This window comes from Lissotriton helveticus, chromosome 2_1, assembly GCF_964261635.1.
Source record: "Lissotriton helveticus chromosome 2_1, aLisHel1.1, whole genome shotgun sequence".
Taxonomy (NCBI): Eukaryota; Metazoa; Chordata; class Amphibia; order Caudata; family Salamandridae; genus Lissotriton; species Lissotriton helveticus.
Genome location: NC_136059.1, coordinates 805,743,884 through 805,815,972, shown reverse-complemented (window position 1 = coordinate 805,815,972; position 72,089 = coordinate 805,743,884).

The following is a 72,089-nucleotide window of genomic DNA, read 5'->3' as shown; positions in this document are numbered from 1 at the left end:
ATAGGTGTTGGACTTTTATTTTGTGTTGTGTCTTAATTATTTACTGAATTGGTGTTTTAAATGCTTTACATACCTGTCTTGGAAGTTAAGCCTACTTGCCCGCAGCCACTTCACTAAGGGTTGAGTATAGGAATAATTTTCTAAGACCTATTTTGAGCCCTATACTGTGTTAGTCACCGTATTGCCAGCGGCAGACCTACATTTGCCCCTTCCTGTAATCCACTTTCCCAACAACAGATTTTTTGGATGATAAATAATCACCTGAGATGAAATAACCAGGGTACCCCTCAAGTGCCTCCTACACCATCCTCCCATTCTCATGCCCCAGGAGCTAGACGCTCCTCTGATCGTGATACAAAAATCCGGAATCTTCTGGTTTAGCCCAAGCCTCTCCTTTACACTTGTTTTCTCATAGTACACCACACCACACTTCTGCCATTTCCAAGCATTGTAAATAACAGATGTTACATATTTTCCAAGTTAATAGTACTCAATTTATGGAACTAATATGAGTTGAAGCTTTGGTAAACTTTGCAGAGATTCAAACTTACAACCTGCAGATAATCACATAGTTTAGTGTCTAGCATTAAAGATATTGGCCTATCCTTTTCATGGCAGGACACTGATATCACGAAACAAAATTCAGCTAATGATAACGAGGGGCCTCCCACTATTCCAGGTGAAACACTGAACTGAATTTGCCAGAGCTCTGGTACTACATTCATTGTACAACAATGCTTCAAAAACAGAGCTCATAAAACGCATAATAATCCGAAATAACCAGCCTTACTTAATGCCTTAATCTGCTGAAGTTGGATCGCATCACTCTAGCAGTGGTGCTATGAAAACATGCTGGTAAAATAGTGTACTGCACAATCTTACTAGAAGTTGGTTACAAAGCAATAGGTTTTGATGGCACTTTACATAATATGAGTGTACATGTTCTCTTATCAGTTTTCCAAGATGTATATAGCATCTGTCTCCACTTCTACCTTCTGCTCACTCCTATTTTACCATGTTGTCCCCTTTGGGACCTAAGAGTTAGACAGATCTCACAGTTTCAGACCATAAACAGTAGAGCCACAATATGCCAAGGATGCCATTATGCCATAGGAAGCCCACCATAATGATGATACGTGTCTCAATATGCATATTTGCTTTCATGGCAGAAATTGGCTACAATATGCCAGTCAAACCTTTATATGAATTAGGGCCACAACACACTAGAGCAATAATATGGCAATATAACCAGTTTATATAGGGTTGACCGCAATATGCCAGGCAACAATACTTTAGAGCTCCTGTTACAACCAGCATCAACGCAGGCAGTCGGACATCTATAGATACAAGGACCCACATGTCTGAAAAATAAACAGACACACACATTCTTAAGCTGGAAATACTTAAGCTGCCATGCCCTCCTCTTCCCTCACACAGGCACACTGAATATGCAGGTTAGGGTCGAAGCTCAAGGTTCTCCACTCTTTCATCCAGAAGGTGTATACATGTGTGTGTTTGTGTGTGTATGTGTGTGTGTGGAGGGGCACATGCATAACACTAAGTGAAGGGACAACAGCATTATAAGGACCAGTCGCTGGAGGGGTTTTGATAGTCAGAAAAAGTTTTTTTAATGAGTGCTTGTGCAGAAACATTTACTTTGAACACCCGAACAACTCACTGCACCATCGAAGTGGATGAAGAATGAGAATAGTAAATATACACACTTCATTGAACTCAATAGGCAGGTGTTTGTGTGTGTTTTTCAGTGTGTGTGTGAATGTGTGCGTCTATTTGTCTGTGCAGCCCTGATTGTGCGCTCCCTGATCTGCCACACTTCTTTTACCAGACATTGGGTCCGATTTATATATTGGCAATAAGCATACTCCATCGCAACAGTAATAGAGTATCCTTACGGCCAATATAATGGCCCGCCCACCGAATTTAGACGCAGGCGAAAAATAGTTTGGCAACGACTGAGACAACTCCATTTTCACCATGGCCAAACTTCCCCGACAGCCTGATGGAGTAGAAGCGTTGGAGAAATGGCTATATGTGTGCCTGTTCAATTTAGAAGAGGGGACATATAGCTATTTTTTACTGCCTGCCACCACCAAGGAAAACCCTTATGGTAAGGGGTAGTAAAAAACAAAAACTGCCACCCTATCCATGAGAGATGACCTCCATTGCAAAGGTGGGGGGCACTTAATTTAATTTTCAAAAAGAAAACCCCACTTCAGGTTTTACTTTTTGAAAATTAAAAAAAATACGTTTGACGAGTGGCTCTGTTATGTTGACAGAGCAGTGCATCAAACTTATAGAAACATAGACAGGAACCATCATGACAGCGGTTCCTGCCAATGCTTCAGAAATTACCATCAGCTTGGCAGTCATTTCTACATTTTTCACAGGTGGTTACTCCTTCAGGGTGGCAAAGTAATTTACTCCACTGCCCGGATGTAGTAAACTCTGCCGTCCCAAAAAACAGGTCACCCCCTAGGCAATAGGAGAGCTGCAGGCCAGGGGCATCACTACGGTTACCCAGTGCGGGAAACTCATGGTGTCACCCCCTCACGACTTACCCCATGAATCCATGATGGACCTCCTCTGAGTCCGCAACAGTGTTCACTCTATATACTAGCCCCTGCCACAGATCGGACTTGTCCAACCCTCAGGCAAGGCCACGATGGTTCTCTTCACCAGCCCCTGGCATGCATAAATGTCTTTGCTAACCTCTGTCATCATTAGACATTTTTCAGTAACCCTCTGGCACATAGCGGGCCCTCCCTTACCTATCATTTGCCAGCCTCAGACACATGAGAACCCCTGGCACGGATAAAATCTTCCTCAAGAACCCCTGCACCAGGTTGGACCCTCATCTCCAAACTCTGGCATAAGACCTTCATCGAACACCGGAGCTTCTGGAACTTCTTCCAAAACTCCTTGAAGAGGCACACCCCTCCACACCAATCTTTGGCCTAGGCCGTGACCCCTCAACGACCCAGGCACAGATCCTCCTCGCAAGTCAAAGATACTAGAAATAACTATTCCCACACCCTAACTAGTGTGTGCGTGCTTAAAATAAAGTGATTTGTTATTACGATAGTGAATGAAAGCTGTGTTATCGACCTCGGAAGGATGACAGGTGGAGTTAATGCCTCTGTTCTGCGAACCCGGTAACCTCGGACAACTCACAGATCTATTCATCAAAAAGATATACACACTTGCGGGTTTTGTCTGGTTTTGGTGAAATTCTCTCCTCTTGCTCGTGTCTTTACGCCCTCCCCCTCCTTCCAGGAAACGGTGGCTAACGCTGGGTTGAGCTGCAATGTATTTTACAGTTGTATAATCTTCTACTCTTGCATTGTCATTTTAATTGCTTCACAGTCGAGCTGACAGATCGTTTGCATCAATTCCGCCACTTGAACTAAAGCGCCTGGAGATCATGGATTGTAAAGCGAGCGGGTTCGATGTGTACATGCAACGATCTGGACTGGTACCTGTTTGTACAGCGCCTCGGTGCCCTGGGAACGGTTAGCACTTTCACAAAATGTATAAACAGAAATAGAAACAGACACATTCCATCAGTCAGTTGTTGTTTTGGTCTGTGGCGTTATCAAAATGATGGGCCCAGGTTACTGCTATGCCATCAATCAAGGCATGTGGGTTCATCTAGGGTGACGTGATCCCTCGTATTGTGCTAATGTACCAATCAAGAAGTAGTGATGCAGGGCCGAGGTGAAATGTTAGTTTGTATGTATGTGGTGATGTCTACACAGGTGCGGGGAAAAGCAGTGACGTGTAAATGTATGGGTAAATAATGTAAAGTATATTGGGGTAATAAAAGCTCGCGGGTGAATGTGACGGGGGTCACTCAGGGGCATGTTACAGTTTGTATACTCCCTTGAGACCATCGGCCGCTTGAAGTGCACGTGTATGATGGGGTGGACTAATTCACTATCAAGGATCTCGGGCAGCAGGAGGGAAAGTCTCCAGCAGCAGGCTGGGGGAACCTCACTCGGCAAGGAGGATAGAGGAAGTCTGGCAGAGAGCAGGAGGCGGAGAGAGCTGAGGAGCGGCGGCGGCGACTGCTGAGCACTGCGGAACACGGTGTCACCCCATGTGATGGTGTCACCCGGTGCGGTCCGCACCCTCCAGTGACGCCAATCGGATAATCTTTCTTTCTCCTACTGTCAGGGGCTGGAGGGGCTCCATCCCAAACACCTTACCCCAACCAAGCAAGCGCTCCATTTGTGTCAAATTACTCTTTTTGGCTTCTATTTGAAATAAATAAGAAATTTGCTTCCATTGCACAAGACTTAACATGTTCCATGCAGATTCAAAAAGATTTTTGTCATTGGTTAGCTAATTCAAGGTAACTCTGTTGTATCTTTCAGAAATTTGCATGCGACCTATTCACTACCCCTAAGCTGATGTGTACTCTGAGTACATACAATTCTTAATGCTCATATTCTCCATGGGAAGGTTTAGAACAATAACGTTTGCAAATTAATGATATACTTGTGATTTCACAAGTCATCAAGAGCCTTTTCCTTTAAACATTAGATATGCATTTTTTCAGCTTTTTCGGACTAGACAAAAACGAAAAGGTAGTTGGAGAAATTAATGGAAATCCCAGAGGACATTTGGTTGGTATCTGAGGAGGCTCTTGAAGATCATCCCTATTCTTGGTAAGGTCCACACAACAACAGATTGCTATGCATAAGTACTCAATACCACTGAGGACTTCTAAATTGTGCATTAAGGAGGATTTCCCTTTCTGAAGACCTGTATCATTATTATTATTATATTTATTATTATATTTAAGTTTATAAAGCGCTCAGCTACTCGTAGGTTTCCCGGCGCTAAAAACCAAAATGAGAGGGGAAGGTCAGAAGGAAGGCTGTTACATGTTGAATAACCAATCCAATCCAAAAATTCTTTATTTCAGCCATATAGAGCATAAAAGATGCAATACAAAACACAATACATACATTTAAAACATTATTAAAAAATACATTGTGTAAAATTCTCTTCTCAACCAGCGAGGAATAGAAAGTATCATAACAGTACGATGGTTCAGAGGGCTTTTTTCTTTCTGATTAGCCATACTGCCATTAAAAATTTGGATATGGCGAACACAATGTGACCCAGAGTGCTGGTTTTCATTATTCTGAATGCCTGAGTATACTTTCTAAACCCCAGGTTTCTACAGAGTGGCGCTATCCAATATTTTCTGGGTCTTTGATAGGCGGGGCATACAAACATGATGTGGAGGTCATCTTCCTCATAGATGTTACAACATGGACACATTTTGTCACCCCTTTTAGTCCATTTATGGGTAAATGTTTTGGTGGGGAGTGTGCCTAGCCTCCATTGTACAAACAATTTCCTCGCCAGGATAGGGAAAATAAAATCCATAAAAGATTCAAATACATAAGAATTTTTGGATTCCAGGAATCGCGCAGTGAGGGTGCCGCTATTTTGAGCATTCATCAGAAGTGAGAGGCTCCTATCTTTATAGATTTTGATCAAGGCTTTACGTGGGATCCTCTGGCAACCTCGCACGGGATCTTCCCATAACTCCACTAGGTTCATGTTAAGCAATTCATTTTTTACGAAAGCAAGCCAGGGGATTTTGCTATTCAAATTCAGGCTCATGACATGGGTGAGGTCCTGCCTATAGTGGTGCAGTTCGTTTGTGGACCAAAGCCTGTGCCAAACTTCACTGGCTTTGATCTGAGGAGGCTCTTGAAGATCATCCCTATTCTTGGTAAGGTCCACACAACAACAGATTGCTATGCATAAGTACTCAATACCACTGAGGACTTCTAAATTGTGCATTAAGGAGGATTTCCCTTTCTGAAGATCTGTATCATTATTATTATTATATTTATTATTATATTTAAGTTTATAAAGCGCTCAGCTACTCGTAGGTTTCCCGGCGCTAAAAACCAAAATGAGAGGGGAAGGTCAGAAGGAAGGCTGTTACATGTTGAATAACCAAGTTTTTACCTGTCTGCGAAATCTAAGGTAGCAGGGTTCAGTGCGTTCATCGCAAGTAAAGTGAATGTCTCTTAAAAGCCAGGGGGCTGCGGTCATTTGGAAGAATGCATTGTAGAGGGTTTCTTGGTCCTGAATGAAAAATCAGATTGAATTGCACAATGGTAATTTTTTAGAACATCTCATTTTTCTTGTCAATGGCTTGATAAAGGCATAATATGGTTAAAGATCTTTTTTTTCAGAGGATAGAAATAATTTTCACAACTGAACCTCTCAGATATGCACGGTGGCTGGCATGAGATTGCTGTCCTTCAAAATAATGTGTTTGGGAGTGTGCTAGTCTGAAGATTGAAATCAAACTGGATCCCTCAATTAAATTCTTCAATGATATCTCCTTTTGAGAGTCAATGTCTTATTAAAGCCTTAATATTAAAATGAAAGTTTTATATAGTGTTAGCTAGACCTGCAGGTATCAGAACGCCTTACATGTTATGTGACAACGTCCACGAAAGGCACATGAGGAGATTCACAAGAGTCATATTTGAAGAATACAACACTGAGTGGTTATAAAGTCACACAAGTATAACACAAGTGTCCCTCTTGAAGGAACCAGTCAAGGAGGGAAATGTAGAACAGCGTGAGCGCGTATTGAGGTAGCTGCTGTTGGTGTCACCTTCTCTTCAACTATGACTCTTATGAATCGTCTCATGCACCTCCCGCAAACACCATCACACAACATGTAAAGGGAGGATACTCTCCAGGGTGAGTTGTGTGCTATACTAACACACATAACATTATCTATCTCTGGTCTAGTGTGTGGGTGCTCAGGAGAAATATGGTTTCCCTATGCTGGGAACATGGGTCTCAAGAGAAGAGCAACAAGATGAGAAAATTGAATTGCATGTAATAGTTACAGAGTTTCTTAATGAGTGAAAATCGCTATCTAATGTTTCAAAGGACAACTGGTCGATTTCAATATCTCTGACAACTTGGAGCTGTATAATCACTAATACCTCTGTCCTCATTGGTAATTAGAGATCTACTCCTGCCTGATGGAGCTCTTTAAATGGTGGCTCTGAAGGCTTCGGTTGCTCGAAAGGTGGAAGAGAAAACTGAGTAGGCGCCATGTTTGTCGCGGCCACTCAGCAACTTTTTTGTTTTTTAAAGAAACAACTCTCCAAAAATCAACAGCCTGTCACTAGGGGAAATTCCTCCCTGCTTGCGGAAGCCCTAGAGTGATTTCACTGCCCACAACCTCTAGGCCTCGCATGGTAGTCCCTGGCAGGCCACTGAGGGCTGCACCACTCTTCATAAGGAGGGGTGACGGTCACTATGAACTGATGGCCTTGTGGCAGACGAGGCATCAGGTCAAAGGTTTCGGGCAGCAGAGCCAGCTAAACATCCGCCATCAGAAATATTGTGGTCTCTCCACCTCCAAATGGGGTGAGGAAATTTGTGAGGGGCAGGGCTTCAATTAGTCAAAGTCTAAAAGACTGCCTAGTTTTGTATAGATGAATTTTTGTATTTTTATGGTATGTTCTATATAGCATAAAACCCATCAAGCATTTCCAGAGTGTTGTAGAGTAAACAGGAACAACAAGCACAAAGAAGACAATCCAGATGTGACAAACCGTTTGAATGCCATATTTAACATTCATATTCTTCATAATATATGTGTAGTGGACTTGCGTCTCCTGCTCCTTTTTTTTTAGTTATCTTACCACCCCTCGACGTTGGTTGGTATGGTTAGATTGTAGGCAGTATTGATGAATCTTGCACTGCGGATTCTTGTTTATTAAATTGCAATATGTGTGCCTTTGTAATTATTTGTGCCATTGGATATGAATTCTGCTTGTATTTATCTGGCCAGAAAAGTTGATTTCATTCAAACAAAAATAAAAATTCCGAAGTATTCCATTCAGAGCCTCTAAGGTAATATTTGTACTACTGCTGAATGCAGTTTGTTTTGCAGCCAGAAGAGCCAAATTATGCAGCATAATGAAGCACATTTTGTGATAGTATAACCTCTCTTTTGTCATCTGTACGCATGTTAACACTATCTGGGCAAAGGTTTCACCTCCTTACTACCAGATTGAAACCCCAATACAACAATAAACAACAGAAAGGTAACCAATCATCCTTTGCAAAGGGTTTTCTACTGCACGTTAACAGATGTTGCTGCGTTTTTAGTAATTTCGATCCGTTGAGCTTAAAACCATATATATTTTTTATCTGCAGATGCTGGATCACGTGGCAAATCCATAATTATGTAGAAAACGCTGCATCTGCAAAATCACATAATTCCAGTGGCCGTGTGTATGGTTTTCATAACCACCTATTTTTAGGGAACTACAAAAGTCCATTTACTCCAGCATTTATTACCAGCATTTCACATGTGAATATTGTGAATTAGAAACCATTGCGAATACCCAGAAATGTATCATTGTCTGGGACGTCATTGCATTCCTAACGGATACCTATGCTGCTACAGCTTACCCTAGTCTTAAAACAGCAGAAAATTCATCAGGGCGTGAATTTTATGCAGTTTTACCTGTGATTTAGGATCAGAAAATCCCCAAAGACTTATTCTGTGACTGAGGATAGCTAACCTCCTGCCCTACATAAAATGTTCTGCAGTTGTAAACATAATATACAATCACACATATTCTTGAATCAGATCCAGGCACGGAAATATATTACAAGAAGCTGAAAAGGATGAAAGGTGCATTTGACGCATTATTGCCAATTTTCTTTAACTACTTGCTGAAGTACTGAGGGTGCAACTGAAGGCAGCAAATTTAAGGCTGCTTTACTGCCAACTACAGCAAGTACCATACCACAGGAACAGTGAGAAACTGATGGAAGGGAAGTAGGCTAAAATACCTTGAAACCAGTGGATTACAAGATTGATGACACCTAATATGTACCCATGACAAACAAATAGTTTTAAATGTGTGAATTAGGTCAAAGTTGTATTTCAGCCAAACCTTTGACACTGTTTCATACAGGGTACTCATTGCACAAAGATGTGTGAAAATAGAATGCAACACGCCATGAAATGTTGTGCATGCTTCTGTTTCAGAACACCGTGGCCAAGATTTTGAGCAAATGCATTTGTAGTATGAAACATCCTGAGCAAAATGTATAATTATGACATTTTCCGTCAGTAAAATGATGGAAAATTGAGGAATTATCGTGTATGAGATTTTAATTTTTGCCAGTTAATTGAGGGCCACTGGCTACTTAGTCTGTACCATAAACTGCAGTTGAACTAGGGTGTCTATGAAGAGGATGCAAAGGTCCTCATCTAGATTAAGCCTCAGGCTAGATTGTGTAAGGGCTAAGAGCATTCCTTCAAACTCTGGAGCATTCATCTTTTTTACCGTGCTCGGTGCCATTTTCCCCTTCCACTTCACTCGCTTCCTCTGCACCTTTAACTTTCTCCTTTTTGAATGTTTTAGTCTTTACATATATCTGGTTTATCATGGATTACGTTCAGAGGGGTCGGGATCGGGAAGCTAGGCTGCTTCTCTGTCATAGAAACCTGACAGTAGCCATCCACAAAGTCCTGAAAGCAATAGTTCCAGGTAAATACCACATTCAAATGTTGGATGTGGGAAGAGATGGGGAAAGAGTCACAGGTGATGCAGCACTTGCACTGTGCAGATTCCTGGTGCAAACTCGAGCACTGGCTGCACTGAAGCGGATTGGACCGATATGTATGACTGAGGTAATCAATACAATTATACAATGTGAAGCGCTTTTGGCTCCACAAAGGTGACAGAGAGTATTGGTTTAGCAAACCTTAAAGCTTTTATTGAAAGATTAGTGAAGTTACTAATTCAAATGATCAAATTAGTTGGAAGTCAATAGCCAATTCGTGAATGCATCAATTAATATAATTTAAAGTAATTCAAAATCATAAATGTAAAGACAAACTATCATAAAGTTGTCTCAGAACAAATCAAGGTAAACTCAGTTCCCGTGGTGGGAAATCCCTGCTCAGCTAAGATAGTGAAAAGTCGTAAGTTTGGGAGCAGACAGGCAGAAGGTATCCTCATAGAATGCTTCTGAAAGGCAGGAACCACAAACTCAAATAAGGCTTCATCTAACATGTATGTCAGGCATCTGCCCATGAGTCAGTTTAACTCCTTTGAGCACTGGAAAAATATGTGATCTAATCTGGAAAGGAATCTTTGTCTATAGGAGCTTGAAGAGTACCTACACTTAAACTCTGCAAACACATTCTTAGAACCGACAGACTTCTAGCATTATCGGTAACACGTAAACTTTCAGCCAACCAATCAGGTGGAAACAGGAAAGATACCGTTCCAATCTCTATATACCACTTCTCACAAGCAGGTTTAAACTGTGACCTTCAAACGTAAAAGATAAGACATTTGGCTGCTCGCAGATGGAGCTGAAAGTCTCTATTCAATCAAGAAATTCCACCACAATATCAAAAAACAAAACAATCTTCTCTACATCAGAAATGAGAAAAATACGTATTACAAGTTTTAAATGTGGCTACAGCTTATCATCAAAAAATAAACGTCCACATTTTACAAGCAAGGTGCCCTTTGTAAAATGCAGGCCTACATTAACTAGAACCAACTAAAATGTGGAAAATGTGCCCAAAATACACTTACTTGTGACATGTTACTGTGAACAAATTATTTCAACCCTCCTTCTGCTGAATCTGGGTGTCATCACACATGATCTTAACCATTTAACTTTACATATTAGTTGTCAGCTTTTGGAGGGTGCGTCTGGACTCTTCCAAGCCATGTGTTTCATTGTAGAGGTGGTTCTGCAAGTCTTAAGGCTACACCTTTGCCCACTTCCTTCTTCGTCCATTCAATCAGCTGCATTCCTCCTTCACATTTTGATCCACCCTTTGCAGTAATTAATTGTATCCCTCTTATAAAAAGAAATAGACATACCAGACAAATCAAAAAAAGAGTACGAGTGAAGATCTTACCTAGCAAACCACAGTCTGTCGATACTACTAAGTTAACTACCAACTGCAGAAAATCCTTTCCCAATTGCTTCCCAGGCACCTTTCTCTTCCAGGTGCTTCAAATATTTAGAAAGCCAAAAAATTGAGTGTCAAGCTTGTTAATGTCATTACTGGGGCCCCACACACACTCCCCAGCCCAGGGTTATAAACTTAAAAGGCTCCCTGTGTCGACCCCTGGGCCCTGGCCCACACAGTGTGCAATTTTGTAAAATTGGTAGAGCACCACGCACCCCGCTTCCCGGGGTTGTCAAAGGTCACCAGCCTTAAAAAGGCCATAACCGACCTGATGGGTCCATTTTGAAGTTCTTGGGCTCATGTTACACTCCTCTATACTCTTGAAGCAGTTTTGGACGACTTCCTCCAAGGTGATGTAATGTGCAAGGAGCTGGTTCCACTGGCTCCTTGCACCAGTTTTCCCACTCATTTTTTTCTTTGGTTGCAGAAGCCCAGATCTTTCCCCCAAAGGGTCCTCAGTGTGTGTAAGGGGGGTCGACTCACTGGCCCTTGGAGAGACCGACTGGTCCTGGGGTAAACTGGAGAAGAGTCCTTGGTCCTTTGGGCATCATGGGGTTTCTCCTTCCAGTTGCCCCTGGCCATCACACTCCCTGGGTGCAGCAGTAAAAAGCACAAATAGCACCAGCAGCCCCTTTTCTCACTTGTGTTTTTAAAAGAGGGTGGAAAGTTTGTGAAGTAAGGAACCCTGGGTCAATCCTGGGGTGGCACATCACCTCTCCACCCCTGTGCCAACAATCCTGCACAGAATTTTGGCACAGTTTAAGATAGCATCATCCAGGAGTCAGTGGTCACATCTACCCCGGGGGCCTCAGCTCCATCTCTCACTGGCATCACTACCAGGGCCTTACCCACCAAAACATGAAAGAGGTGCCCCCTCCTGTGTTGGCTCCAGTTTTCTGGGCTTCCTCCATGGTTCAGAGGGTCTGGGCTGTCCCTAGACCTGGTACAGTGCAACAGCTAATTAACAGGTACAGATTTTCATCCCCACCCCGTTTTCCTCAGGAGCTGAGAAATTGCTGTTAATTACCCCTTTTGTGTGGGCCGTCTTTGTTCCCTCTGACAGGGAGAAATGTAATTAATTTGGCCCAGCAGTGTGACCAGAGGTCTGGGTCCTGATCCTGAGCTGAGCCAGAGAAATAGGACAATTTTTGATGACCCATAAGATGTATAGATATGTGTTTGGGATTTGCATAATCCATCTTTGTGCACAGGTGTTACCCCATTTTGATATCTTGATGGACTTTGTAGGCCAAAAGGAAGCGAAACTGCCTATATGTATAATAGAAAGTGTCACTGCAGACAAAACAATAAATAATACAGACTTTCCCTATGAGTGCCCATTAATATTATAAGGCCTACCCCAGGCAAATATATCTAAATGCAGAGTCCTCTTGGCACCATACTACATGTGTGCAGTTACTGGGATGTGCTCAGCAATAGCACTTGCAACCAGCCAAGTGCCTGTTACTGTGGTTGAATCGCCGTGGGCTTATCTTAAAAGGGGGGCACTGGCTGTAAACACTTGCAGTCCATTTACTGAGACACATGTCCGCTCTGTGTGCGTGCAGTTCAGCAGAGCACACCTGAGACTGCCATGAGACTGCCATTACCTGCATTACTTGTTGTTTGCCGTGTAGGTGCTGGGTGCAGTAGTCCCTCGATCCCAGTTGGAGGTGCCACCATGGGCTCGCTCCCTGTTTTAATCATTTATTAATTTTTATTTCTCAACATATTACTTTCTTTGTTTTATTTCCCATTAACTTTGCTTCACTGGGGAGCCTGTGTGGGTCTGGGGGGTGGCTGGACCTGGATTTGCCCCATTTTATTTTGCCTTTTTTTTTTTTTTGCAGAGTTTACATAGCGCGAACTAGACCCGAACCGAATCAGGAGCGCTTTACATAGCACCAGTTACGTTACATGAGGACACACTTTCATTTTAGGCACGGGGAGATTAAGTGATTTGCCCAGAATCACAGGAGGTTTTTGGCGTTGTTACCGACACTCGAACCCAGATCCCCAGGTCCGAGGTCGAGCGCCTTAGCCGTTAGGCCAACCCCTCTCCCCTCTCTCTTTGTTTTCACGGTTTGTTTGCGTTCCTAGCGCCGGTGTGTCAGACCCTGCCCATCATATTTGTAATACCCCACCAGCACGTCCGCACAGCAGACGCATGCAGCGGGTGCGCTTGGTTTGTGCCAAGCACTGGTAACCCTGCCGATTTTGAGCCGTGCCAGCACACTAGAAAGATTTCATCCAGTAAGGAACTACGCTCGTTTAATCCTCCCGAACAAGGCTGTGTTGGTTTAAATTAGACACATCTGGAAATGGGACCACTCCCAACTCCAGTTACAAAGGCTAAAAACCTAGGTGGTGTAATTCACAAGCTGAACTTCTGCAGTCAAAACAATCACCTAGTCTCCTCCTCATTTAATATCCTGTGGATATTTAAGAAAATTCTCCCATTCAGCCCACCGGAGGTCAAAAACCACTAATCACAATGTTAGTTTTACCAAAAATTGACTACTGCAACGGGTTGTGCTTGAATTTACAAGAACTATACCTCAATAAACTGCAGATTTTGCAAAATGCGGCAACCAGGCTGCTTTTGGGTATGCCGATATTTTTATCAGTCTTGCAGGCAATCAATGGGCTTCACTGTCTGACAGTCAGAAACCGTATTCAATTCAAAGCTTTCTGTTTATCCTATAAAGCCCTGCATGATAATGGTCCTGAGTACCTGAAACAAGCATTCAAATGGTACGAACCCAACAGGAATCTACGATCCAGAAAAGCAAAGGAAGTCATGTCCTCTAGATTAAAGAGAGTGGAATGGGGAGAAAGTAGTTTTGCTACGGGAGCTACAAATTACTGGAATCTCCTGCCCTCCAACATCAGGGTCGTCCCTTCTCTGCTTGCTTTTATGAAGCTCCTAAAAACTTGGCTTTTTAATAGTTAAATGTATTTAAGGCTCTTCCAATTGTACACAAGCTGTTGCTAGCACCAAGACACCAAAAGGCAGACGTGTGCTTTACAAATCTTTTAATAATATGTAGTGAGGGGAGGAGCCTAGCTCGAGGACGTAATGGCCGCCTTTTAGCTCAGCTCCGTCGGCCCTCCGGCTAACCTCGACTATCCTGCAATATATCCTGCACTGCGACGCTACTTCAATACAGAACTTGAACTTTAAAGACCCACTCTTACTCACCGTCTGGTCCGGAGGTTCCTGTGTGCTGTGGGTCCGCAGCTGTGCCCTCGGTGAGATTGGGGCCTCCGGGCACTTGAGACCGGGACCTCGCTTGCGGGACCCGACCGGCGGAGAAGAGATTCCTGTGGGACCCGACCGGCGGAGAAGAGATTGCCGGCCCCGGCCGCGAAAGTGAGCCACTGGTGGGAACCGTTGTGCGTGTGCCCCGGAGATCCTGAACCTGGCCCCGATGACTAGGCCGTGCGGCTGGAGGGGGACGAGATGTTTTGGGGGCTGACCGTGTGAAGGGGTCCCTTCGCCTTTGTCCTGTCCGGCGACCCTGAACCCCGTGCCTGGCTCTCGCCTGTGGGGCCTGCCACTGTTCGGAGGGGACCCCCCCCCCCTCATCGGGCGCTCGCCCATCCTGTGCCGGAGAGGCCGTTGTTGGGAGCCTCCGGGGATCTGTAAAGTCCTACATTTGGGAACTGTTTGGGGGCCCACGGTGGAGTGTGGGGCGGCAAAACTCACAAGATGGCTACCGACAACGTGGGGGGTGCTCCGCTCCGCACCGACGCTCCTTACCGGCCGGGCTGTGCGGAGGCCTGGGTGTGTACTCGTGCGCCCACGCCCGGAGATGTCCTGGACGCCTTGATGTCATTGTACGCTGTCTTGGCCCCCGGTGCCTCTGCCGACCCCGTGCGGCTCACCGCCATTTTGGGCCGCCGCTCTTCCATGCACCCCTATCGTCCTGATGCCGCCATTGCTTCGCCCCCTTCGGCTGCGCCTGGAGTTGCTGTTGTGGTTCTTCGGCCGCTTGATGGGCCGGTGACTTTTGACCCTCTGCTTCCTCGCCGCCTGGATTTCGAGGACTTCCACACGATGTGGAGATCTGCTCTTTCCCGGGTACCTGGGACTTATGGTGGGCCGCTGTTTGCTCTCGCTTCGTTAGATTCGAACTTTTGTTCTGGAGGGGTACCTTTGTATCGTCGAATTGCGCACCTGGACTCCGGCTTGCCCTTGCTTGCCCTGTCGTTATTGCTACATTTGACTTGCTTTATTGACTTTTTGTATTCCCTCTGTACGAAGGCTCTCCCTGATTTATATCACTGCCGTGACTCTGGACAACATTACGATTATTTTGTGCTGGGTGGTCCGCTCCGCATTATCCTTTATTGGGTTGGTTTCGTGGTCAGGAAGGGTTGGGGGTGAGTTGCACGACATGATAGTTTGCTGGTTTACCTGCCCGTTGAATTGATGTTTGTACTCCCGACACGGTGAAACGTTACAATCTCTCCCTCCTCCCCCTCCCTGTGGTTCTTGCTGTATGTGAAGGTGTAGTATTGATTTGATACTTATTCATTTGTTGGTCGGGGGAGGGTCGTAGCCGAATGTGTTTGCTCATATCCTCTGGCTCCTCCCTCACACTTTATTTTTGTTTTGTATTTCCTCTCCTCCTCTTTTTGTCTTCTTCCTCTACTTTCCTTTTTTCACTATATTTCGGGTTTCGGATTAGGGCGACAGGCACGCTGTTTGGAGGGTAGGCCGTAGCCTTCTGCAGGGGTGCGGGGTGGGACGGGTGGGCGGGGTCTTTCAGATGGTTTCTTTTGGTTCTATGGCCCTTTTCTATCCCTTTATAGCGGTGCCGCTTCTGTCCTCGCTTCTCAGGCATGAGTGGTTTGGGGTCTGTTGCTATGCCACTTTTATCGGTTTCGATGCTTCGTCACGACTCCCATACCCTTCTTTTCGCCAGCTTCCACTTTCTTCTGTACTATTAGCCGCAGGTTGCCTGGCCTGGGGTGGCGCCCATCTCGGACGATTGTGTTTCTCCTTTTATTTTTATTTTACTTTGCTCCTTTCCCTTCCTTTCCCCCCCTTTCTGTCCCTTTTTGGTTTCTTTCCCTTTGTTTCCTCCCTATTTTTCCCCCTTTCCCTTCCCCTTTCCCCTTCGGCCACCTCCCCCCCTTTCCCCCCCCTTCCCCTTTTTCCCAGGCTCGTATTGTGAGAAGTGGGTTCGATTCGTACAGTTTATCCGCTCCCCTTGCCTCCGTTAGCGTGTTATTGGGTGGGGGACATGAGACCTTGGTAGCACTTGTATGCTTCTCCACTATATTTTGCGTTTGTTTGTGCTACGGTCGCCTCGTGCCCTTACATCCTCCTCCCCCCCCACCCCTCCTCTCGTTTTGGCATGGGTGTATTCCTGTTTTTGGGTTTTCTGTATTTGTGAGTCAGCCGTGAGCCTTGTCCCCTCATTATAAAATAGACCTCATTGATCCTGATATTGGGCCGTTATTGCCGCTTATCCCATCTCTAGCATTGTTCAATTATGTTTGCTTGCCTGCCAACTGGCCTTGTGTCGCTTATTTTGATTCTTGATCGTTTTTGACTTGTGGCCGGCCGGATTGGTTGTAGGCCCACACATGTTTATCCTACTGATGCAAATAAAGGTCTTAAAAAAAAAAAAAAATAATAATATGTAGTGAGATTCACCCACAGCATAAAGTCCAAAATCGGGTAGGCAAAAAAACTAGGTGTATTAAATGGGTGGAATCCATTTTGCAACAAGTGGCAAGCTGTCAGTTAAGGTAGACAGCTTTCTAAACTTTAGGTAATTTAAAACTACTTCTACAAAAGGAATCAAAACACCAAAAATGGCACCTACTACTTGTGAAGCATTGCATTTAGCTCCTCCATGAGTAACTATTCTCTTATCATCTATTTCATCTACATGATACACATTACGAAAAACTGCAGTAAAATAAAAACTACCTATCCAATTTATAGGAAGTTGAAAATATGCATTTCTTCCACATTCATAATAAACTCCCCTAAAAACAGGTTCCTGTCCCACCAAAAACTCAATTCCTTTAGGCATATATGCTCAATCAGTCCATTGTACAAATTCGTAATCTTCAACTTTATCTCTCACACTAATAATACAAAAGGTTCCTTTTTATTTCCAGTCCAAACTCAGTTTTGGATGCACCCCTAAATCCTAGATCGCTTCTGCCTTTTTTCCTATATTTTTCCCTGTGCCTTTCCTTTCCTTTCCTGATCCTCATCCTGCCATCTCCTCTCATACAATTTTTTTAATGAAATCTTTTTAATCACTGCTCAATTTACAAGAAGCACTAGAGCTACACAAGTAGGTAAGCTACATTTGTGTGATAGATTTCATATGAGAAAATGTTTGAACAACAGCTATCGCTCCCTTCCTAAAATTCTAAACCCTAATCATAGGTACGTTATCTATAAACATAGTATAATTTGAAAAAAAATATTCAAAGCGTGACTGGTAATAGATGAAATCCTCAAATATGGTGCATGTTAAAGCATATGTCAAAGATAAGCAGTGATTTGTGACGCCAGCTGAGGCAGGTAAAAAGGTATAGATATAACATCCTTTTGCATTTAGTAAGGCATAATAATCATGCAACAGTTGGAAAAATGCATGCTCAGAGTAGCTTCCCTTTGAGCCATCTTTATGTAATATGTTCATGTAAATCTACCATGCACTTTTCAATGAGCTAAATTAAGTTTGATTTTGAAGGAAGCACTCTCGACAGAGGTTTTCAAGGCAATTAGCAAGCCAACAAACAAAATGACTAAGGCAATTGCCCTTACCACTCTGCATTTGTTTGGTGTATTTGACACCCTGGGTTTCTTTCAAGTCAGATCAAAAGAACACAACAATCAAAAAGTCAAAGGCAAATTTCTATTTGTTCGTTCTACTGTGCAATTCAGTAAACTTCAAATTGTTCAAAGTGAGCATATTAGTTCAGTAGCTTCAGAAGTTTATACTAACCCTACAACAAGCATCTCCTAAAAATGACAATCTTACTCCTCTGCTGGAGGCTGGGACCTAAGAGTTTTCACAAGATTTCACAACATGATCATAAATCTTCAGCGTTTGATGTGTGCCACTTTAATTCAATCAGTCAAAAATCAATAAAAGTTAGTAGCACTATTAAATATTCAAACTTCCTTCTGATTCTCATCTCATGTGTTCTCAGGCCAGGTCCTCTTCAAAGTAAATCCATTCAGATGGTCAGTACCTCCAACTAGGCACCCATGTTTTTCTCTCCCTTCTGACTACTGGCTATTCACTGTCACTTTGCTCACTCGTCTCTATTTCTTAGTTGATTGTGTCTGGGGTGCATTTTTCTGAAACACAAGCTCTCTGTCTCACCTTTTTGTGGCCACCTTTCTATTTTTTGCTCTCCTCTGATTGAATTGCTTGCACTTTCTTCAGGCTGTGATTGCACACTGCCAGGTCCTGCAGCTTGGTTCACTGTGGCTACCTTTGGCTCATTCACCACAGGCTTTACACCTGTCTCAAGTTGACTTTAAGACAGGTGCACAATCTTCTTGCCCCTCTGAACATTTGTTTTGCACTGAAGTTAACACTACAAATCATTGGATGTTGTCACCACTTCTTCACTAACTTCGCTCACTCTCTTCATGTCTGAGGCATGGGTCCAGTTCGGTAGGCCTCCACACTTTACAGCAGTGTTCCTCAGAAGGATGACTTGGAAGGGGTCACACCAGTGGGGTCCAGGCAACGTTTCCTGATGTGCTTCGTCACCAGAACTCAGTCGCCCTGACTGAGGTCACAGCACTGTTCTTGTGTTGGCGTCATCAATTGGTGAAAGACAGAACATACTACATCAGCCAGTCTTTTGCAGTAGTCAAGAAACATATCATCTGTTATAATCACAAGCGTAACTGCAGGTATGGCAGGAAGTCTCATGGTTCTCCCCATCAAAATCCTGTGGGGGAGAATCCAATCCTCCCACCAGAGTACTTTGAAGGGTAATCAGAATCAATGTAAGGGTGTCAGGCCACTTGAGGGATCTGTTCTCACATACTTTGGCAAGTCTTGATTTCAGTGTTCCATTGATTTGTTCGACGATGCCAGGCACCTCTGACCTGTAACTACAATGGAACCTGAGTTTTACCTGAAGGGCTAAACACAGCATTCTAATCATTTTACTTTCAAAATGCATCTCATTATCTTATTCCAGAGAAACCAGTAAGCTAAACCTGGCAAGCAATTCCCTTAACAACAATTTGGCCACAGTGAGGCTGTCATGTCTCCTGGTCCGATAAACTTCCACCCAATGGGAAAAGAGACAGACTACCACCATGATATAGCGGAGTCTGTTGCACATTGGCACCTTAACATAGTCAAAAGTATCTTATCTTTCTATTTGATTCATGGTCACAACTATCCTCCTGCCTGCATTTAACTGCTGGCAAGTCACACATCTGGAGCACAGGCTATCTGCAATGACAGAGATATGGAGATTGAACCAGTAAGTCCTGGAGAGATATATTATAGTATCTTTTCCTATGTGTGTGGGATCATGGAAATCTCACTAAGGGAGACAGCATGGTTTGCCAGATTCACAAAGGTAAACTTACACTTTTGTGTAAGTTTACTGCTTTTCAGTATTCACAAAGTTAAACTTATACCAAAAGTCTAACTTTACTACTTTTCAGTATTCATTAAGGTAAACTTAGACCAAATGTCTGACTTTACTCTTTTCAGTATTCACAAACATAAGTTACTACTAGTAAAGTTAGACTTTTGGTCTAAGTTTACCTTTGTGATTACCCAAATGTAGAAAAGTTAGACTTTTGGTCTAAGGTTACCTTTGTGACTATTGAAAAGTAGTAATGTTAGACTTTTGGTCTAAGATTACCTTTGTGAATATCGAAAAAGTAGTAAACTTACACAAAAGTGTAAATTTATATTTGTGAATCGGGCCCGGTGTGCGGTAGAACCTGTCTCCCTTCAGTCAAAACCCAGATCTCATCCTGCTTTGTCACACATCCTGCTCTATCCCACGTCTCCAGCTCATACCCTGGAGCTTCTTTTTGCATGCCTTTGATATTATTCCAAGTGTCGGCAATAGCCATTATCATATCCAGAACAGTTAAGTTCCATTTTACTCACAAATCATTGGAACCACAATATCAAAGAAGGTATTTAAGTCCTCCCAAAGCAGTTTCAAAATCTTCACAAACCTCTCAACTTGGGCACACCACAGGTCAGGATTTTTTCACACAATTGAAAGCTGATTTGTAAAGGCGAGAAAAATCACCAAGGCTCCAGGGTATGTGCCCATATTCACTCCCCGGCACCTCTCTCAATGGGTACTCTTTGACCTCCTTATTATTTGTACCAGAATTACCCTTTGTGCTCCCTTTATCTTCCTTCTCTTTCTGTTTCCTTTGCTTTCTAATCCACCGATCCTGGTGCATTTGAGTGTCACAACACTTTAAAACACTACCAACTAATTCCTTCACATGTAACTTCATACCTGATCACAAAGTGATTCAAATCAACATTGTCAGATAATTTGGATAAATGAAGTTTAACTGACGCTAAAGTGGAATGTTTAAGCCAGTTCTGACATAACTTGCCTACTGAATAGGTAGTAACAGAATGGGCGGTTTCAAAACAGGGATCCGCCCTAACCTGTGTATAGCCAGGTGCCAGACCCAGAAAAAGATTTTGGCATGAATCTGAACTTTTCTGCGATAACAACCAACCCTCAGGATCCAAGCTGGAAATATTAAAGGAGGAATTTGATATCAGGGACTGCAAATCATCAATGGACATATCAGTGTGATTGTACCATGTAGGGTATTCTCTCAAATCGCAACCTTGCTCATTAACATTCCGAAATTATGTCTTATGTCACAAGCATCCCTAGCAGCTTTCTTAAAAAAAAAAAAGTTCATCCTCATTGTACCCATCTTTAATTCCCAACTCAAGGTTTCCCTTGACAAGCTCCTCAAATTCTTCCCTCAATCTCAAAACTTCCAGCGCTCTTGAAGGGGTTCCTCTCTTCAGTCTTTGTGACTCAAGACTTTAATCAATCTCAACAAGAGGCATACTTACAAGGGTAGTTCCTCCTGTGCAGGGTCATTCCCCCAAATCTAGGGTAGTACCAGCAGCAGATATACAAGGGGCTTTAGTAACAGTAGATGTACCAGGAGTTTTAACAATAACAGCAGTGCAAGTGGCTCTCAATAAGAGATCTGGAATGCCAAAGAATAAACCTCCCTTTCGGGAACTCTGATCAGTTGGAGCACTTGAACTCGTATCTAAGGATTGTTGATTCCCTCCAGCCTGATGGACAATAATATATGGTGGTGGTCAGGAAGTTAACCAATCATCCAAAAAGTCATTCCTTGAGTCACTGTCACTCTCATCTCTCTTCTCCTCATTCCAATCTCCCTCTTGTTATTTGTTTCTTTCTGCTTTTCCCTTTGCTATCGCAGGGTACATCCTTACACCCCTAATCACATTTCCTATCCATTTCTGCTGATCGACGTCCCACTTCATCTCCAACCCACTACAGATCTTATTTTCCGCTCAGGTCTGATATTGCTCATTAACTTTTATATGCCTGGCACACTCCAATGTATTCAAAGCTTCATGCCTTGGTGGGGGTTTCATCTTATACAAAACATCAAATTCACAATTTTCTCAAGTTAAATGTACCATGTGGATGAAACCGCAAGGATCATATTCCATTGTCTGATCCAGATTCACATGTGTAATTCAACCTGGGCCATCATGTAATGTGTGGGTGTGCCCTCTGAAGTGACACCTCACCCTCATGGACAGGTATTCTTACATTATCTCCAACAAAGCTCTCAATTTCTAGAAAAATGTCACCTTAAATCTGTATGCAATGCAACACAGAATCAATAAGCTTCAATTGAAATAACCGATGATTCTCAGCAAATCACAATGCAGTTACTCAGCGACACACACATCCAATCCTAAGATAACACCACTGAACCAACCACCTACAAACTGGCCCCCAATGACGTAATGACCAATACCAGCATGACACCCACACCAACTGATCAATACCCATGTGACATCTTATGACGTAAATCACAGCACCTCACAGCAGCTCTCACTCCACAGGGATCAACTTTGCATAAGCAAAACATCAAATTAAAAAAAAATCTATAATTCATGTGTGTAACACTAAAGAAAATCCAAAGTCAGCAGTCACTCTAGGAGAATTGGGAAATAATATGTTTCCTGTGCTATCAACATACAAAGTGAAATCTCGACCCGCAGGAACTCCTCTTGATTAGCATGGTCCGCTCCTCTACGCAAAAGGAATAACTGAATTCCAATCTCAATAAGTACACTCTCACAACTCTAGTCTGCTCATACACAGAACTGTGCACAGAGACCCAGGACCTCAGTGAATTGTGGTGTACCCAACCCAAGGGAGAAATCATATTATAATGATAGTGGAAACAGGTTCGATAGTGCCTTGTGTACCACCCTCCCCAGCTAGGAACTAGGTTTTATAATAATAGAAGGTCTCTTAGACTTGAATTGGGAGCCCTATACCTCCAAGATTAGAATAAGTGAATCACATCAGGATCAGCAAAGCTCTCTCTCTCTGGAAAAGGATTTTCTCCAAGTGCCCTAATCATGCATGCAGTGCAATATTAAAGGTGCTAGTATTTCACTAAGCTGCAGCTGTATGCATGTTGTGTCTAGAGCGAGGGCTGATCAGCCCGAATAACAGCTTACATTGTTATGATAACCGTGGAGGCTTCTGCACACACTGTACAGACTGAGGTCGGGATGTAAGTCTAGGGATGTTGAAAACAACCTTTCTCATGTGAAGAAAATTCAAGTAGGCTAACTTACAACAACAGATACATGCAGTGTCATGTGCAAAATCTGCAAAATTGCAAAATGCTGTTTAAACATCTAATAAGCTTAGGCTAACATAGCAATGTGTGCAAGCAAGGCCCTGTCGTCTCTACACCCTACCCTGATCGGAACACGTACAAGAAGGGAGGCATTTTAGGAACGCAGAGTTCAAGTTCGAGTGAGACAGAATCACGTTCAAAATTTGCCAAAACGTATAATTGGGAGTAATAAGTTCTGAACAGTGAGAAAAATCGAAAACAACAATAAGGGAGAGTATACAGCTCAACCTTAAAAAGGAAAAGAAAAATAATATCAAAATATACTTGGAACATAGGCCGTGGTGAAGTTATACAAAGGCCAAATCAATCCAACAGCGTATAGGCACAGTACGTTGCAACCACCTCCAAGAGGAAGTCATTATTATCTCCAGAAAACATTTCAGCCATCCAATTCAATAAGGCGAAGGAACATACATGTTCTTCGACAGCCGGAGCCTCTAGCACCATCAGAGGACAACTCGGGTGTTCTTCGAGATAACTGCGTGCCAGAAAGTCATGGGCTGCAGCCCATATGTCCCACTTGCCTAGGACTCCATGTGCCGCTGCACAGGCCATTATTCCAATACCAGAACAGTCTAACTCATGAGCAACTAAGGGACTCATCAGCAGATCATAATCTGGGTTAGGAGACACCGTATTGCAGAGACACAAAGCCAGAGCCCATTCAAAACAGCAATCCAGGCAATGGAAAACAGGTTGCACGCATGTAAAGTAGGAGAACCGGAAGCACAATCCATATGCTACACTCAAAGTGGCTAGAGGTAGCGTTCCATAGTATTCAAGCATCTGGTTGCAAAGCTGGAGCAGGCGGGGCATGTTGTCTTGTGACACAGGGTGTGCAGTCATTTTTGAGCAAGCAAATTAACAGCAGTACACCGGCAGCCAAGGTGAGAATTAACAGTAATCTGCCGAAGAGGCTGGAGAAAATAGAATGAAAAAATGCAGGTATCACCCCAAATACAGTCTGGAATGAAGTCAGAAGGCCAGAGCTTACTACTTTAAACAAATGAGCCAAGCCGGTGGTCGACGAGGCATTGAATATAATGTGAAACAAAGCGCCGAAATGCAGTGGGAGATCAGTATTTAAAAGCGCATGCACCTCAGTGCGGGTGTTTGCCACGTTAAGGACAAATGTTTCACGGGATGAAGTAAGGACAACTTCTTTCTGTGACAATAGAGCCCTTATTCGACTCAACTTGTTGAACTCTGCTTTCAAGGTTGGAATGGAAGGCCAGATAGATACATCGAGCTTCCAATGCGGAGGCAGGAAAAGCACATTCTTACAGTAGACTACACGTTGGGAGACGGTCACAATGTACGGAATCCCTGTCAGCATACCGCAGCAATCTTCATTATTTAAAAGTAAATAGCTACCGTTTGCAAGCAATGTGAATGTCGATGTTATAACTGGGACTGGATTACCCAAATGCAGGCTAAGTTCGGAGCCATCGTGTTACAAGAACCGTGCAATTGTATGTTCTTGCAAACCAGTGAGTGAGCAGGTGTAGATGTGCATTCTTCTCCCCTTAAATAAACCTCTTTACCCTCCCTCAGGTACCTATAAGTAAATGGCAGAGACCAAACTTCATTGAGATAGGCACTACCCAATGGTTCATATTTGCCTATAGCATAATGTTTCATGCATGAACTGAATTTAAATTGGGGGAAATGCAGCATTATTAACCCATGAATGAGCCATACAGCTGAATTACTTTCGGCAACAGAAAAAGGTAAAGGTTCCAACTTTTCAATATGCAAAAGTGAATACACAGCATCCTTCATAGACATAAATTGCTGTTTTTCAGTCAAAATGAATGGTAAAAATAGAGAGGACGTGTTCATGTAGTCCCATTGAAACTTTACCAGCTTTTAAGGTTTGCAAAGTTCAAGCAAACTGCATAATGGAACGTAATTGATTTTGACCATGGTACAAAACAGACACTCATCCTGAACAATATCAACAACAGATGAAACAATATTATCTAATGTATAAATAAGGGAAGAAAGAGTATTAATACTAATATCAACGACTGTAAGCACTTTTTCTAAATTGGCATAATCAATAGCCTGCAGTCTAGAAGCAGCTTCAATTTGAGACAGTTTCCAAACTTTATTGTAAACAGCATATACCCATCTTTTTGACCTTCCTCCAACAGGGCCTTTAACAAAGTGATTCAAATCAACATTGTCAGATAATTTGGATAAATGAAGTTTAACTGACGCTAAAGTGGAATGTTTAAGCCAGTTCTGACATAACTTGCCTACTGAGTAGGTAGTAACAGAATGGGCGGTTTCAAAACAGGGATCCGCCCTAACCTGTGTATAGCCAGGTGCCAGACCCAGAAAAAGATTTTGGCATGAATCTGAACTTTTCTGCCATAACAACCAACCCTCAGGATCCAAGCTGGAAATATTAAAGGAGGAATTTGATATCAGGGACTGCAAATCATCAATGGACATATCAGTGTGATTGTACCATGTAGGGTATTCTCTCAAATCAGGAATGGAAGGAGCATTTCATTTTTTAATTGTAGCCAATCCAAATGTATGTAAGTATGTATGTATGTATGTATGCAATACGTATATAGCATGAACAGTCACCCCAAGGGTATCCTGGCGCTGCAACTTAGCATGTGACGACAGTAGGTAATGAGCCAGATTAGCGGTGAAGGCACTGCTCTCAGTTCTTGTGCAAAAGCCAGGTTTTCAGGCTCTTTCTAAAACATGGCAGGGAGGTCACCTGTCTAATACGCAAGGGAAGATCATTTCAGAGGCGTGAAGTCGCTACACCAAAGGCCCTACCTCCTGTCCTGGATTTCTTGAATTTGGCCATATTTACTAGAATGGCGCTTGAAGAGCAGAGATGTCTTGCCAGCTTGTACCATGTAAATCTCTCCTGCATAGGGATCGGGCCCGTTCCATGTACCGCTCTGAACACCATACACAGAGATTTGAAACAGATACTCTACTTGATGGGAAGCCAATGGAGGTCTCTCAAAGCCAGAGTAGTGGAAGATCTGTGTTGCCTATTTAATGCCAGCTTTGCTGCTGTGGACTGGATGCTCTGCAATCCCTGCAGGATGTATTGGGGAGCTCACAAATACAGGGAGTTACAGTAGTCCAGTCTGCATAAAATTATGCTCCTCACTACCAAGGGTCTTGTCTCCTCGGGCAACAGTGGAAGTATCTGTCGCAATGCCTTCAATAGAGCAAAGCAGACACTGACCGTTTTATTGGCCTGTTACGCCATTTGAAGGTTGTCATCGATCAGGATACCCAGATTGCGCACGGTCTTAACTGGAGCCAGGGGATCGTCCCCAGGAGTGAGTTTAAACTCTAGCGGCAAATGCTGTACCCTTTTGGCAGTGGAGCAGTATACCACCTCTGTCTTCCCTCCATTAAACTGCAAAGAATTTTCTTTGAGTCAGCCGGCAGTCTGGCGCATACATTCCTGAAAAGTATCCATGGTCACTGCCTGCTTCCCCTCTAAGGAAAACACCAGTTGGGTGTCGTCAGCATAGTTTACCAGGTCAATCCCGAATGTTTTTATAATGGGGATCAGCGGGCGTAGATATTTATTAAAGAGAATGGGGCTTATCGCCGAGCCCTGTGGCACCCCATGTCGTACCAGGGACTAAGCGGAGGCAAACAGGGTCATAGTTACCACCTGATGTCTCTCTGACAGATACGATTGCAGCCACTTCAGTGTTTGGCCTTTCACCCCCAATCGCTCCAGCCTACCCTGCAACACCTCATGGCTCACTGTGTCGAATTCGGCCGACATGTCTAGTAACACTAGACCAGATGAATTACCATTGTCGATACGCATTTGCAGATTATCCCATATGGTGGCCAAGGCTGTTTCCGTCCCATGTCCCGGGCGAAAACAGAACTGATCCCTGTCCAGCAGATTATTCTCTTCAAGGTAACCTGATAATGACTTGCTAACCACCTTTTCCAGTATTTTCATAGGGTATGGCAGAAGGGGTATGGGCCTAAAATGTGCCGGATTAGTGGGGTCCAAAGAAGGTTTCTTAAGCAGAGGGGTTACCACCGCCTGCTTCCAGACCTCTTGTACCACCCCATCTTCTAAGGATTGACAACAGCTCTGTTGCATCCAGGGAAGTAGCTCTTGCCCGTATTCCTTCCAAATCTTATGGGGGAGGAGGTCTAATGGGGACCCAGATGATACACTTTGAGCACAACTGTAAAACAGCTCCTTGGTGAGGGGTGGGAAGTGTTCCAAAGATGTTTCTGCCCAAGGTTCCTCAGTCTTCATCTGGGGTAATTCCTCCCGACCACTGATGATACCCGGATCGAAGCCTCCAACAATTTTGGGGATCTTATCTTCAAAGGGGGTTGCAATCTCGTCCCATAGATTCTGCGATGCGACCACTTTATTACACACGCAAGCAGGGCCGGAGAGGTCCCTTATAATGTTGAAGAGGGCTTTGTGCTGTTTGGGGCATGTAGGATAGTTTTGGCAAAAAAACTGCTTTTGTCTTGGCAATAGCCTCTTATATTGAATCTGTGCTGCTTTCAGCACTTTCCTGTCTCCTTCTGAGTAGCACCTTCGCCACCTCCTCTCAGCCTGTCTACATGTGATTCGCAGAAGTTTCAGCTCCTCACTGTACCAGGGGGCTGATGGCTTCTTTTTATTCTTCATCTGTTTTATAGGGGCACATATGTTCAGCGTATTGATAATATGTGTACAATAGGATTGGTAGTTCTTATCCACCGAATCATCAGAGACAAAAAAAGTTTGATTCGAGAATATGGGGTCTTGCCTACTTTTTACTAATCTCACTCAGTCTCTTCCCTTGCAGTAAGTCACTGAGCAGCTGTTGTTATTCGCTACTTTAGGCAAAACACTTCTAAAATAGATTAGTGAGTGATCGGTCCAGCTTTGAGGCAGTACGCTGATCACCACCATCTCAGCCTGATTTGCAAATATTAAGTCCAGCACGTGTCCTCCTAGATGGGTGGGGTGACATACTAACTGATGTAGACTGAGGTTTTCACAAGTTTGCCTCAGATCTCTCAGGTGATTTCCTAGGCTCCCGTTATCCCACAGGTTAAAATTTCCTAGGAGCATCATTCTGGAGTGTGTAAGGGTCAGGGTGGCGATCGTGTCAGACAGTTCTTGATACTGAGTATCTAGACCTGGAGGTTTATAACAGACCATTCCAGTTAAAAGCCTTTCCCTTGTCTCTTGTAGTGAGAAGCCTAATAGCTCAATCCCAGCAACCTCTTCAACCTGTAGTGGAGCAAAATTCCATCTTTATTTAAATATTACCCCAACTCCCCCTCCTCTTCCAGAGGCCCTAGGTTTGTGAAAAATCTTATAACCATCTGGACAGGCGAGGCCTATCTCTACCAGGGAGTCATTGTTAGTCTATGTCTCTGTGAGTAATAATACATCCAGATCCATGTCTTCTAGCATGTTAGACACCTCCAGGAAGTGTTTAATCAAGGACCTGCAGTTTAACAGTCCACACCATAATGCAACACACAGCCCTGTGACTGAGCTACTTGATATCCCCCCTCCACAGCCCTCTCACCGATACCGAGCAGTTCTTCCTTGGAGTAGGTAAGCCTGCCATAGCTGGCACGGGCCGCGTGGCTGGCACTGAGCACGGTCGAGGCGCGGACGGGCACAGACGGGCTTGCCAAAGCAAGTAGTTTGTGAAATAGTCGAGTTCAAAAACAACATATGGTTCGGGATGAGACATGCATGATGCAAAGCTTCAGTGCCCTGTACTTGCCAACTTTTAGAACCCCAAACAGATTTAAGATCAATAGTATCTTTCCATAGCTCATAGCCCCCTATAGCCAATTGATCAATAAAGGACTTTGAATACAATAATTTAGTGTGGGTGATTCTAACTTTGGAAGAGGACTTAGCAGTCATCTTAAAATAAAATGCCTCAGGGTTAGATTGATTAAAATCAGTAAAATAAGTAAACTTTTTCAAAAGAGTTTTCGAGCTGCCCTCAATTGGTGATGAACAATGTTCCCATTGTGTATAATTAACCACATTTTTGAATGTGTTTGCTTTATACAGAAAATGATTACCATAGTGTTGGTTGCAGAATAAGTCTGCATAATTAGCCGATTCTAAGTACAAATCTTCAGCATCAAAAGCAGCATAATATTTCAAATCAGAAAAAAGAGCCTCTACTGCTTGGACATCCCAATCATCAGAGCGTAAGTTTTGTTTTACAACATCCCCCATTGAAACAGGAAGCACATTGGGGACATTTATACCCTCTGTAGGGCCATGTATCTGAAATTTGACAGCATCCAAAACAATTCCATCTAATACAGGCCAAGCTGTGATGTAAACAAAAGTCTGGTCCCTTTTCATTATGTGTGATGAGGAGTGGAGTGCCAAAGTTCCATCAATGAATTGAATTGTAGATCTTTCTTTAACATAATGTCCATTAACAAGACGGAAAAATACAACTACAAATCCAACTGACATGAATAAAAAAAATTAAAAAAGCAACAGCCAAATGTAAGTCCAAGGGGAAATCAAAAAATAGAGTCAATGGGTCGCACTCCGACTCCACCCACCAGCGGGTGAACCCCAGGAGCATCACGGTAGATGCAGTTTTGTAGCGAGTGCGCTATTTCGAAAGTTCGTGTGTTTTATGCAAGTTTGCAGCACCAACTCTGGACACCGGTGTTTCGGAATTATTGTTCCTCGTCAGCAGAGTGTAGGTCGGTCAGGGGTTTGCTGTGCAGGCTGCCAAATGTTCTCAGGTTGATACCTCTCAAGGCGCGGGTGCGGGATCCGAGCTCGTCAGCTCATGGCTCGAGGGAGCCATTTAAGTAGAGTCAATGGGTCGCACTCCGACTCCACCCACCAGCGGGTGAACCCCAGGAGCATCACGGTAGATGCAGTTTTGTAGCGAGTGCGCTATTTCGAATGTTCGTGTGTTTTATACAAGTTTGCAGCACCAACTCTGGACACCGGTGTTTTGGAATTATTGTTCCTCGTTAGCAGAGTGTAGGTCGGTCAGGGGTTTGCTGTGCAGGCTGCCAAATGTTCTCAGGTTGATACCTCTCAAGGCACGGGTGCGGGATCCGAGCTCGTCAGCTCATGGCTCGAGGGAGCCATTTAAGTAGAGTCAATGGGTCGCACTCCGACTCCACCCACCAGCGGGTGAACCCCAGGAGCATCACGGTGGATGCAGTTTTGTAGCGAGTGCGCTATTTCGAAAGTTTGTGTGTTTTATGCAAGTTTGCAGCACCAACTCTGGACACCGGTGTTTCGGAATTATTGTTCCTCGTCAGCAGAGTGTAGGTCGGTCAGGGGTTTGCTGTGCAGGCTGCCAAATGTTCTCAGGTTGATACCTCTCAAGGCGCGGGTGCGGGATCCGAGCTCGTCAGCTCATGGCTCGAGGGAGCCATTTAAGTAGAGTCAATGGGTCGCACTCCGACTCCACCCACCAGCGGGTGAACCCCAGGAGCATCACGGTAGATGTAGTTTTGTAGCGAGTGCGCTATTTCGAAAGTTCGTGTGTTTTATGCAAGTTTGCAGCACCAACTCTGGACACCGGTGTTTCGGAATTATTGTTCCTCGTCAGCAGAGTGTAGGTCGGTCAGGGGTTTGCTGTGCAGGCTGCCAAATGTTCTCAGGTTGATACCTCTCAAGGCGCGGGTGCGGGATCCGAGCTCATCAGCTCATGGCTCGAGGGAGCCATTTAAGTAGAGTCAATGGGTCGCACTCCGACTCCACCCACCAGCGGGTGAACCCCAGGAGCATCACGGTAGATGCAGTTTTGTAGCGAGTGCGCTATTTCGAAAGTTCGTGTGTTTTATGCAAGTTTGCAGCACCAACTCTGGACACCGGTGTTTCGGAATTATTGTTCCTCGTCAGCAGAGTGTAGGTCGGTCAGGGGTTTGCTGTGCAGGCTGCCAAATGTTCTCAGGTTGATACCTCTCAAGGCGCGGGTGCGGGATCCGAGCTCGTCAGCTCATGGCTCGAGGGAGCCATTTAAGTAGAGTCAATGGGTCGCACTCCGACTCCACCCACCAGCGGGTGAACCCCAGCAGCATCACGGTAGATGCAGTTTTGTAGCGAGTGCGCTATTTCAAAAGTTCGTGCGTTTTATGCAAGTTTGCAGCAACAACTCTGGACAGCGGTGTTTCGGAATTATTGTTCCTCGTCAGCAGAGTGTAGGTCGGTCAGGGGTTTGCTGTGCAGGCTGCCAAATGTTCTCAGGTTGATACCTCTCAAGGCGCGGGTGCGGGATCCGAGCTCGTAAGCTCATGGCTCGAGGGAGCCATTTAAGTAGAGTAAATGGGTCGCACTCCGACTCCACCCACCAGCGGGTGAACCCCAGGAGCATCACGGTAGATGTAGTTTTGTAGCGAGTGCGCTATTTCGAAAGTTCGTGTGTTTTATGCAAGTTTGCAGCACCAACTCTGGACACCGGTGTTTCGGAATTATTGTTCCTCGTCAGCAGAGTGTAGGTCGGTCAGGGGTTTGCTGTGCAGGCTGCCAAATGTTCTCAGGTTGATACCTCTCAAGGCGCGGGTGCGGGATCCGAGCTCATCAGCTCATGGCTCGAGGGAGCCATTTAAGTAGAGTCAATGGGTCGCACTCCGACTCCACCCACCAGCGGGTGAACCCCAGGAGCATCACGGTAGATGCAGTTTTGTAGCGAGTGCGCTATTTCGAAAGTTTGTGTGTTTTATGCAAGTTTGCAGCACCAACTCTGGACACCGGTGTTTCGGAATTATTGTTCCTCGTCAGCAGAGTGTAGGTCGGTCAGGGGTTTGCTGTGCAGGCTGCCAAATGTTCTCAGGTTGATACCTCTCAAGGCGCGGGTGCGGGATCCGAGCTCGTCAGCTCATGGCTCGAGGGAGCCATTTAAGTAGAGTCAATGGGTCGCACTCCGACTCCACCCACCAGCGGGTGAACCCCAGGAGCATCACGGTGGATGCAGTTTTGTAGCGAGTGCGCTATTTCGAAAGTTTGTGTGTTTTATGCAAGTTTCGATTTCACCCTCGTTGCAGCCATTTTGTTGTTTATTGATTCCCTGACCGTAGCTCCACCCCGCGCCCGCCTCCCAGCTGACCCTGCCTCGCCCCCGCCCCCTCCACCTTCCATATATGATAGATGCTCCCGCGCGCAGCGTTCACGCGCAGCGACCGCGCCCAATCCGCGCCGAAGGTGCGCCAAAGGTAAGCCCGTCTACGCCCGTCTGCGCCTGGACCGCGCCCAGCGCCAGTCCCCCTGCCCCTCGCGCTGCCCAGCCCTCCCGCATTACCTACGATGCCTCCACCCTCCTAGCCCTTAACCCCGGTCGCGCCCCCAACTGCGTCCAAGCCGCTCCCGGACACACCCATGGACCTTTCTCCTGCCACTCCTGCAAATTCATCGGCACCGTCTACAACTCCGCTACGATCACACCTCAGATTCCCGACCCCAACCACCTACAATGCATCCTGCTCAACACCCGCTCGGTCCACAGGCACGCCATTGACCTATGGAATCTACTAGACACCATCTCTCCAGACGTCGCCTTCCTAACAGAAACATGGATGAACGCTTCCTCCGCCCCAGACATCACCATTGCCATCCCTGAAGACTATAAGATCACACGCAAGGACCGTACCGGCCACACAGGAGGAGGAATCGCTATCGTCCATAAAAAATCAATCCACATCTCTACCAGCTCTGACGCCAATCTCGCCAACTCTGAACACCTTCACTTCCAGATCCACATCGACCCCAAGACCACACTCAGAGGCACCCTCCTTTACAGACCACCAGGACCCCGCGCAAAATTCAGTGAAGAAATCACGGACTTCATCACTCCACACGCGCTCCCCTCCAAAGATTACATCCTTCTAGGAGACCTCAACTTTCACCTTGAAAAGAACAACGACCACAACACCACCACCCTCTTGGACAACCTCGCCAACCTTGGACTCAAACAACTGGTCACTTCCCCCACCCACATAGCAGGTCATACTCTCGACCCTATCTTCACCTCCAGCAATCACGTCTCCTTCAGCCACACTACGGCTCTCCTCTGGACTGATCACAGCTGCGTTCACTTTACCTACAACAAGCCGAAACCCATCAACCACCCCCAACCGACTCTGCAAAGAAACTGGAACAAAATCACCAGCGACCAGATCTCCTCATCGCTCCTTCTAAACACCCCAGCCCACTCTTCCAACCCAGACCAAGCCGCCACCAACTTCACCCTATGGTTATCCAACAGCGCCGACATCCTAGCACCACTGAAAAAACGTCAAAGCAAACCTGGCAGCAAGAAGGCCTCATGGTTCAACGAGGATCTTAAGAAGTCCAAGAAACTCTGCCGCTCCCTTGAAAAGGCCTGGAAAAAAGACCCAACCACCAGCACCAAGGACGCCTTCAAAAACGCCACCCGCATACACCACCAACTAATCCGAAAGGCCAAGAAAACAGCGTTCAAGGATCGACTAGACTACAACGCCCACAACAGCAAGGAACTTTTCAACATCGTCAAGGAATTTACCAATCCCTCGGCCAACTCCAACGACATCACCCCCTCTCAAGCTCTCTGCGACTCCCTAGCCTCATTCTTCCACAACAAAATTGCAGACATCCACAACAGCTTCGACAACCAACCCGGCGACCAACCCACCCAACCATATGCTGAACATTCACCCCCCTTGAACACCCTTAACGACTGGAACCCTATCTCCACTGAGGACACCATCCGCCTGATGAACTCCATCCACTCAGGATCCCCCACAGACCCATGCCCCCACCACATCTTCAACAAAGCAGACTCCGTCATAGCACCGCACCTCCGAGACGTCATCAACTGCTCCTTCAATTCCGCCACCTTCCCGGAAAGCTGGAAACACGCTGAACTCAGCGCCCTTCTGAAAAAACCCACGGCGGACCCCACCGAACTCAAAAATTACCGCCCCATCTCGCTCCTTCCTTTCCCGGCCAAAGTCATCGAGAAAGCTGTCAACAACCAGCTCGCCGCTTTCCTCGAAACCAACAAATCCCTCGACTCCTCACAGTCTGGCTTCCGAGCAAAACACAGCACTGAGACCGCCCTCATCGCAGCAACAGACGACATTCGAACTCTACTGGACAATGGAGACACAGTCGCCCTCATCCTCCTCGACCTCTCTGCAGCCTTCGACACAGTCTGCCACAGCACCCTTTTACAACGCCTCAGAAACATCGGAATACAAGGAAAAGCACTTGAATGGATCACCTCGTTCCTCACCGGAAGAACCCAGAGAGTCCGACTTCCACCATTCAAGTCCGAGGCCACTGAAGTCATCTGCGGCGTACCACAAGGATCTTCACTCAGTCCCACCCTCTTCAACGTATACATGAGCCCCCTCGCGGCCATCGCCCGCCAACACAACCTCAACATCATCTCCTACGCGGATGACACTCAACTGATCCTTTCACTCACCAATGACCCCAGCACCGCCAAAACTAACCTACACGAAGGAATGAAAGAAGTTGCCGAATGGATGAAACACAGCCGTCTGAAACTGAACTCAGATAAAACAGAAGTCCTCATCTTAGGCACTTCCCCCTCTGCATGGGACGACTCTTGGTGGCCGGAAGCCCTTGGAAAAGCACCCATCCCGACAGACCACGCACGGAACCTAGGTGTTATCCTGGATTCTTCACTTTCAATGAACAGACAAGTCAACGCCGTCTCCTCATCCTGCTTCAACATTCTTCGCATGCTCAAAAAAACATTTCGCTGGATCCCCACCGAAACCAGAAAAACAGTCACCCATGCTCTGGTCACGAGCCGATTGGACTACGGAAACACCCTCTACGCAGGTACTACCGCTAAACTCCAGAAAAAACTCCAACGAATCCAAAACGCCTCAGCCAGGATCATATTAGACATCCCGCGTAACGAACACATCTCTGGTCACCTGAAAAACCTCCACTGGCTACCCGTCAATAAGAGGATCACTTTCCGACTCCTAACCCACGCACACAAAGCACTCTACGAAATCGGACCAGAATGCCTCAACTCACGACTGTCCTTCTACACCCCCTCCCGCCAACTACGATCTTCCAGCCAAGCCCTCGCCACTGTACCCCGTATCAACAAGACCACCATGGGAGGTAGATCCTTCTCATACCTGGCAGCTAAAACATGGAACTCACTTCCCACTCACCTTCGCCTTACCCATAACCACCTAGCATTCAGAAAGCAACTTAAAACGTGGATATTTGACAAGTAATCCTCCTCCCCTCCCTAAGCGCCTTGAGATCCTCTGGGTATGTAGTGCGCTATATAAATTTTATGACTTGACTTGACTTAAAACACACGAACTTTCGAAATAGCGCACTCGCTACAAAACTGCATCTACCGTGATGCTCCTGGGGTTCACCCGCTGGTGGGTGGAGTCGGAGTGCGACCCATTGACTCTACTTAAATGGCTCCCTCGAGCTATGAGCTGACGAGCTCGGATCCCGCACCCGCGCCTTGAGAGGTATCAACCTGAGAGCATTTGGCAGCCTGCACAGCAAACCCCTGACCGACCTACACTCTGCTGACGAGGAACAATAATTCCGAAACACCGGTGTCCAGAGTTGGTGCTGCAAACTTGCATAAAACACACGAAGTTTGGAAATAGCGCACTCGCTACAAAACTGCATCTACCGTGATGCTGCTGGGGTTCACCCGCTGGTGGGTGGAGTCGGAGTGCGACCCATTGACTCTACTTAAATGGCTCCCTCGAGCTATGAGCTGACGAGCTCGGATCCTGCACCCGCGCCTTGAGAGGTATCAACCTGAGAGCATTTGGCAGGCTGCACAGCAAACCCCTGACCGACCTACACTCTGCTGACGAGGAACAATAATTCCGAAACACCGGTGTCCAGAGTTGGTGCTGCAAACTTGCATAAAACACACGAACTTTCGAAATAGCGCACTAGCTACAAAACTGCATCTACCGTGATGCTCCTGGGGTTCACCCGCTGGTGGGTGGAGTCGGAGTGCGACCCATTGACTCTACTTAAATGGCTCCCTCGAGCTATGAGCTGACGAGCTCGGATCCCGCACCCGCGCCTTGAGAGGTATTAACCTGAGAGCATTTGGCAGCCTGCACAGCAAACCCCTGACCGACCTACACTCTGCTGACGAGGAACAATAATTCCGAAGGACCGGTGTCCAGAGTTGGTGCTGCAAACTTGCATAAAACACACAAACTTTCGAAATAGCGCACTCGCTACAAAACTGCATCTACCGTGATGCTCCTGGGGTTCACCCGCTGGTGGGTGGAGTCGGAGTGCGACCCATTGACTCTACTTAAATGGCTCCCTCGAGCTATGAGCTGACGAGCTCCGATCCCGCACCCGCGCCTTGAGAGGTATCTACCTGAGAGCATTTGGCAGCCTGCACAGCAAACCCCTAACCGACCTACACTCTGCTGACGAGGAACAATAATTCCGAAACACCGGTGTCCAGAGTTGGTGCTGCAAACTTGCATAAAACACACGAACTTTGGAAATAGCGCACTCGCTACAAAACTGCATCTACCGTGATGCTCCTGGGGTTCACCCGCTGGTGGGTGGAGTCGGAGTGCGACCCATTGACTCTACTTAAATGGCTCCCTCGAGCTATGAGCTGACGAGCTCGGATCCCGCACCCGCGCCTTGAGAGGTATCAACCTGAGAGCATTTGGCAGCCTGCACAGCAAACCCCTGACCGACCTACACTCTGCTGACGAGGAACAATAATTCCGAAACACCGGTGTTCAGAGTTGGTGCTGCAAACTTGCATAAAACACACGAACTTTCGAAATAGCGCACTCGCTACAAAACTGCATCTACTGTGATGCTCCTGGGGTTCACCCGCTGGTGGGTGGAGTCGGAGTGCGACCCATTGACTCTACTTAAATGTCTCCCTCGAGCTATGAGCTGACGAGCTCGGATCCCGCACCCGCGCCTTGAGAGGTATCAACCTGAGAGCATTTGGCAGCCTGCACAGCAAACCCCTGACCGACCTACACTCTGCTGACGAGGAACAATAATTCCGAAACACCGGTGTCCAGAGTTGGTGCTGCAAACTTGCATAAAACACACGAACTTTCAAAATAGCGCACTCGCTACAAAACTGCATCTACCGTGATGCTCCTGGGGTTCACCCGCTGGTGGGTGGAGTCGGAGTGCGACCCATTGACTCTAGGGAAATCAAAAAATGTCTTTTAAACCAAGCAGCAAAAATAGAAACTTTTGATGGGGACTTAGAAGTGGTAGAGTCAGTGTCAAATGAAAAACGTGACTGATTAACAGTATCTGTGAGTACACCAGGCAATGACACATCTGTGGAGTAAGTATACTCAGTATCTTCAAGGGGATCACCTGCCAACGGATTCAATAAAGGATTAGTAACTGTAGGCATTTCGATGGCAACGTCAGGCCTGTTGGTACTCGCCGGTGCCAAAACAGAATTTCTCAGCATTGCTGAACAAGAGCCCGCTGGAGTCATACTAAGAAGAATGGGCCACCCGCTGTAATTTGACATTGTCAATGGAGATGTCCCTGTTTTTCTTGCGACCAGGAAGTGGAGGTAAAATTACTGTTCTTGTACCCTGCACTCCAAGCACAGGAACTGGTGCACGATATAAGGAGGCAAACTCCTTCTTGTTCTCCACCTTCTCACGTACCAGGTCACCGACTCGGGGTAGCCAGCCAACTATAGGAATCTGAAGTGTAGAATTAGTTGTGGAGGGCAAATGTTCCTTTGCAAGACTGTCACAGGTCTTTTGTAGGTCCTGTAATACAGCAGAATGATCATCTACGTCAAAGGGTGTGGCAGACGCCGCCATGTCTAGACCCTCAAGGTCCGAGACAAACATTTTGATGCCATGGGTCATATGGGGTCCGCCCACCCAGAGACCTTCTAAAGAGATTATTAAGTGCACGTTGAACGCTATAGAGATGGGCCAGCCAGTTCCTGCCAGTACCTAAAACCCTAGCTGTCAAGGATTGCTTTAAGTCACGGTTCATTCGCTCCACAACGCTAATACCCTCAGGTCTGTATGGAGACAAAAATCTGACCTGGACCCCCAGTGAACCCATGGCATCCTTATACGCCTTAGAGGCGAACACTGGACCCTAGTCCGAGTGAAGGGTGCCACATGCAAAAATTCCCACAAAGACACGCAAATCCCTGATGACAGTTCGGGCATCAGCACTCCGTTGCGGCCAGAGCCAAATAATGCGCATGCACGAATCCACTGCAACTAAGATGTACTTATACGCAGTATCTGAGGAGAAAGGACCACAGTGATCCAAATAAACACACCCAAGTGGTTTATTAGATATGTACAACTGTGTCTGGGGCAGGCACGCAGCAGTTGAAGGTTTGATCTACTGGCAAATGTCACAATGAAGGACATGATCACTGTGTGTTTGTACAACCCGCGCCACCAGTAACGCTGCTGTAAGAGAGATACAGTCACTGAAACGCCCGCATGAGCCGAGGCCATACCCCCGTGAGCGGCTGTTATCAAGAGTTGCCTGCAGTCCGCATTGGAAATCGGTCTGTCACCAACGTCGTTAATTCTCACATATGGAACTTTATCAGGACTTAAATGAAAAGAGTATTTAGAAGGGAAACCTCTAATTACTTCCCTTGTCTGTTGCAGCAATGGCTGCCAAGATGTCATCATCAATCTTACTTTTGGAACGCGGAACTGCTGCTACTACATATGTTGACACTGCCGTCTTAGCTGCTTCATCAGCAAGACAGTTACCAACAGCGTGTACCCCCATGCACTGGTGACCAAGAGTATGAATTACAAACACGAGTGGCAGATGTTCTTTAAGCTCCGCCACTCAAACCCATAGCATTATGTGTTTAATAGTGCTACCTTTGGAATCACGATATTCATTCTGACGCCAAAAGAATAAATTGTCATTGTACAACTGAACACAGTAGTAAGAGTCACTTACGATAAGAGTAGTCACACTAGGATCAGTATACTCGAGTGCAAGCACCAGAGCACGGAGCTCTGCCAACTGGGCGGTACAGTTCCCTAATGTCTGTGTATGCACAACATCGGACTTGAACTCTCCATTCACCATTGTACCCACCATTATTGCGCATGCTGCTCAATAAGCATGCTTTAAACCCGCTGCCAGTTGCGCTGAACCATCAGTGTAAATGATCAATGGAAATCCTCCAGCGGGCGCAAGGCCAGAGGAGCCGGATGAACGAATTCATACTGCAAGTACTCTGAGTTTGCAAAGAGGAATCAAAAATAAACGTGACATCCGGAGACGTCAATTATGTGGCCCATTGTATACAACACGGATGCAAAGCTTTTGAATTTGATACACTGGCCTTTGTCACGGCCTCCAGGGCAACAACCAACAAGTGTTTCCTCTGCAACAGCGCACGTTCTTTTAGAATCGCCATTTGCACTGCAGTCAAAACATTTTTGACTGTGGAATATCGCATTTCAGCCGAAGTGTACAAGTGTGACTAGTAAGCAATAGGGTCTGTGTCACCCTCATTTAAAGTCAGGTACGTGAAACCAACTGAGCCCGGCACAATTCTTATTACCAGGTTCTTGTGGTTGTCACGAGTTAGTAAGTATTTAGATTCAAGAAGATCAGACTGCAAAGATTGCAGTATCGCTGAATGTTCTGGCAGTCAGCAAGATTTGGTTAAAGTAGGTTGTATCAAGGCATAAAGCGGGTTGATACGCTGGGCATAATCGGGAATATAAATACTACGGAAATTAAAAAAAACCAGTAAAGATTGTATTTTTTTCAGAGTTGTCAAAGCGCGCAGCTGTGCACATTTCTTCAGGAACTGAGGTGCTAAACCTCGACCTTCATTGTTGAGCTCAAAGCCCAGAAATAAAACTGTACTCGGCAATGTGTGATTTAGCAAAGTTAACCTTGTAACGAAGTCCGCAAACATACAAATGATGCGGTCAAAGCGACACAAATGCGTCCATATTTCGTCGTCTGTGAAATAAATATCATCCACATACGAGCACGCATCAGGGTCGAGTCTCTCCAAAAGAGAGACTATGCGAGCGGCAAAGACACCCGGGCTATTTTTGTAGCCCACGGCCAATGTTTTGAACTGATATTGTTTGCCGCCAGAAGTAAATGCTGTCCATTGACTACTAATACAGGACAGGTTATGGCTAAAAAAGCCATTGGATATGCCAAGCGTGGTTTTAAACCGTTTACGCACAAGACTGTCCACAAGGGCAGAACTGTGAATATTCTGCACCGCGCAGGTCCGACAATGAGAGTTGAAGTGCTGGTAATCCAAAACTAGGCGGTACGATCCATCAGGTTTGGTCACAGTAAAAAGAGGATTATTCATCGGTGACACACGTTTCAATCACGCCCTGATATTCCAATTGTTCAAGGATTTGTGCAACGGGAGCTTTCGCTTCATGCTGCATGGGATATTGGGGTTGTGGCTGTGGCATTGACCGCAATGGTATCTCATGGTGGGGTAAAAGTTTATCCCAGCCACATTGAGTACGGTACAAAGCGGGTGCAATCACCTTAGCCCACTCTTCTGCAAAATTCAGCGCCTGCTCTTTCGACACTGTGTGCGCAAGACTACGGTCAAAATGAAAGGTGGGGGCCAGTCTGCCTCTGCTAACAAAATGTCATATGTAGAGGTTAGATTTTCCAAAAAAATCCCTTTTATTTTACGTTGTATGTCACCTTCAATTAAAAGGACTATTTCATAAAGTCTGTCAGGGGGAGCACTCTAGTGTCAGCTGTTTCAACAGTGACAAACTTGTCAGTTGCTGTCGCCTTCAGATATGGTTGCAGTGCTTGCTGCACTACTGTAATTTCCGCTGCACTGTCTAGAAGGGTCAGTGCCCATTTCTGGTTCCGAAGCTGTGCTCTCACTACCTGTGGCATACCTCGCTATTAAAGCAGCAACTTTCTTTTTCTGAAACTGAGGGCGTTGATGTTGAAAGTGATCCTGCTTACCTTTACCATCAGTCTGGCGGGGCTGCTCACGAGCTTGCGAGGCACCCCGTCCTCTGCCGCGGTCTCCTCCACCGGCTTGCAAGACCGATGTTTCCTGTGAAGAACGAGGAGAACGTTGTTCAGGAACCTGAAAACAATCAGGTGACTTAGTATTCGCGCGATCGCGCAAATCATACGTGCGCTCAGTAGACACGGGTATTGGCGATGTAGGACGTGACCCTTGTTTCTTTTGTTGCTTTCCCTATGTTTTAGATTTCCATGCATTTTTAAGAAAAGTGGGATGGTCGTCTTAATCAGACTAAGCCATCTGAGTATGCGGTTGAGCCGTTACTTTAGCAAAAGGCTTAACACCCAAACTATTGCGGCCAATGGTCTTATAAACCTCTGCAATCATTTTCGGTAACTGCCGGGGCTTATCGTCATCGAGAACTTCGCGCAAAGCATTAGACACCTGAAAGTTCACCGCATCTCCCTTGACATTAGCAAGGACGAGATCGGAAACCACGTCAAACACTCCGACCAGCCTCATTCCCAATTTAACAGCGGCCTCCGGACTGTGGTGATCTTGGACACTCTTAATCACGAAGGGTAGGACAGCCATTAACGGTGTGCCGAAGCACTTAGCATAGACTGCCGCAAATATATTACCCCAGGTATTACAATCAGCCATTCTGGCACTAAGTCTTTCTGCAAACTAATGGTCAGAATCCTGTGTTTCTCAACAGGATTGGTATTAGGAAACACTGCTTCCAGTTGGTCACATTTCTCAGCAAGCCAAAAAGGCATATCATCCGCATTAACCATGACGGCACTGAGTTTCATCCCGGCCGGTCCAACTGGATGCGCCCCAGCACCAGGTGCCCCCACCTGGATGTTGCGGGAAACGTATTGCACCAATTCCGCAATTGGGACTGTAAGGTAACATGGGTGCGGAGTAAATCCGGCCAAAACAGCCAAGTGGCCCCAGGAATAGACAAAGGACCCAACCGAACCGCCGTTACCGAGTGGGGAAGGGTGTCATTAAACCAAACTCGATGCTGCCAAGCTGAAATCGGAATCTCCTGTGTCCTATACGGTGTATACTACATAGGCAAGGCAGTGTGAGTGTAAATGTGAAACGTACCACTATCCCCATTCACTGCAGGAAAGGTAACCCATGAGTAAAAAAGCTCAAACAGATATGCAGCTTCAGCACTCATGACAAAAATCACTGCCATGCCTTCCGAAGGGACTACAAATGCCTGCAAATGATTGCAGACTGCTACCTGACTATGCTGGGGTATATCAACGTCACCCATTAGGATACAGGAGTGAAGAAACAATTTACAGGAAATGTAGCACAAACAGGTTGCAATTCAAACAAAGATATTTTTTAAAATATCATGCTTGAATAAACCTATACTTAAACCATATAGGTAGGTTAATCCGTCACCACTGTCAACCGGAAACAGTAATCAGGGTGTCGTGGACTGTTATAAGTACTACTCGAGAGTCTCAAATATAAGACCACATCGTTAGGTGCGCCATGTTGTGGGGATTCTGCCCATACACAGAACTGTGCACAGAAACCCAGGACCTCAGTAAATTGTGGTGTACCAAAAAACTCACCTCAGTACCTAGAACCCCTAACCGACTAGCATCAGTGTCTCATTAGCTCTCCGTCCTATAGCGAAGCTACCAATGATTAGACAACCCAGAACATGCGACTTAGGTTACTCTCAGGAATGGGGGGAATTAAGAACACTTTTTCGTTTGTCATTCTCATACCAGTCCACAACGTCAGTAAATAGAGACACAGAAAAGTTTAAAATGTTTATTTTAACGACGTGCTCTAAGATGCAGTATTTTTGGTAACATAAGCAGGCATATGATTAAAAATAATGCGATCAGCATTGTTACAACTCCATAAAACATAAAGGGAGAAATCATATTATAATGATAGTGGAAACAGGTTCTATATTGCCTTGTGTACCACCCTCCCCATCTAGGAGCCAGATGTAGGTAAAATAGATTTACCGATTCTTAATTACCGAAAATTACCGAATTTTACCGATTCGGTAATTAAGAATCGGTAAATCTGAGGGGTGGATATGTAGGTATTCCAGATGTGCTGGAATAACGAATCGGAAAAATTCGGTATTTACCGATTCGGTAAATACCGAATCGGTAATGCCCATTCATTCCTATGGGCTTTGAAGCCCATAGGAATGAATGGGCATTACCGATTTGGTATAATCGGTAAATACCGATTTTCACAAGGGTGCAGGGGGTGTCACTTTGACACCCTGTGGCCCCCCCAAAACAGGCTCGGGTGCCATGTGGCAGGAATACATGCCCTAAGGGCAGGTCTGCCTGTCACATGGCATAGGTGTGCATGCACACATGTGCATGCACACCGGAATCGGTATTTTACCATCAAATTGGATTTGATGGTAAAATACCGATTCGGTAAGGCCTCTGGGACTCAGAAGATTCCCACCTACATCTGGGTGCCTCAGATTCGGTAAATTTACCGAATTTTTATTTTACCGAATCGGTAATTTTACCGATTCAGTAAAAAAATGCCCCCTACATACCTGTCACCCATTTACCGATCGGTAACGGCCAAAATCGGCCGTTACCGGTCGGTAAATGGCCTGAAACGGCCACCTACATCTGGCCCCAGGTTTTATAATAATAGAAGGTCTCTTAAACTTGAATGGGGAGCCCTATACCTCCAAGATCAGCATAAGTGAATCACATCAGGATCAGCAAAGCTCTCTCTCTCTGGAAAAGGATTTTCTCCAAGTGCCCTAATCATGCATGCAGTGCAATATTAAAGGCGCTAGAATTTCAGTTAGCTGCAGCTGTATGCATATTGTGTCTAGAGCATGGGCCGATCAGCCCGAATAACAGCTTACATTGTTATGATATCCATGGAGGCTTCTACACACACTGTACAGACTGAGGTCGCGATGTAAGTCTAGGGTTGTTGAAAACAAGCCTTTCTCATGTGAAGAAAAATCAAGCAGGCTAACTTACAAGAACAGATACATGCAGTGTTGTGTGCAAAAGCTGCAAAATGGCGTTTAAACATCTAATAAGCATAGGCTAACATAGCAATGTGTGCACGCAAGGCCCTGTCGTCACTACAATCTTGGTGTGGCTGGTGGAGTATCACGATCTAACATCTCAACCTTAATAGACAAGTCAACACCTCAGCCAATATCTTTCCCTTGATACCAAACTTTAACTATTTGTAGCAAGTGCATTTATCTTGATAAGCATAACATACTCAAAAAGTGTTTCGTTTCTCAACTAAACACAACGCCCTCTTGGAGACAAATTTGAAACCAGACCACACCACAAAACATTCTGTAACTCATCCAAAACCACAAACAACGCACATATGAACACCTCACAATCATAAAAGCATCACCCTACTGTTGGACTTGGCCCTTTTTGCAGGTTCACTCCTAACTTTTTGCATTTCTCCCAGCCTTTTTCTCTGTGTATTGTTAGTGGGTTAAGGCTACTGGGCACTTTAGCACTGTAGTTCAGTGTAAAGTGTGTGCCCTCTATGTTACATTTAGTGAGAGTGGCCTCCTCTCCCATAGGAATGCATGGGGGAATCCCTGCTCAGTGTGGTTCAGTGGTAATTCCTGTTATGAGGCGAGCAGTATGGTCAAGTCTGGTATGTATGAAATTGTGAGGATAAATGCTGCGCAATGATATGCGCAGATTTATTATGACTATGTGAGAAATACCACTTTTAAAAGTTGCCATTTCTGTGTGCTTTGTGTCTACCTGCCTGATGTGAATTGCATGTCTGGTTTTGGAGGGGCAGGGCAGGCTGAGCCGGACTTGGATTGAATAGAGAGATCTGCAATTGGAGTATGGGGAGGGGTGACCCTTTGATCTGAGCAGGGCTGTGCATGGCAAAGTGAATGATGACTCCACCTCCCACTGTGCGTCTGATGGCAGACCCCCTCTTCTTGAAAGGCAGGATGCAGCCTTGTAAACAGAGTGCTCCAGGACCACACCAAACTGGTTCTGGCTGGGTTCAGTGACTTGTGACTTTTGAGAACAAGGACTTTGGTTGATATAAATATAGGGGCTGTGACCACATGAGGTTGTTCAGTTCTTGGGCCAGAATCCTGCCGGGGCATGCTGCTACTGGGGCTGCCATGAGGGCTTGCCTCCCTGGGCCCTGAATTGCCCCTTCCTCTGTAAAGACTTTTTGGGACCTGTTACTTTGCGTGTGTTACTTCTGGATGTCAGGACGAACCTCTGTCCATGTAACTAGAGGGAAAGGACTCTGAAACTATCATCCTTCTTGCTGAAGCAACTACCCAAGGGCCTGATTTGAGCTTGCCTCCTGCCGAAGTCGCAGGGACTTTAGACTTCACCTCAGCCATTCGGATTCCTATTTTAGGGGGATCCTACTCGCAGATAAGGCCTCTGTTGAGAATTCCAAAGCCTCTGGTTCTACTGCGGGGAACGCGGGCTGAAAGTCATCGCATTGCTATTGTGGGCCGCTGCAGCTGAGGAGCTGTTGCCGCTGAGAGCCCGCATTTGCCTGTGTTACCAAAGTCATCGTTATCGCTATTGTGGGCTGCCACAGCTGAGGAGCTGTTGCCGCTGAGATCCCGCCTTTGCCTGTGCTACCAAAGTCATTGTATCGCTACTGTGGGCCACCGCAGCTGAGGAGCTGTTGCCGCTGAGAGCCCGCATTTTCCTGTGTTACCAAAGTCATTGTGTTCTCTATTGTGGGCCGCTGCAGCTGAGGAGCTGTTGCTGCTGAGTGCTCACATTTGCCGTCCTGTGAGAATCATCGCTATCGCTATTGTGGGCCGCTGCAGCTGAGGAGCTGTGCCGCTGAGTGCCCGCACTAGTCCCCACTTCGAGGATCTTGTTACCACCTGCGTGTGCCACAGGGTGCCCGCAGGTGGTCCTTTATGCCCCATCCCAGGATTAGCAGGAGTGCACGCCAGGGACCGCTACCACTGGGAGCTGTAGCCGCTGCGAGCCTGCCTGTTATCACCGTGGCTTCCTTGTGAGGCAGCGTGTCATGCCCCTTTAAATCTCAGGTGAATTGTGCATCACCAGTTCGTGTGGACCCCGGCCTTGAACTAAGTTCTTTCCACGCGCTTTTTGAGTGCCTTTATTGCTTTTGAAGTGAATCTGTCATTATGTGCATTGTGGCACCTTGTGTGCTTTTCGCCTTGTGTTCAGCCTATATCAAGATAAGGCATTTGAGCCCCTGTGAGAAGGCCAGTTGGCCAGGGGGACTGTTAGGTTTATAGGGTGACAGGCCCTAATGTGATTTATGTGGTGCTAGAAATGTGATGCATGTATTATGATTTACGCACCCTGATTTATGCCTCTAATGTGGTTTTATGGTTATGAGGTTGTGTATACTGTTTTTATGTTTGAGTTATTTCCTACTGTGAATTATACCCCTAATCGGAGTTATGCTGGTGAGGTTGGCGCAGAAAGTATTTCATGCCTAAATGTGATACGGTGCATAATATGGTTTGTGTTACAGAATGATGCTGAGTACAGTGTTTGCTGATAATTACTGGTTCTGTTATATGTTTACTATATGTTCTACATTTACTATTTTTACTAAGTGATGGTTCTGACAGTGGTCCAAGTGGCCCTGTCATGTGTATATAATCCCCTGTAAATATTGCCAGGTGGTACAGTGTATAATGTGTGATTACTATTTTAATGTGTTTTATGATAATACAAAGGCTATTTTTGATACAACCTTGTGTGGAGTCCCTTTTGTGGTGTGCCTAGTATGTTGTTGCTGTGTGTGTGTGTTGCGCAAACACTTTAAACATTGCCTCCGTGATAAGCCTGACTGCTCTTGCCAAGCTACCAAGGGGGTGAGCAGGGGTTATCTTTGGCGTGTAACTGCTTTGCCCTGACTAGAATGGTGGTTTCTGCCTGGCTTGGGTGCAAGCCTTAGCCAACCAGAAATCCTATTTCTAACACTTACTTATACTCACACTTCCAAGACACTGCAACTGCTTCAGGAAAGCTGGAACACCGTTAATACTCTGGAATTTAGACTGGGTATGAGACAGAGTTTAACTATTTCTGGAGCAGATGTTAACTCCCTAAGACTCAGTGGAAACCATCCTCTCTACTACCTTAATACAGCACTTTGCACCGTACAAATTCCCTGGGCACGCTCGAGTACCAGCTGCACTCAGGCAGATGGACCTTTAGTTCTGACTGAGAGTTCCACAACAATCAATACAATGACATAATATGAGGCACATTATGACAGAGATTATTGTATTTTCAAACTATGAAAGTGTTATTAAAAGATTAGCAAAGTTACAAATTCAAATGAGAAAATAAGTTGGACGTCTGTAGCCAATACATAAATGCATTTATTAAAATAGTGCATAGCAATTCAAAATCAAAAGGCAAAGATAACTTTTATGAAGTTGTTGCAAAATAAATCAAGGTAGACTCCTTTCCTGTAAAGGGAAATCCCTGTTCAGCTAGCTAGCGAAAAGTCGTAAAGTTTGACAATGGTCAGGCAGGAGGTGTCAGCATAGAATGCCTATAAAAGACAGAATATATGAATCAATAAGGCTTTGTCTAGAAAGCGGGGAAGACATCTGGCCATGAGTTTGTTAAACTCCTTCGGGCATGGGAAAACATATCTGCTCTTAGTTGGCAAGGCATGTCTGAAGGAGCTAGAAGAGGAACTGCACTTAAACACAGCAAACACATTCTTTAAAATGAAAGACTCTGGCATTATTAGTAATATGTAATCTTTCAGAACAGCCATCCAATCAAGTGAAAACAGGAATGATACACTTCGAATCTCCATTAAATATACGAAATATCTGAGGGGGTGCTAGTGAGCCCGACAGCAAGATGGCTGTCTTGCAGTGAAGCTCTGAAGTCAGGACAGACAATCCAACAAATATCCGGCGCTGTGACCGGCATTATCGTCTCCAATTAAACGGGAAACATACTGGAGAGGCCGGCGACCTGACTGGTGAGGAATCTGAGGCCAGCAGTCACCCGGGAATGGTAAAGACACCTGACAGTCGGACAAGTGGAGGTGTGGCCTAGAGGAGAGTCGAAGAGAAGGTAGCTTCCCCAAAGAGAAAGACTGCTGCCTGGCGCTGCTCCGGTGGCGGATGACCAATTGAAGGAGATGAGGTGCTTCTGGTGGATTACTGCGGGGCAGTGGCATAACGAACCTTGAGGGAGCCCCCATGCAGGCTAAGTGAAGGGCCCCCCCGGACTCAATCAAGAGCTCCCCAGCAGAAGTGCGGTGCTAACGGGGCCCTTTGGAGGGTGAGGGCCCGCCCGCACCGCGGGGGCTGCAGGGGCCTGTGGGGGTTGCGCAGCCTGGTTCGCCGACCTGGGATGTGAGAGAGGTGGAGGCCAGCTTTAGACGGCCGTGCGGAGGAGACTCGGCGCCCAGCATGAAAGCTGACCCTGGTAGCCCCGTGCAGGCCTCGTCCCTGGCGAGGGAACAGGGTACAGCGGGGGCCATAGATGAACGAAGAGGATTGCACCAGTCTCCCTGCAGTGCACAACGTGAGGCAATCAGGAGGACAGCTGGCAGAAGTGCCCAAATCAGTGTGTGAAGAGCGATTCAGCGTTCTGGCTTGGAGTCGAGCGGCGACTCCATTGAGGTGGTGGAGTACCGCCCCCCTACCACTGAGGTGCAGAGTGAGGCCTAAAAAGCGGGAGGCCCGCGCTGGAAACAGTAGAGCACAGGTGAGAGTGATGAATGGAGGCCCCCACCGCTCTACCTTGTAAGGACAGCTCAACACAAAAAACAAAGGCCCTAAAAACAGCATTTAACCTGAGAGAAAGTGGGAACGCCTCCAAATGTAATACTAGAGTCAGTAGTCCAGAGCAAACTGAGACAAAGCCCACTCACTCTCCTTGGTCGAGCATATGGCGTCCACATCCTGGCAATTTACATAGTAGCTTTCACGCTCCCCGCACAGAGATTGGCCCTGCGGCCTGAGGCCTAGGGGAACCTGAACCTGGAGCTGGAATCTATTGGGCAAGCACTGACTTGGGGCACATCACCCCTAAGCGCGTGTGATCCTTGGCAGCTGGGGCACTGCTACAACACCAATTGCCAGACATCGAGGCAAGTACACGAAGGCGCCTAGGCCATAGCGGGTGGAACCTGGGGGCTGTTTGTGAAAACTCCCCTTGGGTAGCCGCCCCCAACAGGGTGAGCATGCATCCCTGCTGGGGCCAGGAACATATCCAAAGTATGGGGAAAATGGACACTAAACAATCCAAACTGGTCTTCCAGCAACGCAAACCCACCCGAGGCTCCCGAGCCATGGAGGACGCCGAGCCGGATTCGGAACCGGGTGGCGCAACCTCTCCTGAACCGGATATCAGAGAAATGTTTAGGGACCTTAAACAATCTCTCACCGCCATTGACAATAAAATCGATTCGCTGATGGACAGATTCAACCACCTAAAGGAGAAAGTAACGAAGCACGTGGAATGCCTCGAACAAGTAGAACAACGCACCTCTGCTCCGTAGGATGATGTGAACCACCTGAGAAAAGCTCCTCAGCATGGACAAGGTACTGGAGGTGATAAGACAAAAAAACGAACATTTGGAGGCCAGATCGCATAGCTGTCGCCAGTGTGCATTGTGGAGCGAGCACACAGATCTCTGGGTCCTCGGCCCCTGCCGGGTGCACCGGCCAGACCAATCATTGTGCGCCTTTTGAATTACCGGGACAGAGATATGGTGCTCCGGCTGCCCAGAAACATGCAAAATGTAGTATATCAGGAGACACCTGTGTCCTTTTATCCAGACGTTACCGTAGCAGTACAAGCTGCTAGAAGGGATTTCATGACAGTAAAATGCACCTTGCAACAACCGGATGTTAAATATTCCCTACTATACCCGGCAAAGCTTCGAGTGTTCCACGCCAGACGGACAGCATACTTCACAGACCTGAAGAGGGCTGCTCATTTCGTGAAAGATTTGCGGCTGGCTAAGAAAACAGAACGCCCGGGAAAAGATGCAGAGGAAGGAAATCGTACCAGCAACAATGACTGAACACGCATTGCATTAATGACCCATGAGCAACAGCTGATGATGACCCAGCTGAGAGGGCAGGAGCTGCCCTGTAGGACAATGACTCTCCTGATGTGTATCCTTTTTCCTAGTAAAACTGTCACTGCTGCATGCAGCTATTTGACCTGTATGGAGCCCAGCCGCTTCTACAAGGGATACCTGTCCCATCGACTGATTTTTGCCGGTTGGCACATTGGGCTCCTAGACTTCTCCCCCTAGGGATGTTTCCCCTTTTTGCATAATTCTTGTTCTTAGTTGGAGATTGTGGAATGAGTGGGTTTCTTGCTCATCTTGTTTGCGGGGCCCTTTTCCCAGACCAACCTACGAAACACGGACCACATCTTTAGGCATCTGCAGACAGACAGACAGAATGTCAGACAAGGTACCATGACTAAAGTTAAGTACATCACATGGACTGTCCTGGGCCTGAATGATATGCGCTAAGTGAGAATGGTTGCTGCACAGCTGGACCACCACAGAGCAGACATCTGTTTCCTGCAGAAGCAGTATCTTACTGAGCGCACAAGCGGGCGACTGCGGGTGGGATGGGTCGGCGAATGGCATATTGCATGCTATTCAAACTATGCTCGCGGGGTGGCCATACTCATCAGGAAAGGGTTACATTGGCGTACGCTTGAAACCATATGTGGCAAAATGGGCAATTATGTGATGCTGGCGAGTTCACTGGGTGGGCATCCGCTTAGACTGATTTCAAAATACGGACCCAACACCGATGACCCTGATTTCTTCACAGGCATCTGGAGGTTGGTGGACTCTCTCGGACCGGGCACAATAGTTTGGGGAGGGGATTACAATGTTGTGCTTCATGCTAGAAAAGACAGATCGGGTGACTCTTGTTGTCTGCACCCCAGAATGGCGGCACAACTGCAGGCCATAATAACAGACGGAGACCTGATAGATGTCTGGCGACACAGACATCCACAAGGGTCGCAAGGCACATGTGTGTTGTCCGCTGGGCCGTCCTGGTCACGGATCGACTTCTGGCTGGTCTCTCATGATGTAGCGGCCTGGGTCACTGATGCATTACACTTACCCCAGACCCTTTCTGGTCACTCCCCAGTGGCACTCACGTTGGATATCCCCAAATTCGAGGCCAGGGCGTTCAGCTGGAGACTTCTGCCAGGGGGTACTGCGAGATCAAGCATTTTGAGAAACTATCAGACACACCATATCTGAGTATTTTACACTCAACAAATGCACAGTCAACTTCCCCTCAATTTTACGGGAAGCATTCAAAACTGTCAAATGTGGAGAATGCATTGTCAAACAAGCTGGTGTGCTTCGCTCGCTACGGGGAGATCTTAAGCGCCTAGGAAACGAAATAGAAGTCCTAGAACAGGAGTTTTTTGCTAACCAAAACAAAAGTCTGCTACAAAAAATTAGGATGGAAAATGGATGCACTCCAAGAGGCAGCCACACGCGAATCCCAATTACTAGGTGATGAAGCAAGAGCCAGACGGTACGGAGAGGAGAACAGGGCTGGAAAGACGCTGGCAGGGCTTCTCCGTAGGCCCTAGGCCAGTGACTACATACCAGAGCTACGCATAGCTGATGAGGAATTGAGGGTGGGTCAATCGGCTGAACAATCTGAAATGGTCTCCTTTTACTCAACCCTTAACTGCACCCAACTAGAAACAGTGCCCTCCGGGCTTTCAAAATTCTTTGACACTATACAGCTGCTGTGGCTGGAGGTGGGACATAGAGCCTACCTTGACAAACCGTTCACAGAGAAGGAGGTGATCAGAACCATACGTGCTCTACCAGGAGATAGGACCCCCAGCCTTGATGGTCTAACGGCTGCATTTTACAAAGAGTATGCTGGCCTTCTCGCCCTCCACCTCATCAACATGCATAAGGAATCAGTAGAACGGAGGGTACTTCCCCCTTCGCTCCATCACAATACTGAAACCAGAAAACGACCCCTTGAGATGCGACTCATATTGGCCACTGTCCATGAACAATGAGGACAATAAGATAAGCTCCTCCCGCTGCTGCCTATGGTGCTGCGCCCGGACCAATGTTGCTTTGTCCCTGGCAGAGCCACTGCCCACAACCTCCAAACGCAGTGAGGCCAGCCCCCCTGCCTCCCCCCCACCCAGCAACAGGGATTTTCTACATCAGAGGGTGCTTCTGTGAGCTGTTTAAACTGTATTTACTGGGGCCTGTACACTTTGTTTTTTGGCCAGCAGGGGGAGTAAAGCTTTATTCAAACAGTATTGTTAGATTTCGAGTTAGTGAAGTCTTTACCTGCTGAAGTCCAAATTTGTGGATTGAGCCTGTCTGTCTCCTAGGAGATTCTGAACAGGAGCAAGTAGCTGCCCAGATCCCACCCCCAGGCCAGCAGACCATTGGCTATTCAGCTACCAGGCAAGTCTGAGCACTCCTCTCACACCTGCCCATGCCCCTTAAGATCTTGCTGGGTGCACCCCAAATCATCCTCCTCCATCTTGTGAATTGCAGCCTACATATGCCCCAGATTGCAGTGAGAAGAGTCCAGGAAGTGGTAAGGAGACAGACTAGTGCTGTCTCTTCCCAAGACAAAAAGTTGTTTAAAAAACGATTTTCACTTTCTGTGTTTACTGTCTATGCCTGTGGTTGTTACAGTTAAAAATTGTAGTTTTAGCCTGCCTGTAATTGCATATTTTATCACCTGTGTTGTGTTTTAAATGTGTGGTTTTCCCTGCCCATGATTGCCTTCATTTAATGTGTTGAATTGTGGGATTTGCAGTCCAACCTCTGTAGTTTGTCCCTCTCATTCCTTGGTGACAAATCTGTTATCCCTCCAGATTTCTCCTTTGCTCTGTGCTTAGGCCTTTGTGCTCAAACAGTGCACCCCCAGCCTCCATTTTGTGTTCACAAGCCAGTGAGGCCAGCCCCCCTGCCTCCCCCCGCCCCCCCCCCCAGCAACAGGGATTTTCTACATCAGAGGGTGCTTCTGTGAGCTGTTTAAACTGTATTTACTGGGGCCTGTGCACTTCGTTTTTTGGCCAGCAGGGGGAGTAAAGCTTTATTCAAACAGTATTGTTAGATTTCGAGTTAGTGAAGCCTTTACCTGCTGAAGTCCAAAGTTGTGGATTGAGCCTGTCTGTCTCCTAGGAGATTCTGAACAGGAGCAAGTAGCTGCCCAGACCCCACCCCCAGGCCAGCAGACCAATGGCTATTCAGCTACCAGGCAAGTCTGAGCCCTCCTCTCACACCTGCCCATGCCCCTTAAGGCCTTGCAGGGTGCACCCCAAATCATTCTCCTCCATCTTGTGAGTTGCAGCCTACATATGCCCGAGATTGCAGTGAGAAGAGTCCAGGAAGTGGTAAGGAGACAGACTAGTGCTGTCTCTTCCCAAGACAAAAAGTTGTTTAAAAAACGATTTTCACTTTCTGTGTTTACTGTCTATGCCTGTGGTTGTTACAGTTAAAAATTGTAGTTTTAGCCTGCCTATAATTGCTTATTTTATCACCTGTGTTGTGTATTAAATGTGTGGTTTTTCCTGCCCATGATTGCCTTCATTTAGTGTGTTGAATTGTGGGATTTGCAGTCCAACCTCTGTAGTTTGTCCCTTTCATTCCTTGGTGACAAATCTGTTTTCCCTCCAAATTTCTCCTTTGCTCTGTGCTTAGGCCTGTGTGCTCAAACAGTGCACCCCCAGCCTCCATTTTGTGTTCACAAGCCAGTGAGGCCAGCCCCCCGCGCTCCATCCCCCCCCCCCCCCCCAGCAACAGGGATTTTCTACATCAGAGGGTGCTTCTGTGAGCTGTTTAAACTGTATTTACTGGGGCCTGTGCACTTCGTTTTTTGGCCAGCAGGGGGAGTAAAGCTTTATTCAAACAGTATTGTTAGATTTCGCGTTAGTGAAGCCATGACCTGCTGAAATCCAAAGTTGTGGATTGAGCCTGTCTGTCTCCTAGGAGATTCTGAACAGGAGCAAGCAGCTTCCAACTCCCTGGCCAGCAAACGTTGTCTGAGGTTGCTGGGACCTTATGTGGTGTGCTAGTGGTTGGCACATGCGTACACTGATTGGTGGTTGTATCTGGTGTTTCTATTGGGTTAGGATTAATGTCCTCATTGGTTGGCTATTTGAGGGTTCTGATTGGTTTCTCGGTCTGTGATTCAATCATTGCAGGGTTGGGACTAGGGCTAGGGTTAGGATTTCTATTGGAAGTAGGGACTAGGGCTTCCTATGTTATTGGTTGTTGGGAGTAGGGTGGGACTAGGGCTAGGGTTAGACCTTTAATTGGAAGTAGCTATTTAGGGCTTCTGGTGTGATTGGTTGTTGGACCAGTTGTGGGACTAAGAGTAGGGTTAGGCTTTCTATTGGAAGTAGGGACTAGGGCTACCTGTACCATTGGCTGCTTGGACTTGGGTTGGGACTAGTGGTAGGGCTAAGGACTTTATTGGACGTAGAGATCAGGGTTTTTGAACTGATTGGGTGCTTGAACTAGGGCTAAGATTGGCAGTAAGGTCCTGGTCTCCTATTGGTTCTAGATGTTAGGGCTAGTGTTGTGATTGGATAGTGTTAGGGCTAGGGTTCCCATTGGCTGAAGGGATCACCTGATTACTAGGTCTAAAAAAAAGGCCAGGCTTAGGGCGTCTCAGCCCGGGCGTCGAGGCTAAGGGTGGAGAGGACAAGGGTAGTTGCCTGTTTGGGCCTGTTAAGGGCAGAGAGGACAAGGGCAGTTTCCTGTTTGAGCCTGTTATGGGCAGAGAGGACAAGGGGAGTTGCCTGTTTGGGCCTGTTAAGGGCAGAGAGGACAAGGGCAGTTTCCTGTTTGAGCCTGTTATGGGCAGAGAGGACAAGGGCAGTTGCCTGTTTGGGCCTGTTCGAGACTGGTCGGAACTAGGGCCAGAAATGCTGCCCTTTTTCTCATTTAACAATACCCAGCCCACAGCATCCACAACCACCAACAGAGCAACACACTCACACCAAATATACACCACGCACAACACTATGCACAGATTAATGTACCAGCATGCACCACCAACCCAACCAAACCACATCTACACACCCTACTATCCCAACTACCACACATATCCACTATCACCCGCAAACAGTACACAACTCTATCCTATACCACTAACCAATACACTCATTACTAACACAACGCCAAATCAACACCATAAATAACTACATCCCACTCAGACACACTCTCCCTGCTGTAATTACACCTAACAGTCCACCTTTTTATCACTAACAAATATATAATGATCCTTCCATCAGTTGTCCAACAAACACCCTCCTCTCCCTTCTACCATAATAACACTAACACACAACACACACACTGCACCACCACACTTTGTAACTCTTGAAACAAACCAGTCTAAGATAAATACTCTCACCTCTACTTCATTCCCTCCTACACACAACATACACTTTACACATAAACACATCACCACCCCCTCTACGTCACAACCTCCTCTCACTAACAATACTACACAACCAAATCAGGTGCATGAAACATGTACATCAGCACCCCTTTTCACCACACCTCAAAAGCAAATCATATCACACACACCAGCACAACAAGATCTTCAGAGCGCAACACCTCATAATACTTACCATCACAAAATACATACATATACCCACCTTTCAAAGCACACCAAGGAGCAAACTCCAATGCTAAGCTTTCACTCTTCCACCACACCTAACACAGATACAGCAATACAGCACCTCTCTTCTAACCGCCTCTCATCCATTGGACAATTTAGAACATTACGACATGACCCACATGCTGCACCACCTCCCCTGACTCATACACCTTCCGCCTTTAACACACGCAAAAATATAAGCAACATGCCACACCTCACAACTTTGCTTCCCCAAGTCTACCGCACAACAATGTTACACCACAAAAGCAACACAGCACTCCAACTCATTCTCAAACACCATCTCCAACACACACACATGCAGACCCATCAAAATGTCTTCTTAGCATGCTGGATGAGGAACACGATAAAGAACAGCTAAACGATTGCTATACTAATACAGCTAATACCAGCACTAAAAACACACCCGCTAAACACCCACACAATACTGATCACTCTTCTACAAAACAAAGTCCCACTATCACCAAAGGCCACTATCTACACTGTCTACTAATAAATGCTCGATCCCTCTCTAAAAACAAGCATCACATCTACGACCTTCTCACCGATGCAAAAGCAGACATACTATTCATAACCAAATCATGGTTGGGAGAGGATATGGCTCCAGTCCTGCATGAAGCCATTCCTCTAGGCTATCAAATAATCATCCAAAATCGTATAGCCAAAAAAGGAGGTGGTCTAGCTGTTGTATTCAGGCAAACAATACATATCACTAAAGTTGACAACATCTCCATAAAGAATTGTGAGGCTCTTTTAACTAGATGCAATCCTACACCGTCTTCCACCTGTAACTTCCTGCTCCTTTACAGACCACCACCTAGCAAGGCAACATTCCCAGACCCACTTCTAGACACAGTTTCAAACCTGATAACAATACGCTCCAACCTGTGCATTCTGGGTGACCTTAACATTTGGTTTGATAAAACCAATATGACCCATCCAAAAACAATAATCACTGGCCTAGACGCATTGAACCTGCATCAGATTGTCCCCAATCCGACACACATCACTGGACATATCCTAGATGTCATTTTTGCTAATACTGAACTAGTTACCTTTCAAACTATAACTCCAGTCACATGGTCAGACCACCACTTGCTTGCTTTCCAACATAAAACAACACTAAGCGACTCACCTAAAACTACCTTACATCCATCCACCTATTGGCCGTGGAACAAACTCAATTTGGAACTCTTGGAAACACAACTAACATCCAGTATAAATCTGGAAACCATACATTCTGTTCAGAATCTATATGAGTGGCTACAGGAAGCTTTTGACATCCTGATACCACTCAAAACCACACAACAGAACAAAAGGAAAAAAGCACCTTGGAGAAACATAGAAATAAAAGGCATACAAATTAGAAAGCTTCAACGTACCTGGCTCAAAACAAACGCCAAACAAGACAAACTTCACCTACAAAAAATTAACAGATTATATAAATCGGCTATCAAAAAAGCTAAGAAAAGGTACTATTCAGACAGAATTCAAAACACTAAATGTGCAGATAAAGAATTCTATAAAATACTCAATGAATTTCGAAAACCAAATTGCCTAGAAAGAACTCATCCTGTTACTCAAGATTTCACAGACAAACTGGCAAATCATTACACGGACAAAGCAGACACGTTGGACTCGTACTTACAACAGAAACAAAGCACCAGCACTAACCCTTGTACAAAACAACTATCCAAGAATGCTCTAATCAAGCCTCTCCGTTCCTTCCAACACATCTCACACGATAAATTTATGACCTGGTCAAAGCAAGCAGGCCTGCCGGCAGCCCTTCTGACCCCTGTCCACCACAAACTTTCAAGACAATTCTTTTAACAACCTCTGCTGCCATTCCAGTAAGAAGAATCATCAACGATTCCTTAACTACTGGAATATTTCCAGAAGAACTCAAAAAGTCATACATATGCCCTTTACTGAAGAAAACAAACTTGGACCCGCTGAACCCCGACAACTACAGACCCATTACAAATGGACCTTTCCTGGGCATACTGATAGAAAGAGCAGCACTCGCCCAGATGTCACAATTCATTGAAGAGAATGACATACTTTCAGGTTTCCAAACAGGATTTCGCCCGGGAAGAGGCACTGAATCTGCCCTCCTTGCCATCTGGGATGACCTAAAGAATACAGTTGACCGCAACGGGGTTGCTGCGCTACTCCTCTTGGACCTCTCAGCTGCCTTTGACACGGTTGACCATGACACGCTGAAACAAAGACTTTATGAAGCCGGCATAGAGGGAACTGCTCTAGACTGGATCGCGTCCTACCTTCGAAACAGAAATAATGTCATCCACACCCCACCTTTCTCGTCCAAACCGTACTCCACAAAAGCAGGGGTCCCTCAAGGTTCTATCATCTCGCCCATGCGTTTCAACATCTACATGAAGTCTTTACCAGTACTGATCAATAAATTTCACCTCACGTGCTACAACTATGCAGATGACAAGCAAATACTCCTTCAACTGGAATGCCCCAAAGACATTGGAAAATCACCAATTTTCAGCTGTCTCAGAGCCGTGGATCAGTGGATGACTTAGAGCCATCTCAAATTGAATGCTTCAAAAACAGAAATACTCACGTGTGGCGATTGGAAAAATTACAACCCGCTTGCCGCATGGCCTGATGAACTGGGATCACTGCCTAAAGTATCGAAGGAAGTAAGAAACCTCGGAATGACCATGGACTCCAAGCTGTCGATGAATGTCCAAGTGAATAAACTAGCAAGATCAAGCTTTGCTACTATAAAAACGCTGCGACGAATTTTCCCTCATTTGGGATATCCACACAAGGTCCAAGCTACCATCTCCCTTGTTCTATCCAAACTCAATTACGCCAATAGCCTCTACCACGGATCACCTTTAACGACCATGAAAAGACTACAACGGATTCAGAACTCGGCTGCCAGACTACTCTTGCATATCAAACCACAAGACCACATCTCCCCTGCCTTGAAAGCCCTGAATTGGTTACCGGTTGCCAGAAGATCCACGTTCAAGCTGCTTTGTATTACCCACAAAGCAATACATGGAATAGGACCACTCTTCATCAGGAATAAAATCACCAAACACATTCAACAAAGGAACCTACGCTCTAAAGGAGCATCTCGTCTCAAAATCCCACCATACAAGAAAAAAACAATGGGTGGCACATCGTTCTCTGTTCAAGCAGCCAAACTATGGAGCTCTTTACCCCCAACATATAAGCATATATCTAATGTATATAAGCATTTGTTTTCACTATAGATATGTACCTATCTTTGTGTATTACTTTATAAAACATGTAAAACAATTATGTTGTTAAGAGAAGAAAATAATAATAATAATAAAAAGAAAAAATAATAATATTCATCAATAAATAAAAATCATTTTTGGTCTACATGTACATACTTCCATTGTACATCTATGTACCTTCCATGTACTTGGATCTCTGTGTCTGTTACTTTTCTCCTGAAAAAGCATATCCAATGCACTACCCTATTTCTCATCCTGTGCCTCTATCAATATATTTAATCTAAATATACTTACTTCTTTTATGTATCTATATACTTTCAATGTACTTATGGATCTATATATGTATCACTTTCTTCTAATTTAGCATTTCCAATGCACTAGCCTATTTCTCAGCCTATACTTCGCTCAATATATCTTCTAGCCCAACCTTCTGACTCATCTCAAACTTCTTTCTACTACTCCTTCTAATGCACTACCCTATCTCTCATCCTGTAGATCTATCAATATATCCTCTACATCCACTCTCTCATTTATCCCAAATCCCATACCACTACTATGATCGCCAAAATAACCTTTTCTAGACTCTCTCCTGCTCTCCCCCTCCTTGAATCATCTGACACCTCTTTTTACTACACCGATTCCCTAAAACAAACATTTCTAAACTCTCCCCTCTGACTCCTTTCATCCAAGACTCCTTTTTACTCATCCAAAAGCCTCTTCCTACTTCTAAGACTTAATTATTTTTTTTTAATCCTTCACTCTTTTATCCCTCCACTATCCTTTTTCAATCAAAATTAACAGACTAACATGTTTCACTTCTCAAATTCCATATTCCATATTCAACTATACTAATATACTGCCCAAATAACTGAATAACATATCTACTACTCAAATTACTTCATATTTATACTATACTAATTTTCAACACTAATCCTTTATGGGTTCCGGAGTGGTGTGCTACATGCCAGAAAAGCGCTTCAACACCCATCAGGGGTAACAAGTGCTATATGAATGCAAATCTTTCTTCCCCTTTTATCCATCCGCTATCCTTCTCACTCCAAGTAACAGACTAATATCCACCACTGCAATTACCTCATATTTCACCATATTAATTCACCACTAATCCTTTATAGGCTCCCTGAATAGCATGCGTCAACAAGCGAGCGATAAATAAATACAAACCTTTGTCCTACTCTGTCCTTCTGCTATCATTCCAAATCCAAATAACTGACTAACCTATCCACCACTTAAAATGTACTTGCATGTTTCACTATACTAATTCAACACTAATCCTCTGTGGGTCCCAGAGTAGCGTGCTACCCGCCGAAAAAGCACTTCGACGCCTCATCAGGGGTAGTAAGCGCTATATAAATGCAATTACAATACAAATACAATAAGCAGATATGCAACACACAGTGACCCTTCATACAGCATGAGCCCAACAAGAGTGGGAGGCCACGCTTGGCATCTCAACTACATAGGAACAGTGGACATTCTGCTGCGCGCAGGCTCGTGCACTTTCCCCAAACTACCAGCTCCATCTCATTCACTTCAAATATCTTCATGGATTATACAGAACGCCAGCCTGGCTCCACAAAGCAGGATTGATAGATAAGGCGGCTCTGCCAGCGATGTAGCTATCCTGAGGCGACCTTCCTCCACCTTGCCTGGGAATGTCCCAATATTTAATACTATTGGGCGACCATTTTTGATGCGATAGATCAGAAGCTTGAAATGTGCATAGAAATGTCCCCTCTGACTGCGTTGCTTGGATATGTACGAGACCTAACAACGGATAGCAGAAAACTTGTGGCCTTGCTCCTCTTGCTTGCAAAGCCGCATATCGCAATGAACTGGGGGAGCAATAGAGCTCCACATAGAGAGGAATGGCTCAAGACGCAGCGTATTGCCAGGAGCAGCTATCTGCATATTGGGACCTCCTGCCAAGTTAGACCCGCCCTAGAGACCTATGCGAACCACTGCAACTATATATGCGATCACATGTAGATAAAGAGGCACCTACACATCCCCAGGCCCTGGGTAGTCAAGAGTAGCATGGGTAATACCCACCGTACACGCTCATGGACTCTGCAGTACCCCCCAGGGACAAGGAGATTATGACCGGTCACCTTCCCCCCCTTACTCTCCCTGTACCTTTCCTCCCTTCCTCCCAGTTTGTTGATATGGCACGTTTTTTTTACTCTAAAAGGCATTCTGCGCTCATGCACTACTTTAACCGATTCCAATTGGTGGCCGAACTTATAAAGAGACTATATTTGGGACGGGATCGTTCCTCAGGAACATCACCTCGAGAACCGAGAATAGATAGCTCCTGGATATAGTGCATAACAAAAGTGAATGGAACGCTGTATAATTGAAAAAGTTGAATAAGGAGAATTAAAAAATATACAATATACAAAATGTCTGACAAGCAGGCTCCAACTGTGACCTTCAGACATAGTAAGTAAGACATAGGGGCTACTTGCACTGCAGCTGAAAGGCTTTATTGAATTAAGAAATTCCACCACAATCTCAAAGAACAAAACATTCTTCTCTCCATGAGAAACAAGAACAATAAGCATTACACGTTTTAATTATTGATCCAGCTTGTCTGCAAAAAAATACACATCCACATTTTACAAGCAAGGTAATCGACTGACTTGCCAAATTGAAAATGAAGACCTACATTAACTGGAATCAATTTGAACGTGAAAATATGCAAAAAATACACTTACATGTGAAATGTTAATGTTAAAAAAATTATTTCAAAGGTGTCACAATACTGAATATTCACCTCCCTATTTCAGACAATAGCTGCTTGACTACTCCATATTAATATGATAGCGTGTTGCTTATCAATTTCATGCCTGGTGACAATGTTCTTAGATTCTGATGTTCTGGTGTGAAGTTTTAGGATAGATTAAAGAGAGCTATGGGTTAAATATACCCTAGGGACTCTTTAAATCCACTGCATTTTGCACTTGGCAGATATGACTTTTGGGGCTTCTGGTAGAATGAACCACAGCATGCCCCTGCTGGTTGGGCCTGGTATAGATTGGAAAGTTGTGTCATATTCTTGATACAGCAAAATAACTAGACAAGATGTGCGACTTCTGTGCAGCTAAAGAGCTAAATGCAATGATGACAGATAGATACTAAATAGATGGTGGACCTCGAAATAGTTGTCGTGCTCCTACATTTTTTTTAAGTTTTTGAAGTATGGGCCAGATTCAGAGAATTCAAAAGTTTAAATGTTGGAATTGCGGTCCTGGAGGGTTACCATACCTCTGAAGAAGCGTTCTGTGTGTTTTAGGGATTTATAGAGAATCACAGGGGTTCCGTAGAAATAATATTTTTGTATGTGTAAACATTATTTGGGTCATTTGCAGGAGAAATATGCATGCTTACAAACGTACAACTTTGAGGGTGTTCACTCACCTTTACAGGGAGTATCAACCCCAATCCTGTGACTAGTTCTACATGTGAAAATACAGCATAAAGTCAACCAGTTCGGCTTCTGTGAATCAGGATATGGAAGGACAATAGGAGAATGTAGTCCGATGGCTTTATACATATCTAATGACTGCACTCGGATAACACATCATTAAAGCAATCTGATCCCTGACAATAACACCAGTCTCGAGAGAGCGACCTTCACTCTCTTCTATCGAGAGACCAAATCTGAAGCCAGATTCAACACACGGGAAGAAGCTATGCTGGAAAGTAGAGCACGTGCCTAAAAATACTTACAAAAATACAGCACTAGTTGGTGCTCCTCCAAACAAACGCAGTAACATACAGGGGTTTTGAGAGCAAAGTTAATGTGTCCCTCTGAGCTACAAAAGCTGCCTGTGCTGGGATGCTTAAAAAAATAGTACTTGTAATCCACACCTTTTCCTGGTGTTTTAAAGTTACACTGCAATGCGTCAACCACTCACCACCTCAACTGTACAAACTTGGCAGCTCTTCAGAAGTTCTGGGATAGAAAGCATTGCTCCATCTGAGGACCGAGGTTTCTGACTCAAAGGGCGTTAAAAGGTCACGCTACCAACATATACTAACTATGTCCCTGCAAACATAAGAAAATTGCTTCAAGTCGGAATTCAAAATATTTATCAGCAATATTTATGTGCATCGAGGATTCCGTCAGTGTTTCTTCTACATGCAGATAAACCAATAATTACAATACATGTTATTATTATTCTGTGTTTTGATATAGCGCCCCATACCAAACTCCTGCCATTTCTAAGCACTGTAAATAATGGGTGTTAACATCACCCAATTGATGGTACTCAATTCACCAGCTCGAAAAGATGGAAGGCTGAGGTGGCCTTGCTGGGATTCAAACTTATGAGCTCAAGACCCACTGCATGTCTCAGCAGCATGGTGAGGATCCTGGACTAGCAGGTTGCTTGCTTGAGCCCATATTCAATGACAGTGGCCAAAGATCATGGAAATAGTTTCATTGGATCAGATTATTTGCTTGTCTTGCATACAGATCCTCCACCATTCATTAAAACAGAGGTATTTACAGGCTCTATGCTACGTCTCCTCTTTGGGTTGATTGGGCTGAAGCTTACCTACTAAGACTTAACAGGAGTGCTTCTGGAAATAGGCCTGTTTCACCCCTCAACCTTGTAACACCAATAAAAAAGGGCCTATCATTTTTAATCACAAGATGGGGAAATGGGTTGCTCAGTGCAAGCAATGAGGATACATGAGAAATTAAGGGGATGTAGGCTGGCAAGAAGGTCACTTTCTGAGACCAGTTGACGACAGAAAACCTGCAGCCGTAGGATTAGTGTAAATGTCAACCCTATATGTACTTCCATCCTCTCTTTTTTTATAGGTTTGAGGATGGAAGTCCTCTGGTAAAGAACCAGCTGCCCCATTCCACTGTTTTGTGGGTTTAATGCTAAGTAGTATGGAACCTTAGTTTAAGGGACTGAGCATGTTGCAAAGCTGGTGTTCAACAGGGACACTTTTGGTCGGGCATGCCAGAAGCTAGTCATGGGCCTGGGATAACAAACTGAAGTATGGCCAATATGATAAAAACCTGCTTCGAAGTAAAAAAAATATCTAGTGATATTAGACCTGTGAGTTGCCTAATAAATAGGACAAAATTATTTACAAAAAGGGGTGGTGATGGACAGAGTCTCTGAATTAAGCAGAGTACTCTCACCCAGTCAAGAGATCAGGGCTAGATCCAACACCGTTTTTTAGCTCATTGCACCATCCCAGTTTCAGAACCTGGCTGTATGCAAATTAGTCTGTCCCTGGCCCAGTGCATCATGGGAACAGGGCAGACCAGACTACAAAAGCCAATTCTTACACTGGGAAGGAAACAAGCTTCCGGGGAACCGGTTTCTGCCATTTCAGGCATCTTCGGCCCGGCTTGCTTGAATCCTGATGGTGCAATGAGCAAGGGACTCACATCTGAGTATACCCTTCCACGCTTAGGGTGGACAAAATTATTTACAACAAGGGGTGGTGATGGACAGAGTCTCTGAATTAAGCAGAGTACTCTCACCCAGTCAAGAGATCAGGGCTAGATCCAACACCGTTTTTTAGCTCATTGCACCATCCCAGTTTCAGAACCTGGCTGTATGCAAATTAGTCTGTCCCTGGCCCAGTGCATCATGGGAACAGGGCAGACCAGACTACAAAAGCCAATTCTTACACTGGGAAGGAAACAAGCTTCCGGGGACCGGTTTCTGCCATTTCAGGCATCTTCGGCCCGGCTTGCTTGAATCCTGATGGTGCAACGAGCAAGGGACTCACATCTGAGTATACCCTTCCACGCTTAGGGTGGACAAAATTATTTACAACAAGGGGTGGTGATGGACAGAGTCTCTGAATTAAGCAGAGTACTCTCACCCAGTCAAGAGATCAGGGCTAGATCCAACACCGTTTTTTAGCTCATTGCACCATCCCAGTTTCAGAACCTGGCTGTATGCAAATTAGTCTGTCCCTGGCCCAGTGCATCATGGGAACAGGGCAGACCAGACTACAAAAGCCAATTCTTACACTGGGAAGGAAACAAGCTTCCGGGGACCGGTTTCTGCCATTTCAGGCATCTTCGGCCTGGCTTGCTTGAATCCTGATGGTGCAATGAGCAAGGGACTCACATCTGAGTATACCCTTCCACGCTTAGGGTGGACAAAATTATTTACAACAAGGGGTGGTGATGGACAGAGTCTCTGAATTAAGCAGAGTACTCTCACCCAGTCAAGAGATCAGGGCTAGATCCAACACCGTTTCTGTATCGTTTTTGGCCACTATAGGGTATACTCAGACATGAGTCCCTTTCTCACTGCTCCATCAGGATTCAAGCAAGCCGGGCCGAAGAGGCTGAAATGCCAGAAACCGGTCCCCGGTAGCTTGTCTCCTTTCTGGTGAAGAATTGGCTTGGTAGTTTGGTCTGCCCTGTTCCCATGATGCACTGGGCCAGGGACAGACTAATTTGCATATAGCCAGGTTCTGAGCTGGGATGGGGCAGTGAGATAAATAACGGCGATGGATCAAGCCCTGATCTTTGGACTGGGTAAGAGTGGTCTGCTTAATTCAGACACTCTGTTCATCACCACCCCCTTTTCTGTATCGTAATAAATAGGACAGGCATGTTTTCAAATTTTGAGGTGGAAAAATATGAGGGCAGTGATCACTGGGCCACTACAGCAGTCCTCGACCTGTGCGAGCCAGTGACCCCTAATAGGGTATTGCCTCTAGGTATGTCCTATCCGCATAAGCTTCCAACACATTTGGATCCTATTCATCTCCAACATTTAGCTGCCTTTCAACTAAAGGAGAAGATCGATATCCCCCCTATCTGTGTTGATGATATCATTGTGTGGTACAATACAATTGTACACTAAGTTTTGGGCTGTATCACAGTAAACATAATTGAGATAGATTTGGGAGCAGACCTCCGCCTCAAGGCGGGGGGCTGTTTTGATTCTGCCTGCCATGAGATTGGTGATACTGAGAGCCAGGAGTGCCAGGCATCATCCAGGGACTTTAGCCTCCCAGGAGCTGGCTAAGCTCAAATTACAATATAAATCTCTTATGCATACGAAAAAAGCTACCTTCTACCATAGTAAGTGGGATGAAATGCAGGAAATTATCCTCTCCAAGGATCAGCAGAGTATTTGGGCAAAGGTCAAGGAGTCTAGTGCTCTCAATAGGGGTACTCTTGCTTGTATTATCCCAGAAGATCAGTGTGCTACCTATTTGACAGATCTATATAGAGAACCTTCTGTCCCAGATAGACCCCAGAGAATTTTCAGACAAAATTCCCCCTTACTTGGTTTTCAATAAAGGAAGTAAGAATAGTCATTGATAGAGTATAGCTCTTCAGAGCCACCTGCCCGACAACATTCCATAGTAATAATCAAGTCGAACAGTGTTTGGTGAGCCACGGTTTATTTATCCTTGTTTTGTTGGATTGCCACGTCTGGCCTTCACCTTTTATCATGGAAAGGGGCTATAGTGAAACCTATTTTAAACAAATGGAGCGGTTCAGACCCTAATATGTTATAGGCGTATTAACCATCTTGAGATCTCACTAAAGATCTTTTCTAAAATTATTTTATCTAAGCTTGAAGACTGGGCTATTGAAACCAAGAGAATTCCAATAGAACAGACTTTTTTTGGGGGAGGGCCATTCCACCACAGATCACTGCTTTGCATTATGGGCCATTATTCGGAGGGCCCTGTAAGTAAATCAAGGGCTATGCTTTTGTTTTGTCGAATTCAGGACTGTCTCCGAAACTGTGAATAGGGACATCCTATGGTGAAGACTTGCTGCCTGGGAACTCCAGTCAAACCTCCTTAGTGTACTTCATTATTTGCATTTTGGTAATTGGGCTCAGGTGAAGTTAGACAAATCAGGTCGATTATCTCAAAGAATCTCCATCGAGAACAGCCTTCGGCAAGGGTGCGGTTTATCACCCCAGCTTTTTAGTCTACTTTTAGCCAACCTTTCTATCTTTATTTCACAATCCAAGTGTTTCTCCCCCAAAGTCGGGAAACAGTATATTGACTGTTTGCTTTATGCAGATGATCTGGTATTACTGGATTGTACCCCAATAGGTTTGCAGAGTTAACTAAATGGCGCAGCAACCTATAGTATGCAGAAGCAGCTTCACATTAACTTCAAAAAGACCAAGATTTAGATTTTTGGGAAAAAGTAAAGAAATTTAGCTGGTACTTAGACACACGGTGGGTGGAGCAAGTCTACCAATATAAATATTTGGGCTTGACTTTTAGGAGTAACCTTAACTGGGGCACGCATTAGGGTGGTATTTAGCAGAAGGCCCTATTGCAGGCCAGCTGTCTATCAAGATCTAATAGATGATTTGGGGGGCTTTCCCATATTCCACTACTAAGGGTCTACGAAGGGAAGATACCTCCGTTGGGTTTGTATGGAGGAGTTTTTTTTTTCCCTTGAACCAGTGTTGGACCTAGGGAACCCCAAGTCACATAGGGTAGCTTGGCACTAAGTGGGAAGGCCTAACTCCAAGGAACATGTGCTAAGTTTGCGCCACACCCATTAGTAACATAACATCCATCCACTCAAAAATAAGGACACTACACCAAGATTGGAAAAATATGAGCTGTTTTATAAAAGTTCTCTTAGATTCTTTGTTTTCCAAATTTCCACAATCAAATGTAATTAAGTTTTCACAACCTCATTACTTTTCTACATATAGCAGGTAGACATTTACATCTTTCAATAGATATTGTGCAACAGTAAAGCTTTCCAATAACACTTTTATACCTCCTCCTGAAATTATTTCCTTATCACACAATTAAACCATAACGCCATGAGTTTCATTCCAAGAACTGCAGATTGGCAGGAATTATACCCCAGAAGATTCAAGGTTAACAATTTTCCAGCTAATCCCACCAGACAGAGAGCCCTTCCCCTGATTATGAGAGAAGAAGGTTACACCTAACTGACGCTAGAGTAGATTAGGCAAATGAAATCACATTGGCTTATGTTAACTCATATCCCCTCCACAACAGCAAGAGTCTATGCCTTAGTCAAGTACAGCCTTGCCCTGTGGATTCCCCTCTTGGAGCTCTCTCTCCCTACTTCCAAGGGCTACAGGGCGTCAGCTGGGGAATTAAGCTCCCTTGCACAGTAGACCTTACTACATGACAATTCCTGGTACCAAGCTGAGCTGTTCGAATGAGTGGTTACTTAAATTGTTAAGTTTTATGCTGCCCAAACCTTTCGTCTAGTCCGCTTTTCCGAGCTAGTCCCACTGCTTCCCCCACCTTCCCGGCTTACTTGGCCTTGAAGTTACCGGGGGCGGACTCCACCCGACCCTTCTGCTTAATAGCGCCTCTACAGCCGTGAGCGGGAAATCCTCGCCCTCCCCTCAGTCAGGAGAGAAGGCGTTACTCCGGAGCCCACTCAGCAGCCCTTGGCACTTCACCGGCTGAAGGACGGTGCTCCGTAGCAACGCGTCTCACTTCGGCGCCTGGATACTTCCGCGCCCTCCTCAGCGACTCCTCCCTCAGGTCTCCGCCTTCCGCCGACCTCACACGCCGGTCTCCGCCTCCAGCCAACCTCTTCCGGGGTGTTCACCTCTCCTTACCCGGCAACAGATCTTCCTGCGGCAATCCTTCTCCGGCGCTGCAACGTCCCTTCACTCGCCACTGGAGCCTTCCTGAAGGGCGGTTTGGGTCGCGGAGCCGGCAGCTGCGCAGTAAGCCTTTTCCCTTTTAGCGCCAACAGACACAACTTAACGCAGCACCTCAGCAGGGGTGTGGCCCGAATTTGCGACACAATCCGGAAGTTCTTCCCCACTTGACAGGGGGGGTCCGATTCTCTCACCGAGGCGATGGCACGCCAGAGTCCAGCTCACTTCTCACTCCGTGTTGAGAACTCCGAAGCAGATAGGGTTACGACCTGGGGACAAGCGCGTTCACCATAGGCACAGGGCTTGGTAGACAGGCAAGGGGGCCCGTCAGTCTGGAAGGGAAATCCGCCTATAGGTCAATCTCTCCCCTTCTCAGTGCGTGCTCCTCCTCACTAGCCACTTTACTCCTGACCAGACCCACTTCACCCTTTCTCTGACCAGTTCTAAAATGGCCGCCCTGGTTCTGGCCTTATATAGGCTGACCCTAGGAGGTCCAGAAGAGACCAGAAGGTTCTAGAGGGTTCCTATTCTTCCCTATGGGTCAAGCCTCAGGAGTGGCAGTTATGACAGTTGATGTCCACCATTTTGTAGGTCTGGGTGAATTTTAGTCAGGACAGGCTCCTGGGCCCTTGGTAAAAAAAACTATGAGGGCAAAAAGAACATCTATCCCCCAGACCAACACCACAAAAGTATCCAGTGGACATAAAAATTAAAAGGTATGAGGGGCGGAAAGGGGACAAAACAATAAATAATAAATTGGAGGGACTACCCAAAGGCAGACAGGTCTAACATGCGTCCCCCCCAGCTGAAAGTGGGGAGAGCTACCCAACCCCTGGGGAGTCCTCATCACTAAGGCGGAAATACCTAGAGAGACCGTCTGCATTGGCGTGGTCCACTCCAGGCCGATGTTCCACCCGGAAGTCCATTCCCTGTAGGGTGATGGACCATCTCAACAACTTGGGATTTTCCCCCTTCATTTGCATCAGCCAACGCAGGGGTCGGTGGTCAGACTGAACCAGGTAGTGCGAGCCAAACAGGTATGGCCGCAACTTCTTCAGAGACCACACCAACACAAAAGCTTCCCTCTCAATTGCACTCCACTTCTGTTCCCGGGGAAGCAGTCTCCTGGATAGGAAAACTACAGGCTGATCCAGACCCTCTTCATTGAGTTGCGATAACACTGCCCCAATGCCATGTTCTGATGCATCTGTCTGGACAATGAACTCCTTGGAGAAGTCTGGGGCCCTCAGGACCGGTGCTGCACACATTGCCTGCTTCAATTTTTCAAAGGCTTGCTGACAAGCCTCTGTCCAAACTACCCGTCGAGGTTGTTTCTTGGATGTGAGCTCTGTGAGGGGCGCTACAATGGTGCCATACCCCTTCACAAAGCGACGGTAGTAACCTGTGAGGCCCAGGAAGGCTCGGACCTCAGTCTGGGTCTTGGGGGGCTCCCAGGCCATGATTGCCTCAATCTTTGCCTGGAGGGGCTGCACTGTTCCCCTACCCACCAAGTGGCCTAGGTACACAACCGACCCCTGCCCAATCTGACATTTGCTGGCCTTGATTGTCAAGCCAGCCTGTTTCAGGGCCTGGAGAACTGCTTGCAAATGTTGCAAATGGTCCTCCCAACTGCTGCTGAAGACGGCAATGTCATCCAGGTAAGCAGCGGTGAAACCCTCCATTCCGGAGAGGACCTGGTTCACCAGCCGCTGAAAAGTAGCAGGGGCGTTCTTGAGCCCAAAGGGCATCACACAGAACTGGTAGTGTCCCTCAGGCATGGAGAAAGCTGACCTTTCTTTTGCTCCATCTGTAAGGGAGATCTGCCAGTACCCTGAAGTGAGGTCAAAGGTACTCAAGTATTGGGCAGCTCCCAGCCGGTCTATCAATTCATCCGCCCTAGGGATCGGATGAGCATCAGTCTTGGTTACTGAGTTCAGTCCCCGGTAATCCACACAGAACCTCAGTTCTGGAGTGGTGCCTGGTGGAGTTGCTTTTGGCACTAGAACCACCGGACTGGACCAGGGGCTACTGGAAGGTTCAATAACTCCTAGCTCCAGCATCTTGGTAACCTCACCGTGTATGCTGGCCTTCACCTTGTCTGACAGCCGGTAGGTCTTTGACTTCACTGGTGGGCTGTCTCCTGTGTCCACATCATGGGTACACAGGTGGGTCCTTCCCGGGACAAGGGAGAACAACGTAGAGTACTGCTCCAGTATCTGGTAGCAGTCTTCTCGCTGTTCAGAAGTTAGGGATGGGGAGAGAATCACTCCCTCCACCGACCCATCCTTTTTTCTGAGACGAAAACAAGTCTGGGAGAGGTTTGCTTTCCGCTTCCTCTCCTCCATCAGTCACCATCATCAAGATGACCTCGGGCCTCTCATGGTGGGGTTTGAGGCGGTTAGCATGTAGCACCCTTAGGGGCTGTCGAGGGGTTTTAAGGTCCACCAGGTATGTGGCCTTACCCTTCTTTTCTAACACCTCAAAGGGGCCTGTCCAGCGATCCTGGAGGGCACTTAGCTCTCCAGGCTCCATCACCCACACTTTCTGGCCAGGCTCTAAATCCACCGGGGGAGAATTGTGGTCATACCACTCCTTCATTACTGCTTGGCTGGCCTCCAGGTTGTCAGAAGCTTGCTTCCACAACTTTGCCATTTGGCTCCTGAAGGCCAGCATGTAGCTCACCACATCCTGGGGAGGCTTCCTGGGAGACTTTTCCCAGCCATCCTTCACCAGGCTGAGAGGACCGCGTACAGGGTGCCCATACAGAAGCTCAAAGGGGCTGAAGCCCACTCCCTTCTGCGGCACTTCCCTGTAGGAAAATAGCAAACAGGGTAGGAGGACGTCTCATTTCCTCCGCAGGCTTTCAGGCAGACTTCTGATCATGCCCTTCAAGGTTTTGTTGAACCTTTCTACCAGTCCATTGGACTGGGGGTGATAGGGAGTGGTGAACCGGTAGGTCACTTCACACTCCTTCCACATGGCCCGCATGTATGCTGACATGAAGTGGGTCCCCCTGTCGGACACAACTTCCTTGGGGAAACCCACTCGGGTAAAGATCCCCATCAGGGCCCTAGCCACAACAGGTGCAGTGACAGTCCTCAGAGGAATGGCCTCTGGGTACCGTGTGGCGTGATCCACCAGAACCAGGATAAACCTGTGACCAGCTGTAGTTGGTGGATCCAATGGCCCCACAATGTCGATGCCCACCCTTTCAAAGGGGGTGCTAACGACAGGAAGTGGTTCCAGGGTAGCTTTCAGCTTCACCCCTGTCTTCCCACTGGCTTGACAGGATACACATGTCCGACAATAGGTGTCAGATGCCACTTTCATCTGAGGCCAGTAAAAGTGGGGGACAAGCCGAGCAAAGGTCTTGTCCTGACCTAAGTGTCCTGCCAAGGGTATTTCATGAGCCAGTTCTAACAGAAAGGCTCGGTATCGTTGAGGGACTACCAAGGCCCGGGATGAACCGGGTAAAGGTACTTTGGGTTCACTGTAGAGGAGTCCATCCTCCCAGTAAATATGGT